The 72,089-nt window shown below is 42.5% G+C and overlaps 1 protein-coding gene across 2 annotated transcripts; it reads right to left on the bottom strand.

The window, feature by feature from the left end:
- Positions 1-20,331: 20,331 nt before the first annotated feature.
- VLDLR (very low density lipoprotein receptor) lies at positions 20,332-51,960 on the bottom strand. 2 transcript variants are annotated; one of them, XM_065907799.1, is made up of 19 exons: positions 51,595-51,960; positions 51,275-51,423; positions 38,706-38,825; positions 34,729-34,851; positions 33,194-33,316; positions 31,178-31,549; positions 30,953-31,075; positions 30,740-30,862; positions 30,178-30,297; positions 29,948-30,073; positions 29,285-29,456; positions 28,225-28,443; positions 26,520-26,638; positions 25,812-25,951; positions 25,337-25,478; positions 24,349-24,495; positions 22,916-22,996; positions 21,902-22,071; positions 20,332-20,997 (listed from the first exon to the last, which is right to left on the bottom strand). In XM_065907799.1, the coding sequence occupies exons 2-19, from the start codon at positions 51,354-51,356 to the stop codon at positions 20,962-20,964; spliced, it is 2,538 nt and encodes an 845-aa protein (XP_065763871.1). In that variant the 5' UTR covers positions 51,357-51,423; positions 51,595-51,960; the 3' UTR covers positions 20,332-20,961. The 2 variants fall into 2 exon arrangements, with proteins under 2 accessions (XP_065763871.1, XP_065763872.1); XM_065907800.1 differs by lacking the exon at positions 51,595-51,960 and having other exon boundaries at positions 51,275-51,495.
- Positions 51,961-72,089: the final 20,129 nt, after the last annotated feature.

Genomic DNA, 72,089 nt, shown 5'->3' on the forward strand with positions numbered 1-72,089 from the left:
TAGTAATGATGGTTGTACAACGTTGTGAATGTACTTATTGCCACTTAATTGTGCACATATGGATAGTGAAAATGGCAGATTTTATATTAGTATGTTTTCACAATTAAAAAATAAACTGACAGTTTTAAAAAATTATTTGTTTATTGAAGTATACTTGATTTTTATTTTCTTTTCCATTTACTTTTACTAGTTGGAGGCTAATTACTTTACAATATTGTAGTGTTTTTTGCCACACATTGACATGAATCAGCTATGGATTTACATGTATTCCCCATCCCGATCCCCCCTCCCACCTCCCTCTCTTGATTTTTAGTATTATACTACTTTATTTTTTGTTTTTAATTTTTATTTTATATTGAAGTATAGTTTATGAACAATGTTGTGTTAGTTTCAGGCATACAGCAAAGTGATTCAGTTATACATGTATCTATTTCAAATTCTTTTCCCATTTAGTAGTATTGAGCCAAATTGCTATACAGTAAGTCCTTGTTCGTTACCTATTTTAAATACAGGTGTATGTATATGTCAGTTCCAAACTCCTAATCTATCCCTCCCCCACTGGTAACCATAAACTTACTCTGTAAGTATGTGAATCTGAAATACCTAACAGTGTGATATACACCAGAAGCAAAGGAAACTCCACCTTTTTTTCTCTGACTCTTCCTCTGATGTGGTACAGAGGACTTTAGCATCAGACAGAATTAGCTCAAATTCAAGCCCCACCATTCACTAATGGTGTGACTTTGGTCAAATCAGATAACCTCTCAGATTTCGGGCTTTCTTATTGGTAAAGCAGAGACAACAGAAATACTGCATTATGATGATGTGAGAATAAATGTAATCATGTATATAAAATGTTTTGTGAATGTTTAGTCACTCAGTCATATCTGACTCTTTTGCGACCTCATGGACTGTAGCCCACCAGGGTTCTTTCCTGCTAAGATTGTGGCATCTGGTTCTGTCACTTCATGGCATATAGGTGGGGAAACAGTGACAGATTGTTTTCTTGGGCTCCAAAATCACTGCAGTTGGTGACTGCAGCCATGAAATTAAAAGACCCTTGCTCCTTGGAAGAAAAGCTATGACAAACCTAGACAGCTTATTGAAAAGCAGAGATATTACTTTGCTGACAAAGGTCCATCAAAGTTCTGATTTTTCCAGTAGTTACGTATGGATGTGATAATTGGACCACAAAGAAGGCTGCATGCTGAAGAATTGATGCTTTTGAACTGTGGTGTTGGAGAAGACTCATGAGAGTCCCTTGGACCAGAAGGAGTTCAAACCAGTCAATCCTAAAGGAAATCAATCCTGAATATTCATTGGAAAGAGTGATGCTGAAGCTGAAGCTCTAGTACTTTGGCCGTCTGATGCAAAGAGCTGACTCACGGAAAAGACTCTGATTCTGGGCAAGATAGAAGGCAGGAGGAGAAGGGGAAAACAGAGGATGAGATGGTTGGATGGCATCATGGACTCAATGGACATGAGTTTGAGCAAGCTCCTGGAAATGGTGAAGGACAGGGAAGCCTGGCATGCTGCAGTCACAAAGAGTCAGACATGGCTGAGCAACTGAGCGACAACCAGGAAAGCTATAGCGCAGGCAATAAATGGTCAGTTCATATCTCTCTCACTTTCTCTCCACCTTTGTATGCTCACTAACCTTCCCAGCATCCTCTTTTATGGCTTCCATTTTGCAAAATGTGGTTCTGTGATCCAGGGTCTAGATCTCTAACAGACGGGGTTCTCCCTGCCTGCGTTCAAGGAAGAGTTCCCATAGAGAAAGCAGTTCCTGATCCTGGTGTGTGTATTGAAAACTTTGTGTGTAGCTATTTCAACTTGAGCTCCTGTTCTTTCGTCGTGTCTCTGGCATCGCTGACTCAACCTGTACATCATTCCTCATTGCATCAGGGAATTCAGAGTCCAACCTGTTTCTTGGAACATCATCTTATCTTCCTTATACCAAAGCATAAAGGAACTTCCTCAATCCTGTGGGTTGATGCCATTGGAGCCCTTGCTTCATTCTCTCTTTTATAGTGATTTTTATTTAAAAATTCTGTAGGTATAGTTTTATCTACAGAATTTTTAAATACAAATTCTGCAGGTATAGTTTTAAAAGTCAAAAAGTTCTGTAATGATTATGATGAAAAATAGTAGTCTCCTTCACCCCTGAGCCCAGCCACTCAGAAGCAGGTGTTGTTACTGCTGTTATTGTTAATCTTTCACTCTGCTTTCTAAATGATAAGACTTTATTGCTATACCCTTTTTTTCCCCCTTGAGTTATATGTTATCAATTGACTTAGAATAAACCATGAAGATTTTACTCACTTTCCCAATTTTCTACCTCCACATTCTCTCTCCTTACATCTTTCCATTATACAACCTTGCCTTGTATTAACAATTAAAGTTTAGACTTTTAGAATGTAAATCTTATTCTCAGCAGTAGTATTTTTATTACTTTTCTTGTACAACTTACAGTATTTTTATTATTCTTATAAAACTGCTTTTTATTTCCTTGGAAATAATAATCACTTAACCTTTTATTTATTTGATAAATCTTTCTAAGACCTTGCATGTCTGAAAATGTGTTAACTTCACACCCACATTTGACTCGTAGCTTGTGTATAAAGTTCTAGATTGACCTTTCTTCAGCATATTAAAGCCTTTACTACATTTTCTTTTAGTGTTAGCATTGTTGTTGAGAGGTTCAATGATATTGTGATGTCTGATCTTTTATTTGTGACTTATTTTATTTTTCTGGAAATATTTATAAACTTCACTTCATCCTCGGTTTTCTGAAGTGTTGTGGTGCTATGTCATGGTATGTGTGTGTGTGTGTGCAATGGATTGGACCTTTAAGTGGGCCCTTTCAACCTGACAACTCATATCTTTTTCTTAGTACTCATGTATTATTTCTTTGGTGATATTCTTTAGTTCATTTTTTCCAAACCTTCTATCTGAAACTCTCTCTCTGGGTGTTGGATCTCCTAAACTCATCCTCTAGTTCTCATATATTTTGTCTCCTATTTTTTCCTTTGTCTTTTGTTCCACTTTTTGAATTTTTTTCCGACTTTGAGTCCTCTTTGAGCCGTTTAATTTTGGTTACAGTGTTTAACTTCCAAGAGCTTTTTCTTATTCTCTGAAAGTTCTTTTTTTATATAGCATCCTGCCTTTGGTTTATGCCTGCAATATCTTTTGTCTTAACGCTGTGAATTATAGAAATATTTTTGGACAGTTTCATCTGTTTTCTCCATGGAAACTCTTTCTCCTGAAGTTCCTTTTTTTGCCTCTTTACTTAATTTAATGAGTTTTTTTTTATTGTGGGAGGTTTTTCTAAAATTTTTGTGACCCTTGGCTATTTATTTAAATGTAAGAGTATGGGGATAAAATGCTGATTAAAATACTGATTAAAGCACTAGGTGAGCTGGCTGGCTGGTGGTTTTCCCCATCCATCATCCATGTCTCAGTCCAGGACCTGGCCATTTTTAGAGGAAATTCCAACCATTAGCAACTAAAGATCTTTTTCTTGGTCAAATTAAAACCACCACATTTCTGTGATGCCCGTGTGTGTGCACGCCCATGTGTGTGCATGGATACAGGTGTATAAATATGGCTGAATCATTTTGGGAACAAACACAAATAGTACTCTTAAAAAGGACAATGTTGACTCTCAACCCGATTATCCTGTTTTCAGCCAAAGTCTTTCTGGTTTATTCATTCCAGAGTGTAAACTTGTAGATTTCTATGAGGATTAGTCATCTGGGCTATGAGAAAAATCTAAGGGCTTTCTTGTTTATTATATGGGTGGGAAGAAATGGAAATACTCTTCAAAATGACAAATTTAGAAAAATTTGATGCAAAATGCTCATCAACAGGGACAGAGTTAAGTAAATTGTGGCACAGTCATATAACCTACAAAATTACGTTTTAGGCAAAACAGATGACACAGGAAAGTTGTCATTATTTATGGTTAACTGAAAAAAATGCAGATTGTAAGAGATGTGTAATGTGATTCAGTTCAGTTCAGTTCAGTCGCTCAGTCGTGTCTGACTCTTTGCAACCCCATGAATCGCAGCACGCCAGGCTTCCCTGTCCATCACCAACTCCCGGAGTCTACCCAAACCCATGTCCATTGAGTCGGTGATGCCATCCAGCCATCTCATCCTCTGTTGTCCGCTTCTCCCCCTGCCCCCAATTCTTCCCAGCATCAGGGTCTTTTCCAGTGAGTCAACTCTTTGCAAGAGGTGGCCAAATTATTGGCGTTTCAGCTTCAGCATCAGTCCTTCCAATGAACACCCAGGATTGATCTCCTTTAGGATGGACTGGTTGGATCTTCTTGCAGTCCAAGGGACTCTCAAGAGTCTTCTCCAACACCACAGTTCAAAAGCATCAATTCTTCAGTACTCAGCTTTCTTTATAGTCCAACTCTCACATCCATACATGGAAAAATCATACCTTGACTAGATGGACCTTTGTTGACAAAGTAATGTCTCTGCTTTTTAATATGCTATCTAGGTTGGTCATAACTTTCCTTTCAAGTAGTAAGAGTCTTTTAATTTCATGGCTGCAATCACCATCTGCCATGATTTTGGAGCCCCCCAAAATAAAGTAATGTGATTATGTTTTTATTAAAACAAAACTAAAAATTTTCTTACTGTATGCTTTCTATCTCTCTAAATATTTCAGTAGTAAGACAAGGAATGTGTTCATAAAATAATCCAGAGGATAGAGCCCTTTCAAAATAAGACCAGAAAGTTGCTTTTCCAAAAAAATGTTTGTCCCATCTGATAAATACTGTCAGGAGATAGTTTTTCTATTTTTCTGGCTATTTGTTTTCTACTTCTAATCTTTTCATCTCTGTGGCTCCCAGATGCTTCTGCATGACTATCTGGCCAAATTAGGAAGAGGGCTGCAAACTCTCTGACATAAGTTACTGAGGCACTCATCTCTGGCATGAACTTAGGAAACTAAAAACAAACAAACAAACAAACAAAAAACACCCTGAGGTCAGGAGACCTACAAAATGAGGAGAGTAAGTTGCAAACATCTTTGGGAACAGCGTTTAGGGGAAATACATTGTTTTATTAAGATGTTAGCTGCTGCAAGCATTTTGGCAATGCTCTTTGTGAGGTTGAGGAGGTTTTACTCCAAGTTTGCTTAGAGTTTTTTTTAAATCAGGAGTTAATGTTATATTTTGTCAAATTGTATTTCTGCATCTGTTGAGACAACTATATTTTAGAAAAAATCTATGAATATTATAAAGTACATTGATTTATTTTCAAATTATAAAGCAGCTTTGCATCCTTAGAATAAATCCCATTTGGTTATACTGTATTAACCTTTTCATTTTATTGTTGGTGTGATTTGCTAATATTTTGCCAAGAATTTTTACATCAGTGTGAAATCATGCAACTCAGATGGGACTCAAACCCACGAGCTAGACTTGAACCCAACCTAAACCCAGACTGGGACTTGAACCCACGTCTTTAAATGTCTTTATTCTGGGCTCACACACCTGGTCTCAGGACTTAATGAAGCTCAGGTTCGTGATGTCTTGTGGCAAAAAGAATTTAGCAAGAGACTAAGTGATAGGTGAGAAGTGAATTTATTTAGAGATACACATTCCATAGACAGAATGCAGCTGGTCTCAAAAGACAAGAATGGCCTCAGGAGAACCGTACTCCACAGACAGTGTGTGGGCCATCTCAGAAGGCAAGAGGCCTTGAAACATGATGTGGTTAGATTTTATGGGCTGGGCAATTTCATAGGTTAATAAGTGGGAGGATTATTCTAACTATTTTGGAGAAGGAGTGGGGATTTCCAGGAATTGGGCCATCACCCAAATTGGGCCACTACCCAAATGGATTTCCAGGAATTGGGCCATCACCTCACTGGTAGGTGTGTCATTTAGAATACTAAAGCATTACAATGAGCATATAATGAGGCTCAAGGTCTATTGGAAGTTGAATCTTCCCCCATTGGGACCTAGTTAGTTCTAACCAGTTACTGTCACGTCCTATGACTATGTCATTCTTTTAAAGATTCTGCCCTGCCCCCTTCCTTTCTGTTTAGAATGTTCATGAGGGTTATTGGTGTTTTCTCATAGTATTTGCCTGGTTTTGGTATTGGAATATTTTGAAATGGCTTGGGAAATACACCTTCCTCTTTAATTTTCTGAAAGAGATTGGGCAAAAATGGTACTATTTCTTTCTTGAACATTTGGTTGAATTTAGTAGAAAAGCCATTTAGAGAACCTTGAATACTAGGCTCAAGGGCTTGGCCTTCACTCTGAAACCTTCAGTGGTTCCCATGGTAAAAGGGATGATGTCTGAAAAGTGTGTTTTGGGAAGATGAATCTAGCAGCTGTGGGCAGGAGATATGTTGGCAGTGAAAGCCTAGAGAAAAGCAGCAGGAAAAACATTTTAATTTCCAAAATGCCTGCAGATAAAGCTTTGCTCAGTTTTTCACAGGCTTGAGGGAATTCCTCACATAAAAATGAAAGTGACTCCATTTGATGAAAGCTGCACATAGGCAGGTGCCTTTCCTAACAGAGAGGCTCTGTGCACAGATGCTCAGTTGAATCCATGGACTGTAGCCTGTCAGGCTCCTCTGTCTATGGGATTTCCCAGGCAAGAATACTGGAGTGGGTTGCCATTTCCTGCTCCAGGGGATCTTCTCGACCCAGGGATCAAGCCCACATCTCCTGCATTGCAGGTACATTCTTTACCACTGAGCCGCTTGGAAAGCCTGGAGATGCTTTGAGGGGGGTGCAAATACTATCCCTGAAAAATTACTCTTGGTGTCCAAGGTTTCTCATTCAACTAAACAAGTCTGGTCTGGCTTTACAAAATCCCCAAACCAGAGTTATATTGCAATATTTTAAAAATGGCTGGAGTTTTGTTTTTTTTTTTAAGTGATTATTTCAGATTTTATTTATGGTTTAAGGACTCAGAAATACACATCTTAAGGACTTGTTCATAGCACAACTCTATAAATTTGCTGTAAATTTGTTGTCATTTTGAACAAGCACAATCTTCTGGGCATGATATTCTACGTATTTCCTTCTACACTGTTAACTAATTTTTTTTAAGAACAGTATTGCAACTTGAGCATCTGATTGCAGCAGCCACTCTCAATGAGTTTCACTTTATTGCATCAGCTCTTGGGATAGGCCAGTGCCAACCAAGGAGCTTAGTAACTCAAACTGCAAAAATAACAAGAGGAATTTGTCTTAAGATTGAAACCATCATTTTATAAGCCATTTTCAACTCATGAGTGAAAAATACTTCCTCAAATATAAGTTTATGAGAAAATCATTCAGCATTTTCTTCTACATTGCAACTCAAACAATGCCTATGTATTAGTAAAACAGGTACACCTTTCTAATGTAATGCAATGCTTTTGGGAGGGAGACACAACTGACATCAATGCAAGATTCAACGAATTAGGGAATGCCTTTCATTTGTCTTCAGTGTGAATGACTTGGCATTGTCAATATGGGTGGTGTTATTTTAAACACCGAACATCATGTATAGTGATTTTCATTGTAAACTAAAAGTCTGTGATGTCAAGCTTCAGTGAAATTTCCTTCTGGCAAGTGAGCCTATGAAATGTACATAAGGCTTTTTTTTTTTTTCCCCCAAACAGCCCTGAAAAAAAAAACACCCTTATATTGAGATAGTACCCATTTGTTATCTCTTCTGGTCCTTAAAAGAGTTATGTGAAGTGACTTAGTCAAATTTTATCATTGACTCATTTTACAGGTAAAAAAACAAAATTGGAGGCTTGGAGATGAAAGTGAATTTACTAGAATTACAAAGCAAGTGAGTGGCAAAACTAAAATCAGAACTGAAATCTCTTAACTCTGGCACCCCACTTTTACTATTAATGACACACTTCTTCTCTTGAGTGAAACACAGATATGGTGACAAAATGATTCCTCATTTGCAGAACTCAAAATACACACACTTGATATGTAACACAGGGCAAGCTAACATTAAATTCCTGGTGATGAGTATTTTGTAAATCAACTCCCTAACATTATAGCTCTGCAGATAGAAAAATCTGTTAGGTTTTGTTATTAAATAAGGTGTTAATTACTTCTATCCATTAATACACTATTTTTAAAAATCTATTTTTAATTGAAGGATAATTGCTTTACAATATTGTGTTGGTTTCTGCCATACATTCACATGAATCAGCCATAGGTATGCATATGTCCCCTCTCTTTTGAACCTCCCTCCCACCTCCCACCCCATCCCACCCCCAGAAGAGCTAATAGACATTTCACCAAAGAAGACATGCAGATGGTTAATAAACACATGAAAAGATGCTCAACATCGCTCATTATTAGATAAATGCAAAGCAAAACTACAAGGAGATATCACCTCACACTTCTGGGCATATACCTTGAGAAAGTCATAAGCGATGATATCTCAGAGTACATATGTGTAGAAAAGGGAAAAGGAGACAGTCGTGGAAAATGTGCATTTATTTAAATATATAAACCAGAGACTCGTGCCCTGGAGTATGGACATTTTTAGAATCCATAGATAGGCACAAAGAGATACAAGGATCCCTGAAATGAAATGTAGTTTTGCTTCTTTTTTTTTCGGGGCAGATCCTTTGGTTTTATCAGACTTAACAAGGGGTGTGATTCTTAAAAAAATTGTACCCTAATGCAGTGGTCTCATACCATTTTGGCACCAGGGACCAGTTTTGTGGGAGACAATGTTTTCAAGGACGGGGGATGGGGGGGTTCATGATGATTCAAGCATATTACATTTATTAAGCACTTTATTTCTAAACTAATGTCGCCACTGATCTGACAGGAGGTACTGGTCCGTGTTCTATTGATTGGAGAGGTTGGCCCTGCTCTAATGGACACAAAAACAATTCCTTCTTTTTCACACCAGGGCAGCCCCCCACAATTTCTCCGTCTCCTAGCAATCAGAGAGCTTATTGTCTGTTTGCCACATTTATTTAGTACCCGTTGAGCACAGTTTTGCTTTGTTACTTAGCTATAAATAAGAGAGGCTTCATTTCAATCATCTGTGTTTCAGAGCACCCAGAATCCTCTCTGTGTGTAGTAGCGCTTAGTAAGTCCCGGGCTTTGTGAGTGTTGATTTTCAACTCTCTGATAACTAAGTTGGATTTTACCATTGACTCATTTTACAGATGAAGAAATGGAGTCTTGGAGCTAGAAGAGGAGTTACCAGGATTGCAAAGCAAGTAAGTGACAAAACTAAGATTGGAACTCCAATTTCATAACACTTTCCCAAGAACACACGAAGGCTTGCAGAACTGAGCTTTTTTGTAGCCATGCTATTTAAGTTGTGTGTTGGCAAACTAATTCTAAATGCTAAAATGAAGTAACAGTTGTGATTGTCAAGTTACAGAATAACTTTTTAAATAGTCTCAGCAGTATATAGTAACCTAGATGTAATTCCGTGGGCTGGTTATGTGTTTATTTCAAAGATGGTGCTGTTGGCTTGAAGTATGTTCTGTATGAGTTCCTCCTTAGGATGGCCAGGGAGGGTCTCAAAATGTTTTTAACCAACATGACAAATTACTACGGTCCCTAGCAGAACACTCAATGATTTTGTTTATTTACTTGGCTGCACCGGGTCTTAGTTGTGGCACACGGGACATTCAACCTTTGTTGTGGCATAAAGAATCTAAAGTTGTAGCATGTGAATTCTTAGTCGTAGCATATGGGATCTGATTCCCTGACCAGGGATCAAACCCAGGCCCCCTGCATTGAGAGTGAGGAGTCCTAGCCACTGGACCTGCAGGAAAGTTCCCACTCAATGATTTTTGCTGTTTCAAAATATTCAGTCTGCCCTCAAAGATGTAAGATTTATTATGTGAGCAAAGCATGTGACTAAAAACAGCCTTTTGCTCCCTGACCTTAAGTTCATGAAAGGACCTCCAATTTGCGCGTGGTGTAGGATATGTTGGCAAAGGTAAATGACCTCTAACGAATATTTCTTTGAGATTATACCCACCTGAAGGCTGGTATGCTGTTTTACAAAATCTTGCCTGCATTTGTGGGATTAAGTTTAATGAATGGCATTCATGTTAAAAAGTGCCCCACTTCATGCTATACACCCTGGTGGGGATGAGGGGAGGGGGACAAAGATTACCAAGACTATTGCATTAGAGAAGCTTTTATTTCATTCAGTCAGGAAGTTATACACATAAAAGTAGATAATCTCTACATAAGAATTGTACATGCTCTTGTGGAATTATATGTGGGTCGATAAGAGACACATGAGCCAAACTGGGGCAGCAGGGAAGGCTTCTTGGAGAAGGTGATGTATGAACTAAGTCTTAGAAGAAGTGTAAGAACCAAGGGAGGAGAGATGAGAAGAGCTCAAGCAGTGGGAAGAGCTTGAGCGGAGACTCAGCTTTGCATGGGAGGCAGCAATTTGCGGAGCAGGGCCGGGGTCACAAACAGTTCAGTGTTACTGGAGCATGAAGTTGAGCCTGGGGAATCACAGGATGGAGAACTGAGGAGCAGAGGTCAGGTCATGGTGGTCTCGAGCCTGAGCCGAAGGACTCCAGCTTGCATTCTGTCGACAGCAAGTAGTCATCTAAGATGGGGAGGGCCACAGTCATACTGGCAGTTTGCAAAAGTGACTCCATGATTTGAAACACTCCAAGCCCCTTACAGGTTGTTGCTATGATAAGTTCTGTACACTGACTAGCAAATGCTGAGCTCACATCATCTAAAAGCCACCACACCCCACCTATAACACGGTATCATCTGTAGCATTGCTTGGAGTGCTAAGCTCCAGATAATATGGGCTTGGACTTCCATCCCACATTGTGTAGAAAGCCCATGGTTCCCACTAAAGAGTTCTAAGGGTCTCAGGGGGGCTTCTGCTCTCTAAATTCTGGCAGCTATTGAGTTCAGTTCGGTTACTGGATTGTCCTGTAGGTCCCTGTTCTGCTGTCAAGTCAACCTGCATCTGAGACTGACTTTCCAAGACTTTCATCAAAAGCCATGCACACGAGGTGTGAAGCATGTGCCACGCACTTTCCTGAAGGGCTGGAGAGGTTGAAGGGTTCACAGGACAGAGACTGTCAGCTGTCTCCAATCGCCCGTTAGGCGTTCCTGGGGTCCCGGAAGTCCGCGCACGCACCACGTAGCTCCGCCTTCTTCCCCGCCTTCCTGATTCCCAGCTCTTCCCCACCCGCTCCTGAAGCCTCTAGTTCTAGAAGGCAGAGCAATTCATCAGTCGCGCCCCAAACCCAGCCCAGGACCTCCTTCAGCCTCTCCGAAGATTTCCCTTCTCTCGCAGCTGTATAAAAATACCATTTCCCGAGACATTTCCAGCCCTCCTGCCGGGGCAAAGGAAACAACAGTTACTTCGGGTTTTAACGTGTCTTCTTTTTCGCACCTTCATGACTGACTTCTGAGAGAACCAGAGAGCCCTATGCCGCTGGTGCGCCGCTTTCGGCGAGTCGGCGCGGTTCATTAGGCCCGTGGAAATCTTATCTGCCTCCTAATGGAGACAGTGCGCCGACGGCGACGGCCGGGAACGCAGTGCCCGCCGCAGGGGAGGGAGAAGCCGGGAGAGCCGCACGTAGCCCAGCCCCGTCCTACCTGAGGTGACTGGATCCTCAGATAGGAAAGGTCGGTTCTCTTTTCTGGATGAAAACAGGTACTGGTGCTGACGTCTGCCAAGAGGTTGTTTTCTGCTTCTAAGCTGTTTGTTAATGTTTGGCTTCTATTCTGTGGCATGCGTGGGTGCCTTCAGAGACTCACCTTACTTAAAAAAAAAAATCTTTTCCTCTGAAAGAGGAACGATCTTACACTATTAAAAAAAATATAAAAATATATGTATATATACACACTTTTTCTCAGATTTGGAGTTTTAGGGGGCTCCTGTCTTCCAAAACATGATGTCCTTCTTCCTCTTTTTTTTTTTTTTTAATATTAAGACTCAAACTCTTGTTGAATTTCTAGGCTTATTAGGTGTGTAACTGTGCCTCTGTGGGTGAGTTACGTAGGACATTGTCTGAAGAATGGGTTCTGCTTGCTGGGTAAATATAGCCAGACATTTGAAACATGGGTTCAGTCCCTGGGTGGGGAAGATTCCCTCGAGGAGGAAATGGCAACCCACTCCATTATTTTTGCCCAGAGAATCCCAGTCAGAAAGGAGCCTGGAGGGCTGCGGTCTGTGGGGTCACAGAGTCCGATGTGACTGACACACACATAGACTTTTCCCCTGTGGGGACTTGTTACCAATTGTATCAGGCAAGTGTCCAAGTCAGTGACACTGGGATCCCTCTCAACTGACAAATACCAGGATCCTGACATTTCTTGGGGGAAGTAGTTTTGATAATCCAATGCCTTTAGAGACCAGATGGGTAACAGGGAACATACAAGGTGATTGGTTAGATGGAAAATGCTGGATCCTGTCTAGACCCATTACATTGAAAAATTGTGTGACTATAGAAAACATATCTGTACAGTAAGTTACTCAAGAGCCAGCATAGACCTCTGTACAGAAAAGGACCCTAGCATAGGAGGATTCCCTTTGAATGGGTGAATCACATGTATTTGTGCAGACTGGAATTTATGCTCCAGGCTCTTTTGTTCTTCTCACTTGTCAGGGAGGAGAAGCATGCCATTTCCCTTAGCTTCCATGCATCCTCGTTGAGTGTTTCCACTGATGCTGTGGTCATGCCTGTCATCCTGCCCAGTCAGGGTGCAGCCAGGCTGATACCCAGCAGGCAAGAGTGTATGGTTGAGATAGCAACCAGTGAGCTTTTCCTGAATGCAGGGACCAAGTATTATAACACATTCTCCCCTCCAGGGAGGCGGCTTGTGCACATACCCTGCGCCCCCACCCTGCCTTCACCGGCTGCATGTGGACTAGAGCTTTCTTCCATCCCCACCAGACTTGCCCAAGCCATGGCCTGCTGCCTACTGGCCTGTCTACTGCCATAGTCTCCCAACTTATCTCCCTGCTTCCACCCCTGCCTCCCTGCAGCCTATTCTTAACAAAGCAGCCAGCATGATCCTTTTAAAATGGGATGTACCTCCACTGCCTCCAAACCATCTCAAGCTGGCCCATCACTTGAAATCGCAAATCTCCTCCACAGCCTTTGAAGTCTATATCACTTGGTTTTTGCTGCTCCCTTCTCCCCTCTCTTTCTCTCTTGGTCACCTCTACCTACATGGCCATCTTGCTTTTTCATAGATGAAACAAGAAGGCTTCTGCTTCAGGACTTCTGCAGTGTCTTCAATGGACTGCTCCCTCGCTTCCACCAGGTTCTCTGCCCAAGTCACCTCCTTGAAAGGCTTCCTTGACTGCTGTCTCTAAAATAGCTCATTGTTTCATTCTCTAATCCCCTGCTCTGTTTTGTTTTTCTCTGGAGTTCTTATCACTACCTGACTTATTAACGTCTGTCCTATTCCTGGCTTCCAGTTAGAAAGCACCATGAACAACGGGGCTTTTGCTTATCTTGTTCTCCACTGGTTCCCCAGAATCCACAACAAAGCTTGGCACACAGGTATCATTGAAAAAATAAATGAAATAAGGACAAATGAAGTGTGTGTGTGTGTGGGTGTGTGTGTAGAGGTATCTTTTGAAAAATTTGGTTCACATACATCCTTCCTCATTTTCATTAAAAGTTCAAGAACTTGTATTTCCCCCAAACTCATCAATTGGTTGTTGTTCAGCCACTCAGTCATGTCCAACTCTTTGCAACCCTTCATCATGCCAGGCTTCCCTGTCCTTCACTATCTCTTGGAGTTTGCTCAAATTCATGTCCAATGAGTCGGTGATGGTATCTAACCATCTCATCCTCTGATGCCCCCTTCTCCTTTTGCCTTCAGTCTTTTGAGCATTAGGATATTTTCCAGTGAGTTGGATGTTCACATTAGATGCCAAAGTATGGAAGCTTCAGCATCAGTCCTTCTAATGAACATTCAGGGTTGATTTCCTTTAAGAATGACTGGTTTGATCTTGGTGTCCAAGGAACTCTCAAGAGTCTTCTCTAGCACCACAGTTTGAAAATATCAGTTCTTTGGTGCTCAGCCTTCTCTCTGGTCCAGCTCTCACATCCGTACTTGACTACTGGAAAAAACAGCTTTGACTAAACAGACCTTTGTTGGCCAAGTGATGGCTCTCCTTTTAAATACACTCTCTAGGTTTGTCATAGCTTTTTCCCCAAGAATCAAGTGTGTTTTAATTTTGTGGCTGCAATCTCTGATGATCAATTTAGAATATGCCAATTATAAAGTTCTAGAACCTTTCAGAAACTGTCACTGTAGGTCCCCTGAAGCCAGTGAAGGAATGTCTGTTCTTATCTAATTATCTAAAATTATCCTCCAGCATTTATCATCCCTTTTTGGGAAATCACAGGACTCATTGTTTGGGGTCAGGTAAAAAGGCAAATTTGCTTTTAGTTTTAAAGAATTATTCTCAGTCTAACTTTCACTTGTAAATGGGTGAATTTAAGAAAACATAAATGACAATGGGTTTAAACCATACTCTGCCCTCAATCAACCAGTAGGCAAGAAATACCTCTAAATAAGAGCCTAGAGCATTAATTAAATATTCAAACCTGCAATTTAGTGTTCTTTCACATTTTTCAGATTTCCGGCCCATCACATTAGCTTAGCATGATAAATACAAAGATCAAGCTAAAAAAAAAAAAAAAAAGATCAAGCTAATTTCACCTTCTGGAGTGGTACAAAGTTTAATATCTTCTTCCCCCACTGGTTAAACAGACTTCTCTGTATAACCAGTGAACCTGAATTAGCCATTTTGGCTCTTTAATCAGCAGAAGGTCACACATATGAGGGTTTCTGCAGAGCTCATAGGTACAGCACCATTAATCTTGATTTCTTGGAGTGAAAAAGATCTCCAAAGGCTAGAATTTCAAGGGGAGACCTCAGAGGGAACACTTGCATATGGGGTTAGTATGAGTGCAGACCAAAATCAGATCTCCAAACAGACACAAGTGAAGAATTTTAACTTTACTTTGAAAAAAATGAATTATGATTTTTGGGGGGGAAATAAATTACAATTTTTTTTTGGCATTGGAAGGGAAATAAGCAGCTGTTATTTGAGTACAGCATTTTATAAACGTTGCCTCTCTGCCTTAGGAAGAGTCCGCAAGTAGGGGTTAGGATTTTAAGAGAAGGACACAAGTTTGGGTCGTAAGCAACTTACCCATGACCGCAGTTAGTCTAGTGGAGTAGAAAACAACCAAATTTACATTTCTCTCACTGCAAAGCTGGTATTCATTCAACACTTCATTCATTAAGTGAAACTTAAGTTCATTAAGGACTCTCTGTTGAGTTTTTAAAGATTTTTTTTTTTTTTGGCTGTACTGCACAGCATGTGGAGCTTCCCTGGTGGCTCAGATGGTAAAGCATCTGCCTGCGGTGCAGGAGACCTGGGTTCAGTCCATGGGTCGGGAAGATACCCTGGAGAAGGAAATGGCAACCCACTCCAGTACTCTTCCCTGGAAAATTCCATGGATGGAGGAAGCCTGGTAGTCTACAGTCCATGGGGTCACAAAGAGTCAGACATGACTGCACAACTTCACTTCACTTACAGCATATGGGATCGTAGTTCCCTAACCAGAGATCACCCCCCTGCATTGGAAGTACAGAGTTTTAACCACTGAACCACCAGGGAAGTCCCTCAGAGACTTTTTTTTTTTAATTACAGTTTCTCTTTCCCTCAATTTCCTTATTTTCTTCTTACTACTGCCTGTGCCAGTTTCAAGGTTTAGCACCCAATATCAGTCAAACATTTAGGAGCCATTGCTTGGAAAGTTTCAGATGGATTATCTATCTCTAAGGCTCACAAAAAATTTAGCCTTATCATAAATGAGTTTCAACATAGACCGCTTAAGAGTTGATGAGCAGAAAGTATCAAAATGATTTTTCTTGCTTGTCAAGGCCTGTCTTGTCCAGTCACCCTGGGGCTTCCTCCCTTCAGGGCCTGTTCTCTGTCATCCAGAGAGATGAAGCTCTGATCCAACATTCCATGGTAATAGTGGCTTTGATTTTCATTTCTCTCATGAGAGGTGGAGAGGTGGGGTTTGAGAGGGTGAAATATTGGCTGCCTGTGGTGAGACACTAAATTGACTTCTAAGTATGGCAGAAATGGGGCGTCTCTTATTCTTTCAACTTGATGTATCCAGATCTGGTTCCCAGAAAGGGGAGACTGAGCCATCTTCAGTTGAGGAAAGGAGAAAGATTTGGGTAAAAACTTTTGGAAAAGTTCTTTAGAAAAAGGAAAGGCTCATAACAATTTGGGCTTCCCTGATGTCTCAGTGGGAAAGAGTCCACCTACCAATGCAGGAGATGTTGGCTCCATCCCTGATCCAGGAAGATCCCTTGGAGAATGAAATAGCAACCCACTCTAGTATTCTTTCTTGCCTGGGAAATCTCATAGACAGAGGAGCCTGGTGGGCTACAGTCCAGGGGTTCACAAAGACTTGGATATGACTTAGTGACTAAAAAACAATGACACAACAATTCTCTCAAAAATAAACTTTATTTAAGTTACATGTAGTTTATTAATAAAAGAAATATTTATCTACAGGTCAGCAGGATGGGATGTGTTCCAACATGTGCCTCTAGAATTCTGAAGATCCTGAGCATGATAACTGGTTGTATGCTCTGCACTCCTGAGGCCTTACATACTCTTAAGTCATATTTTGGTATCAAGTGACATTTTTAAAAAACAAGAGAGTTTTGTCAAAGCCAGTCATTTCATTTGAAGAATTCTTTCCCCTCTGTGCATGTGTGAAATATGAGCAATGCCCAGGTCTCATGGGTAGATTCCAGAATACCTAAGACCCAGGGTTAGTATTGCATCATTAATCCATGGACTCAAGTCAGAGTTCTTTCTGTCTTCTTGGGCAGGTATTCCCTTATGAGAACCTCAATATTTAAGATATATTGTGTTACAGTTTGTTTTCCCCAATGTCTTCATACACAGAAATGATGTAGCATGTTTATGAATTCCTTTGGGGACTCTTCATCTTTCACCTTGTAATCCAGTGATCTACTCTACTTCCCATGGCCAAGGAAACTAATTCTGGAACTTGCAGCATCTTGTCGGCCTGGCACTGAACAAACATTTATTCTGTGCTGACCTGACATGGAGGTGCTAGCGTCATACCCTCCTCGTGCTGCCATATTGGAAGCCAGTCACTGTGGGTGTCTGAGAAACCGCGGAAGCATCCAAGGTCATTAGTAAAGGAAACTCAGCAAACACACGATGTGACATTCAATTTAACCTTCACATAGCACTGCCTCTTTGTCTGAGAGGAGTGCCAGTAAGCACACAGGGTTTGGAGTCACCCATTATTTGCCGCCTCAGTTTTCATATCTACAAAATGGAGATAATACTTATCTATTCAGGTTGTCGTGAAGATCAACTTTTATGTTTTCCTGAACTTCCACAATTTAGGTCCATTTAAACTGAGGGCCCCAAATGAGTGATAAAGACTAACGGGTTGTATTCCTCATTCTTGGATATAAATTGTTATAGCAAAAGTGCAGATGTGTTTTAAGAGCTTCCCCACCATTAAAAGCAAGAATTCCAACTTCTATTGGGTTCAAAATAATAAACTGCTTTCCAAGGTAAGAATTCTAGGAAATTATTCCAGTTAGACTGCATGACACAGGCTCATACCCCCCCCTCAGAATCTTCTGCTTGGGCATGAGGATAGCTAAAAGGTAGTCTTCAATTTAGGTCTTCTGTTTTCTAAGTGCTAACTGAAGAGTCAGTTCTTCCAATGCCCTATATCTTTGCTATTTAAAGCCTGTATTCTCATTTTTTTTAAGAAGGGTTATCAGATTTCCAAGGATAAAAGGAACAGAAGCAAGTGTCAAAGTTGAAGTCTCCAGTTTTTTGCCTTGTGTTCATCAAGAACAGAACACCAGAGGCTTGAAAATGATACCAAGGCTTTAAAATAGCTATAAGAATGTTTTAAGAGCTGATTGAACAACTAGGGATATTTCTTACCAAAGATAGCTTGCAAAGGCCATTTAAAAATTTTGACTCAAAACCTTGACTGAATTTCTTTACCAGAGGCCACAGGTCTGTTTATCATCAGTCTTCGTAGCAGTTGGTAAAGTCTCTAGAGGGCTTCCTTTCTGTGACTTGCATGACAGGCTCATTTAACTTCAAACATCCTTCTTTAGTGTCTGCTAAGCTTCATACTTTACCTCTTAATTAATTCTCATTTCCCACATTAAACTCTAGAGACATAGCAAATTTATGCCAATAGGTTTTACATTGGAGTCTTAAAAGTTCTTGTGTGGCTCCTGACGCACAAGACTCTAGTCTCCCATGAACTATTACTTCATGCTGAATTGATTAGCCATGTAACTGTTCTTATTTCCATAGAAATATCTAGTTACCACATTTCTTCAAGTGAGTTTGTACCTCTTAAGGTAGAGTTTCTGTCCTTGGCTACTTCTGTAGAGGACAAGCTGAAAGAATGAAATGCTGTAGACTCTTTGAAGGTTGGAAATTGGGATCTAAAACCTGGAAGTCCTACCAGGGACTGGAATCCAGGAGATGATAGAGGACCTGCTTGGGTTTATTCTTAAAATCTATGACTTTGGGCTTTATAGTGGACTAATTCTGTATACTGAGAGGGATTGGGGGCAGGAGGAGAAGGGGACGACAGGGTGAGATGGCTGGATGGCATCACTGACTCAATGGACATGAGTTTGGGTAGGCTCCAAGAGTGGTGATGGACAGGGAGGCCTGGAGTGCTGTGCTTGATGGGGTCACAAAGAGTCAGACACAACTGAGTGACTGAACTGAACTGAACTGAATACTGTATAATCCTTGTAATGGGGGGAAACACTGCTGTCTTTAAGCTTCCAAGGAAGGAATTCTGTTTTGCTCTAAATGAATAAACCTATCAATGGGTTTTATACAAGAACAAGGTTAAAGTCCCAGTCAACCAAATGGCCTTTAGAGTTTACATAGGACGAATGCTCACCTACTTATAGAACAGACGCTTCAGACACCTCACAGGAGCAGGCCGCATCCTGTTTAGTGTAATGACTACTTGCAGATGAAGCAACAGGTGGCAGGCAGAGACTCCTACCTTTACAACGTCATCCTTCTCCTCTGTATGCTTGACCTCCACACCCCACAAAAAAAGGTCCACACCAGAATTCACTCTCATCCATTTGCCTGGCATCACAAGAGGGTATCTATTAAACAAGATGACAGAAGCACCTTCTTCATCTAAGAGTATTGGTCTCTTTACCTAAGCCACAAGCCAAATGACAACTGTCTTATTTACATTCCATATGCAAGTGGACTCTGACTCATCCACTGATCCATTTAGCTATTCAAAAATATCTTATCTTCATCCTTTGGCTACTGCACTGATCAATCTGCAAAGACTGTTGCTCCTTCTGCAGTGGACCGTCACCTTGCTTTGGACTTGGAGCATCTTCCCAGGGTTAAAGCTTTATTTCTTCCCTTGCTTGTTGGCTTCCTGAAGTTTAAGAGAAAGAAATGGCCCATCTGATGGAAATCTCAACACCAGTTGTCTGCTACTTTTTCTTCTACCCAATGTCCTTTTCTACTCTTCGTATTCAACGTTTTGAAAATTGCCCATAGGATGAATTCATTCTATGCCAGCAAGTCTGACAGATTAGATCACCTTATAGATTCTCCATGAAGTCACTTTAAAATAGTGGTTTTCAAATATTAGTTTACATCAGAATCACCTGAAGGATTTCTGAAAACATATATTCATGGACCTTTCTCTCAACGTTTTTGATTGAGCAGGTCCAGAGTAGGGCCTAAGAATGTGCGTGTTTCACAAGTTCCTAGATGATGTAGATGCAAACCTTAACCCCACTGAGAACCACTGCTTTAGACTGTTCAAGAAAATGGCACTGCCTGTTACCTCCCTAGCTGTCTTCAGGGTCGATGTTCTAGATGTGTAAAAGAAGAAAGTCCTTACCCATGCATTGGAAGGCACTTTTCCTTGAATGATACATAATTTTAGGACATGGAAATCTGAGACAAGTACAGAAAGGAGAATTAATAGAAATCTTTAGCATATGTTACTGGATCAGGAAACTAATTGGAGTAGGAAATTTCCTCAAAGGGTTGTAGGTACTGGCTAAACTAGCTTCTTTTACCAAATAAGAAATATTTGGGGAGGCAAATATTAAGTACTTAGTTGTAAGAGAAACAAGCCATATTATAGGCTTCATCATACAATATCAAGATCTAGAGCTCACATATTTAGTTAGAACACCTGATACTACTCAGGCTGTTTACAGAAGTTCATCCTAGAGGAACAGGCACAAACCATGGTTAAGCTGCTTGGTTTAATTTTTTTTTTAGCACTTGAAAAAAAAAATGTACAGTAGTTTGAACACTTAGTCTTTGCAAACCTCCACTGAGGTCAAAGATTTCATTCATACGTACAAAATTAGTTTACAAATTTTTTTTTTTGGCAATTTCACCTTAGTAACCCGTTTTATCCTATTGCCATTGTCCCAACCATTGAAAAAGTTTACAATAATTTACATAGAAATATTTTCAAAGTGCTTAAGAATAGTGATTGTTCTCTGGGATATTTACAGATGGCCTATACAATGTATGTACAGGTGGTATACACTATAGCACAAGTTTCGTTGCTGGAATATGGCTTTCGAGGGAAAGTGCATATTTGGCCAGAGGTGGCAATACTGTCTAGAAATTCAAGGGTTACAGATACTTTTGGTAACCACATCCAAAACTGAAGGAGAATGTGGATGGGAATATTTACAAAAGTAATATAAAAATGATTAAGTATACAAGCTTGATCCACGCAAAGATATCTTGATGTTCTTCCAGATGGGAGGAAGAAAGAGGCTTCAGCTGCTGGCTTGGTTACCATTCCGAAGTGAGGGGTTTCACTGGTTCAAACCTCAAAGGTTGTGACTTGTCTCAGAAGTCAGGCTAGATCATCGTCTGTACTTACAACTGATATCTGTGGAACAGAAAAAGCATGGAGTGAGTTTGGTGATTCCTTTGTTGGTAGCAAGTTCATTTTCTAAAGCAAACCTTGTTTTTGAGTTGTTCATTCAGAGACCAAAGGTGCCCAGAAGGGAAGCCAGACCCCAAACTGTACTGAGTTGCATCATAAATGCATTTTAACTTGAATTCAACTATATTTATTGGGTAGAGAGAGAAAATAGCGTGACTGATTCTGCCTATTCTCCCGAATGACCTTAGATTGTGGATAAAAATGTGAAAAGACACACATGTGGCATGAACTGACCACCACTCTTGCTTCACCAGAGCTCTGCACTTGTTTTGTTCAGACTGTTCCAAAAGTGAAGGCTAAACACTCCATGTTGGTTTCAACTGAAGATCAAGTGACTGACTCCAGTGTTGAAAGGAAAGATAGCTCTATGAAGTAGGATAGGTGATTTTCAAGCATTGGGTCATTTTGGCTAAATGAACCTTGCTCAATACACTGACTTTAAGTCAACCACCCTATAGGCGCCTGCTTTAAGTTCAAAAAGGAGATCTTTGGTTCATGCTAATATTTACATGTAGCTTCCATAACCCAAAATATCTTAAATTGTACAATGATGTCCTTAAGTTGACTTGTCATTCTGTTCAGGGCAGACAATTGTCAACTGACTTAAATTCTAACAGGCTAGACTGTCTAATCTTCAGGGAGTAGATGAAGTACCGGGTTGACCAAAAAGTTTGTTTCGGTTTTTTGATGATAGCTTATGAAAAACCCAAACAAACATTTTGACCAACCCAATATTTGGTGACTCCATGGTTCTAATGGCTCTTTCCAACCCATAGCTTGTGTTGTGGTCTCCTTTCTAAAACGTCTGACTGCACGTCATGTACATAAAGACACAGAGCTGACTTACTGCTGGGTATGTGTGTCCAACAGAAGCACTGTGTCTACCAATGTCTATTGATAGGTCCTCTTCAGTGGTCTTCAAGTACACAGGATTGTCAAAGTTCATGCTTTTCATGTTCTTATGTTGCCAATTCCGCCACATCAAGTAGCCACCTACTGCTGCCATTGCTAAGAGCACTGAAAAAAAGTTAGAAGGTGACTAAGCAAGGTCTAGTCTCAAAACATACAAAAAAGGAGGATGCTAAAGAATCCATGATTGTTAACATTAATAAAATCGTCATGCTTTAGGAAGCTGGGATGACTAGAAATTAGAATATAAATGGTGTGGGAGCTTAAAACAAGTTCGGACCAGAGGTTGTGTTGTTCTATAGACTCTGATGCATAGCTCCTAGGCAGTTGGGGAGTCCTTGGCTCCTCCCCAGGTTGATCGAGTTCAAATTTCAGAAGCTTCTGGAGAGTTCTTCAGATGGTCCTCCTGGTGAGTTAGCTAAGCTTGGAATCCCATAATTTAGGATAAAGAGACCACTGTAGCATAGTACCTTACACTTCACATGCCCTAGATGGTGTTAGAAGTTCTTCTCCCTGGGCTTGAAAAGGCTTAACTGTCTTTAATGTACCTTCTATAATTCCTCAAGAAATCATTTTAAGAACTCATGTATCTCCTCTGTTTGAAGCATTATACATATTTCGAAGGGGAACAGAAAAGTGCTCTTCACTGGAAGGGACTTATGAAAGGGAATAAAGCCAGACAAACAACTCTGAAGTAGAAAGCAGTGAGCCCCTTGTACATAACAACTGCACATTCATGCCTGCCAGCTGCAGTGCTAAGGACACCACTGCAGAGAAGGTGATGGACTCTTAAATGAGCATGCAGCTTGGGGAAGGGGCAAGGGTGATTCAGTATCCGGAGTGCTGTGACAGTACAAGGAGCTACGGGAAGGGGCATCTCTAGATGAACTAGAAACAGCCATCCAGTATCTATGAAGTTCCTTGGATCCAGATGTGTGGGGAATGTACTTACAGAGAGGAAGGATGGCCCAGGCAGCAGAAGTCCCTTTAGGGGGAACACTGACCTCCGATACTGCTGTGGTCACATTGATCCCTAGAGGGGAATAAAGGGAATCAGTTTAGAAGGATCTGAATTCAGACTTAGAAATTCACCCACCTGGTAGAGAGCCTCATGCCCTCTTGCATCCACCACTGCTGCTCTGTATCTACTCCAACTGTATTCCAAGAACAACTGGTCTAGAAGTATTTGTGAGTCTCACGTTATAATAGCCATTTCACAAACAGCTCTCTCACAGGTGTCTTACTAAGTCAGGTCAGGCTAAGAGCTGCAGGTTCTAAGTCTTTGGAATTTAAATACAGGTTACCAATTAGGGGCAGAACGAGGAGTTAAACGCTGCATTAATGATGTAAGGGACAGGTACAAAGAGTGTGGCTGTTAGTTGAGATTAACTGTTTGCAGTACTGAACCCAATACCTCCAGGAACTAGTCCACTAGTTGGAGAAATTTCTGCTGTGTTGGTATCTTTTGTCTCATTGTAATTCACAGTAGTTGCAGTACCTGAATTATAAAACCAAGAACCTGGTTAATGCCAAGGTTCCAGAGTGGCTAGCTCTTTAGTCCAGACAAGCCATGCAGCGGGTTATTTTAACACTGGGAAATTGACAAACCACTGCTGAACCGAGTTGCATGGTGGATGTGTCAAAACTAAGGGAAACCTCAGCAAAACCACAGATACACAAGTCTTTGGGCAGAACTGTAAGCACTGGGAATTTGACAATTCAAAAAGATATACAGCCACACTTAATGACCTCTCTAAGCAAAGTCCCAGGCTCCTGGAAGTTGCAAGAAATGCTCTGAAAACCGTATTACCAGGCATACTAGTCTCACTGTCAAATTGTTTTGTAATTGCTTTCTCAGTAAACTGAGCTTGTCCCTGCAGGGACTCAGTATCATGCTAATAAAAACCTCACATTATGAGATCCTAATTCACAACATGTAAGGTTTAATTTGCCACTTAGTCGAAAGCTAAGAACAGGAGACCAAGATGCAAGTTTCATTTAAGTATGAGTTTAAGATAATGTCACCCACTGTGGCCAGAAATTTTCCTGGAACCCTGGCATTCTTTAAGCCTCGTTTCAGACCTTTCTCTGGAGGACAATGTTAAGACTTTAAGACTCTGCAAGTTGACTGGGTCAGTGCTGTTATGGGACTAATTGGTACAAATCGGTATAGTCACCTATAAACTCATCTTATGTGAGTTGGAAGTCTGTCCTCAAGGAATAACATGAACTCTTAGTGTGCAATGGTAGCAGATATGTTCTCTAATTTATTCCAAGAGTGAGTTAAAACAGAATTCTTAAAATCCAGGCTAGTTTTTATAGCTAGTGTTTTATCCTATTGCCTGTTGTATGTCCTGCTTATGGTTGAAAAGGAAAAAGCCTTACTTTGGCACTCTCGGCCATTGTCCTCTAGATTGTATCCATTGGGACAGGAACAGGTGTATTTTGGAGAGTGGTCATTAATCTGTGGGGCTGGCAGGCAGAGGTATTCACATCCCCCATTCTCCACATCTTCTTCACACCAGTTTTTACCTATTCAGAAAGAAAAGTCTTTTCAAAATGGGTCTTCCAGTGCCTGCTATACATAAAGCTTGGTTCTAGATGCTGAAGATAGGTCTTCAAGTCCTTGTCTCTAAGGATTGCTCTGTCAACCCCTAAAGTTAAGCCAATATTTTTGAAGGATAAATAGTAGGAGTACAGGCAGCATGCTCTAAGGACACACAGAGCCAGAGAAACTTCTTGGAAGTAGGAAAAGAGTTACGCTGTACACAGATGTATAGAGGGAGGAGGTGGGGAAAGGAGGTGAGTGAGCAGACCTGGCTTCACTATCGGTCCAAAGCTTACAGCAAAGGCTCAAAGGAGGGGAAGCATGTTCTTCTGGCTTTGTCTCACTCCCATAGAATGGGAGGAACCCAGCCACGGGGAAGCCTAAAGGTCTCATTTAGATAGAACCAGTCATGTATTCTGAGCAGGAGACCACATGACCAGATATGTTTCAGCATCTATACAATTCCATACAAGAGGTGTCATGGTGGAGAGAGAGGGAAAGGTGATGGCATAAAAGCTACTTTGGAGGTTTAGTTCAATAGTTGTAGCAAGAAGGAATGAATGCCAAGGGAGATGGAAGGGATTGATATAAAAGTCAGGAGGTTGACAGTTGGGAGGGAAGCTAAAAGCTGAAGTTCTGAAGCTCTTTGACCTGTAAGTCAGACTATACTGAGCACCAGGTCTGAAGGGTTGGAGGGAGGGTCCAGTGGGGGGAAATTTCCATTGTGGAGCAAGTTGAGTTGCTAGGGAGCTGCTGACACCCAGAGGGCACTGTGCCAGGCTCTGCCCTGAAAGTAGCCAGAGGGGCTCTGCTTCCCCACGATACCTGATGGTTGTACAAGTTCGTGATAGACAATGATGTCCTGGGCATCATTAAGGTTGTTAACTAGAGTGGCCAGCTCCGAGCCAGTGAATTTATTGGCACCATAGACTGCTTCATTTTCCCCATCTATCCAGTAGACACGATCCTAAAACAGAACCCCCAAATTAGTATGTACATGTAGGATCAACATGAGTCACTCTCTAAAGTCATTATTATTTACTGCCAATTTAATGGATCAAATTTACTTAAGACTGGGTTGGGACGTCAGATGTAAAACTCTAAGAGAAGCAAGCTCAGGTTCTTAAAATGCTCTGAGGAATCAGTATGTCGATTGCCCAGGTTTTAGGTGATGGCCCAGGTTTAGGTTTAGGTTTCTCAAGTCATGCCCCTCCATCCTTCCCTCCTTCCCCTATTCTTTCTCTCCAAGCTGTTACAGTAACTCAGAGGTATATGCTTAAATGTGAGACACACATCTTACCTCAAATATTGTGAGTGCCAGGGGATGAGCTAGGAATTCCAGAGACTTCAGGACTATCCTGCGATCTTGGCCGTTCAAGTCCACACTGGATAACATGTGCAATTTGGAATCCAGCCAATAGAGGCGGCCCTTTATAAGGTCTGGTAGGGAAAGAATGGTCAGAAGTCAGAACTGGTCTGCTTCCATTTAAAATATCTAAGGAATCCAGTACACCGCTTTCACTGTTCCTCCTCTAGCAGGGGTTCTTAACAGGGTCCCCCAAATCTTGTGAAGCAGCATGCAGAATCTGCGCCCACATACATCTGGGGGGACTCAAGGGGTACCTGAGATTGTCAAAGTAACTGACTCAAGTGTTAGTGACATTATAGAAGTATTAAGAGAGACCAGCATTTTGTTCTTCTCCCCTTAGGAGCCAGAAGTAGCCAGAAATTCAGGAAATGTAAGGCACCTAGATCAGGAGTGTTTATGATAAGAGTTCACCTAACTCATGTCACAGATTAGCCCCAGATGGATAGAAAAGCTAGTAATTGTGAAGCAAGTGATTTGTTAAGGCCACCATTCCACTTACACTGTTTGGTTCTTCTCATCACAAATCCCTGCTTAAGAAGGAACCTTAGAGTTGTCTGCTATAGTCTAGCATTCACTATAGAGATTAGTAAAACTGTGCAGACAGTTGAATTGTGGTTGAGGAGGGAAGAACACACATACCAAGTGTAATTCCATTAGGCCACTGGATGTCCGCTGTCACCAGCGCCCGTCTGTCAAACCCATTCATTCCTGCTTTTTCAATTTTAGCTGGTTCACCCCAGTCTGACCAGTAAACAAAGCTGGGAAGAATTAAATTAGAAATCAGCTTCAGTGGTTTAGAAGGAGTAAAGCTGTAGCTTGAGACATACATGTTCAAAGAGTAAATGGGAAACTCTAGAGTATAAATTGTACCACTTAAGGGTCAAAGTTATGCTCTGGGTAAACAAAAGTTAACACTCTGGATTGACAAGCTCATTATTAACTATATTAAAGTATGTAAGTCTGACATTAAACTTCAGCCCAAAGTCACAGGTTATATATTTCCTTTATGAAAGGCCAATGCTTTCAAGAGAGTAAAAGACAAGTATCTGGTAAGTTTTATAGACACCCAGGGCTGGGCTGTGTTCTAGTGAGGTTTCATGGGAGTCAATTGTGATTACTACAGCCTTGGTCAAACTGCTAACAGCTGCTTTCCTATATTATTTAGGGGCAATTTGCAGGAAGTCCTCAGTGAAATGTTTCTAGAGAGGTTTATTTATTTTCATTGGACTTTCATACAACTTGCACACTTAGATGAAAGCCTAGAGATAACGTGGTTACCAAAATCCTCACAACTCATGTGACTACTTAGGTTGGATCATTCAGAACTAATCTGATAAAAGTGTTCAGACAAAAATTAAATCACTTGCATTTAGAAATAAGCCTATCTATGTAGCAGAAACAGACTCACAGACATAGAGACAGACTTATGGTTGCCAAGAGGTACGTGGGGGAGAGGGGAGGGATGGATTGGGAGTTTGGGATTAGCAGATACAAACTATTATATATAGAATGGATAAACAACAAGGTCCCACTATAGCACAGGGAACTATATTTAATATCTTGTGATAAACCATAAGGGAAAATAATATGAAAAAGAATGTGTGTGTATATGTGTGTGTGTGTGTGTATATATATTTATATATCTCCATATATATATATATTTCCAGGCAAGAATACTGGAGTGGGTTGCCATTACTTTCCTTAGGAGATCTTCTCAACCCAGGGATTGAACCCAGGTCTCCTGCATTGCAGGCAGATTCTTTACCGTCTGAGCCACAAGGGAAGACACACACACACACACACACACACACACACACACACACACACACACAAGGGAAGACACACACACACACACACACACACACACACACACACACACACACACACACACACACACACACCCCGAATCACTTTGCTAAAAAGTAGAAATTAACCCATCATAAATCAACTATACACACACACACACACACACACACACCCCGAATCACTTTGCTAAAAAGTAGAAATTAACCCATCATAAATCAACTATACTTCAGTGTAAAAAATGCATAGAAGGTGGGTGGGTGTAAGGGTTTAGATACAGCTTTTGATGTATCTTAAATCAGAATTGTTGTTTCCTTCATATGAACTAGTAGTCATCTGCTCAGGGAGGGCCTGTCATATAGATGAGTTCATTCCCGGCTTGCTCAACTATGGCACCACTGACATCTTGTACTAGATAATTCTTTGTTGTAGGGAGCTGTTAAATCTTGGGATTTCAGTACTATTTTAGGCACAAGGAAAGCTCCTGACCTACACAGATAGCATCTGAAAGTCTATGTGATGAAAAACACAGAATACAAACCCAGACAACGGGTCCACAGCTATGGAGGCAGGCTCTCGCAAGTCAGAGTTAAACAGGAACTTCCTCTTGGTTCCGTCTAGGGTAGCTACTGAAATAGTCTTAGAAGCCGCGTCAGTCCAGTAGATGGTCTTGTACACCCAATCAACAGCAATGGCTGCAGGATTATAGACATTGTCGATCATTTTAACATGTCTACCAACTTTGTCATCAATTGAGGCACTGAAACAGAATAGGTCACAAGAAATTTAAGAGTTTGACACCATCGGAGCCTGGAGAATGGACTTTCTGCTCACAAAATGGTCAACTACTTTGTTCAGAATGAACTCTAGTAACCCCATAGTTCAACACTCAAATTATGTAACCATGCTGCTTACCGATTCCAAATTACTAACACTGTAGGTGATCTTGTTGTTGGTCTGCATTCTACTTGCAAGAACACCATACTCTTAAGTGAAGCTACTTGCTTCTGTAACTATCATCTGAGTTTCTACAGTTCCCAATAAGAAAAAGCTACCACTACCATTCTAATTGTAGCAACTATGAACTAACTCAACTAACTGGAAAAAAAAAAGGAGAACATCAGAGAAATTAAGATGCTACCTGTTATAATCTTATAACTGTAGCCATCTTTTATTTTACAGGTGATTGTTAGTTTCAAATGAGGAACTGATAGTAATTTAATAATTAAAGAATCAGTGTTTAGATGTAATGTGTATGTGTGCTAAGTTGCTCCAGTTGTGTCTGACTCTTTGTGACCCTATGGACTGTAGCCTGCCAGGTTCCTCTGTCCATGGGATTCTCCAGGCAAGAATACTGGAGTGGGTTGCCATGCCCTCCTCCGGGGGATCTTCCCAACTTAGGAACTGAAACCGCATTACAAGTCTCCTGCATCGGCAGGTGGGTTGTTTACCGCTAGTACCACCTGGGAAGCCCCTTAGATTTAACATTCCTGACATTCAATGCTAGACTGAAACTAGAGATGAGGGAAATTCCTCCAAACCTTCAAAAGGCCAGTGACAATGACTTAGACCAAGACACCAAGAATGGAACTGTAAGTTACCTGAAGATGGCCTTTTGGCTTAGATCAGCCCAGAATAGTTTCTGAGCGGCAATGTCAGCATCGAGAGCCACAGTGTTTCTCAGCTGTTCAACTAGTTGGATATATTCTTTCCTCTCCAAGCCAATCTTCCTGATGTCTCGTCTATTGGTGAAGATCAGACTTGGCTCTTTGCCTGAAAGACAGGAGTCAGGTTAATTTAGTTTTGCTGAAAGAAGACAAGGTCCTTCCAAGTTACTTCCTCCCAATAGAGGAGCACTTAAAAAGTGAGGGCACTGCTGAACACTTCAGGAGTGCTCTTGCCAAAGTCCATGCCCCTGGGCCTGCAAGTGCTTCCTACTGTTTAAGAAGGCAATCCTCGGGTCACAGCATTCAACAAAACAGGGCAGCTGATGAGTAAGTTACTTATTTGAATTGCACTCAAGTTTTGGAAGCAGAGAATAAGCAGGTATTCATGATACACATGTAAAAGGAATTGACCGAGACAGGCATCTGGGGCAATGATTTGCTATCTAACATATGCAACTGCACTGTGAATTTACTAGCATTGCTCTCAAGTACTATTTTATTTTCATATTTCATTAGGCTGTTGTAGTCACTGGCTGTACCTTTCATGAGCACTTGCTCATAAAAGTACTAGAGCAACACCAGTCCAAGTCCATTTACCTACTGCCTTGCACACGCCCGTGGCAAGATCCATTTGATAGCCACGACTACATTCACACTTGTAACCGCCTTTTAAGTTGATACAAATTTGACTGCAGATTCCCGGATTTTGGCATTCGTCAATATCTAGGAGGGAAATTAGAATTAGTCTTGCTATTCCTAGGTGACCTACAGAACTCTTCTAATCTTTCCCATCACCCCCCGGGCTCAGGCTCTGTTCTTCAACTCACCTCCGCAGGTTTTCCTATCTATGAGTTCAAACCCAGCTGCACAGTCACATTCATAGCCTATAACTAGGTCTTTGCAGATATGGGAGCATCCGCCATTATTAACCAAGCATTCATTTACATCTGTAAATAAAAAGGTAGTAGAGTTACTCAATATTCTAATTAATATTTGATTTATTAACATTTAAAATCCAGGCTATTTGTGGTAACTTGTCTAGATAGTCTAGTCAAACCCATGATTTTTCAAGATCTAATAATGTGCCTTGCAGATATACATCTCAGCCTGTATTGGGGGAATAGTAAACCCAATCTCTTGGCAAGTTAACAGCTGGTTAAGCAGTATTTAATCAAGGTTCTCTATTGCTGGTTGGTTATCGTTAAGGGGGTGAAACTATGAACTACTTTGTCAGCACTTTTAAGTCAAACATTTCACTTTTAAGCCCAGCAACTGAACCTAGTTCATTAAAGTAGTTTACCCAGGCATTAGGCAGGCTCCAAACCGCATTAGCTCTGCTGGGTCTACCTAACCCGCCCAGCTCTGCACTCACGCAACCCCTTTACTTACGGCATTCTTTCAGGGGCTCGTCACTCCAGTCCCTGCAGTCTTGCTTCTGGTTGCACACTTTACTGATATCAATGCATTCCCCACTTCTGCACTTGAACTTCCCGGGACCCAAGCACTGGTTGACTACAAACCGGGACACAGAAGAGAGATGCCATCAGTGGGTCTGATCAGAGCAATCATTGGACTGACAACCCATAGCCAGGGGACACCCACCGTTTTTGCAGTTGACTTCATCAGAACCGTCCACGCAGTCTCGGATACCGTTACATTGCCTGCTGCCATGGATGCAGCTGCCGTCCTCACACTCAAACTGGTCAGGTCGGCAGGTTCGGGAAGCTACAGGGGGAGAGAATGGCATGGGGTGAAGTCAGCCGAAGTGTCCCTGGTGGATACCTGGGTGAGAGCTGAGCATGCCACACTGACAGGAAAGTGACTTACGACAGTTGACCTCATCACTGCCGTCCTTGCAGTCGGGATCCCCGTCACATCGCCACTTCTTGTGGATGCACTCGCCAGAGCCACATTGGATCTCGCTGGCCGGGCACCTGGTGTGGATCACTGGCTGGCGGCCGCACTGCTCCAGGGACTCATCCGACTGGTCCGAGCAGTCTGCGTCATCGTCGCACACCCAGCTGATGGGGATGCAGGAGGAGGTGCTGCACTGGAACTCGTGGGGCCCGCAGGTTGGTGGGGCACAGTCCAGCTCGTCGCTGCCATCACTGCAGTCATCCTGGCCATTGCACATGAAATTCCTGGAGATGCAACGGCCACTGGAGCAGGTGAACTCATCAGAGCTACACGTTATGTTGCCTGTTGAGAGAGAAGATGTCCCATTGAAAACTCATCAGGACTTGTCCTTTCAAGCCTCTTGTCCCCAAATCTAACATGCAGGTCATGGATCATGAACCCCAGCTTTTTCACCTAACTTAAAAGCGAAAGTTGGATTATATCAATATTTCCCACAACACCGGGAAACAGCCTTAACATGTAAAACAGGCAAGGACATTTGAAGAGGAACAGAAATGGAGGAATGAGAAAATAGATGAAGACTAGAAATTCATTTGGGATGAGAAGCATCTTAAAGGGACAGCAATTAATAACTTAAACTGTCACAAGATACCTCATTGGGAAAGGTGGACATGAGTTCTCTTTAAATGGTTACACTGCTCATCAGGCCAGGCCACATCCTGAGCTGAGATGATCAGGCATCAGGTACATGAGCAAACATTCACTCCTAATAAGCACTGTGACACCATCACCAAAAAGAAACCTCCGTGTATTATACCACCATACACGGTTCCTTCTCTTTTGGTCCTTCCAATCAGGATCAGGAGTAACAGGTCTTAAATATTTTCAAGTTTTAGAAAGTCACTTCTGGGGCTAGAACTGCAATCTAGCAGCCAGGTGTGCTAGTCAGTTCATACTTTGACTCAAATTCCTGCCAAACTAATAAAGGTCAAAATTTGGTGGTAATTGGGGTGGAGACCACGACTCTCTTGGGAAGCAAAGTCTAGATTGAAGAGGGAAACACTTGGCAGCTCCATGGCTTACCAGTACATAAGCTCAGTTCTAGGATTCAATGCCAAAACTCATTGGACTAGGTGCAATGGTAATGACCTTGGGATGTGACTTCTACATGCAAGACTGGTGTTCCAACCACAAGTGCCCTCAACTCATTGTACACTTACTGCATCAGGAGGCCTATGCCTGTCAGGCTTGGCAGTTGTGGTTTTAAAGGCCCTATAAAAAGGTGGACGCTTGAAAGAACATTCAACACAATGTCTGTTCAACCTAAAGATTTTCCCAGGGCCTCACCTTTAACATGGAGCATTTTATTACATGTTTTCCAAGAGCAGAAACATGAAAGGCTAGGAAACAGAGTTAGTTTTTACAGGTAGGAACTATGATAGGAGACAAAAATACCACCGGTTGGCTAGAGTTTTCTTTGGGTATCGCTAGCAAGGCATTAATTTGTCCTTCTGTGCCAGTTTAGCTTTTGGAAAAGTTAAAAGAGAATCTAGTTTGGGGGCTGAGGAATGCTTGTGTGAGACTCAAGTAATTTATGCCACTAGGCAGATCCAGTTTCAACCTGGGGGTGTGTTTGCTGGCTTTAGTCTCCTCGTTTGATGGAGCCCAAGTGAGGAAGGCCCACAAGCTGCTGTCCTAACCGAGACAAGAGTGCACACAATTGCTGCTTCACTGAGCCATCCCTACATGGAAGTGCCTTGGAGGACTTACCTTCTTATTTCTATTTGCCTAGAAGAACCAGCCAAGCAAGCAATGGTCAGTTACCATGCACACACCTCTCTGAGTTTGAGGGCAGTTAGGAAAGACAAGGAGTCGAGCAGATAGTGAAGTCACTAGAAAGCAAGTCAAGTCAACTGCACCTTCACGCCCACCCTTCTTGGAGCAAGAGGGTCTTTGGGTTAAGCCACTCAACACTGATCTTCTTACCACAGTTTTCTTCATCTTCTCCACTGTCACAATCATTTTCACCATCACACCGCCAGGACACAGGGATACATTGAGTGGAGCGGGCGCCACAGCTGATTTCATTTGTGCGGCATGTTCTCATATCTGTTGATGACATACAGTCTCAAAAGAGCCTCCGAACTCATCAGCACCAAGCTGCTGCTCCTGTGCTGCCTGGAAGTGGTGACATCTGTGACTCAGTGGCCGGGCACACAGCTGAAATTCGACTGACTAGCTGGAGCTTGGGCAGATCTTCCGTCAGCTCCACGGCTGGGGAGCCAGGCCAGCCTAGATTACCTGGCAGTCCACCTGAGAGCCCGGACCGTGCTACTCCGTCAAGGTTCTGTGGCGTGTGCACTCCTGGCTTTTGTTTTGTTTGGCATGGTTGGGCTCCTTGGCTGGCCTGCTCCTTGACCATTATGTATTTGCTGGGTATCAAGTGACACACCCAGATATTGGCAACTAATGGCAACTAATGCCAACTTCATTAAAAGTCAGATGGTCTAATACCTATGAAGACTTCTTTTGCCTGAAGTCTTATTTCTTCACAGCCCTCCTTCAGATTGACATCTTGTGAAGTAGGGGCACCCTCTAATTCTTGACTTTAGGGTCATCCCCCACTAAAACTTGGAGCTGGATCTTTATGGAACCCGTCTTCACCTAAGCTAACTCACCTCCTTTGGTCAGTGCTCTTATTACTCACCTTACTTCTTGCCTGAAAAACTGCAATTAACACACATCTCTTCCTTTTTGCTTAATTTTCCCTTGTAATCTTATATTCCAGACCTAAACTTTGTTCATATTAGACTTCCACTTTTAGCACTTTAACAGGCCTCTACTACCTTAGAAGGAACATGAAAACTTTCTTCACCAGGACATGCAAATAATTCTAATTTATCTATCCCACATCATCTTCCTCTATGATCTCATAGACTTTCTCCTGAATGTGAAGCCTACGGACACATGTGTACTTGCATACCTATGAAGTTTCTCTTATATAAGAAGAAGCTGTAAACTCCCTACTTAAATAACTTTAGGTTACATGTTTCTTAAAATCACTCATATCATCTTGTTTCTAGTCACCTTACCCCTTCAGCAGTAGATTTTTTTCTCATAACATGAGAAAGTCTGCATCTAAAAGCTTATACTTGGCACACAGGGGACCCTCACGTCTTGACTTAGCTTCCAGGACCAGAGTACCATCTGCTCAGAGTCATTATCATTGAACATTTGAAATCTATGCACCTAGTCAAGGAGTTCTTAAATCTTCTGGCTTCAGTCTTAAATGTTCAATAGTGAAGCTACCCAAGAGAATGTCAGTCTTGTTAAGATTAGGGAGAACATTCTTTAATGTTATTCAAGATTGACTGATAGTGATCTAACTGACCTTGGAGTCAACTGGCCTAACTTTAAAGAAGGACAAGGAAAACTAAGCAAGTTTTAGAGTATACAATACTTAGAGCTATGAGACATGGAACAGCTTGGGAAAGTTCAAGTCCAAAATGAGTCACACTCACGGCACTGTTCTGGGCTTTCATCAGAACCATCTTCACAGTCGGGATCCCCGTCACACTGCCATCGATTAGGAACACACTGGCCATTGTTGCATACAAAGTCAGACTCGGCGCACGTCTTCTTCACTACAGAAGCGGATTTGCAGGGTTAAAGTTGAGATCACTCGCCCAAGAGCCCTACATTCCCACTAGGGGTAACAACTGCATTTGAGAGGCTTTACTCTAAAAATAAAGCTGAGTCAATTAGCAGTCAACTGATAATATCCAGTAGGACCTTAGAAAAATCTTTTTTTCCCTCCTTTACCCCTAGAGGAGGAAGGTGATCATTTGAGACACCTGAAAGACAGTGAGGTCAAGGGATCCCTTCCAATGAACTTCTTGCCCATTTTATAACGTTGAGGTTGAGTAATAAGTTCATTCTTTTCATGCATTTCTTCCAAGTTATTTAAGTGCTTCATAAGTTTAACAGTCAAACATTTCATCTTATGACTGGCTCATAGTATAACTGTTTTAGGCGCACCTTGTAACAACACATGGGTTTAGCATAGAGACAGAAGGCCAAGTTTCAGTACTGAACACTGTCACCCCTACAGGTCTACTGGGGCAGAGGAGCCCACTGGATAAGAAATAGAGGAAGCGCAAATCTGAGTGTAAGAGAAGTTGTACTTAGCAACCGAAGGGTGGGCTCACATCAACCAGGTAAAAGTCACTGAACTTACTATGGAAGCTGCCAGTCCTCATAATTGACTACTAAACAGCCTGAGACAAGGTATCAGTTCTGCCACTAATTCTTACTAGGGCAGACTTTTCTCCTTAACTAGAGTGACTATGTAATTTGTCCAAATTGACACAGTCTCAGTAGAAAGAGGGTATTCTTACTATAAGTGTCATTCCAGGACTGTGCTAAGCCAAGCAGGCAGCTTGGTCATCCTTCCCATGAGGAACTCCCTGCCCAGCGAGTAAGAAGAGTCTTGACAAGGAACCACATAGGACATTCCAAGAGCATCCTTCTTAGGTTATATTCTTCTTTGCCCCTGTGCCTATACTTTCTACTTGAATTTCCAGTTTAAGTCGTTCTTTAACAAATATTCTGAATGGAAAATCAGCTAAAAGTCAACAATTTATTGAAAATATGAAAGAGGCCACTTCAAGTCAGGGGTTTCAGCCAGGTACAACTCTCAATTCAGAGTGCCCTAAACCAGACGGCTGCTCTAGGTTAGCCTCAGATATTGTTAATGGGGTGACTTCCTAGGCAGTGCAGTGGTGAGGAATCCGCCTGCCAATGCAGGAGACACAGGAAATGCAGGTTAAATCCCTGGGTCAGAAAGATCCCCCAGAGAAGCCAATGGCAACCCACTTCAGTATTCTTGCCTGGAAAATCCCACAGACAGAGGAGAGTGGCAGGCTATAGTCCACAGGGTCACAAAGAGCTGGACACAATTGAGTAATGAGCATTGTTAATAGAGGGACAGGATTATAGTCAACTTCTAGAACTCAAGATGGGATGATCAATTATGATGATCTGAAAAGGATTATTTATATCCTAAAATTGTGTAGCCAAGGGAACAAGAAAGGCCATATTACTTTTCACACCTGCTTCTAAAATCAATGAAATGCTCAAACCCCAGTGTTCATGGTTTAGGTGATATCCAAGGCCCATCTTCTCCTGAGCCTGCAGAAAGATGCCAGAGGGTCTCGGTTACTGTAATTCACCCTGTGATACTCTTCAGAAGTTGCGAAAGAGAGAGTAGGGAATGGTTATAAAGAGACCTCATGAATTTACAAAGTATAAGATGTTATAGGGATAGGAAAGATTGGTTGTATTACGAAGTGAACAAGAGACACATAGGGTGAGTAGATTGCTAGGGTTTCTCTCTCTCCATTCTGAACACAGACTGGGGGAGTAAAGATGGGCTATTTGAACTGGGCCTTGAGAGATGGATAGAAATTTAGATGTGCCATGGGGAAAGAGAACTACTAGTTCCATACTGAGGGTATCCAAGTTACTGATTTATCAGCTCAGCCTAACACCTGTAGAAGAATGAGTTACTGGGACTCATAGAACATGGCTTGTAGAATCCAAGTTGAAGTTGACTAAATATGCTAGTTGACATGCTTGAAAGAAAAAGCCCTGCTGAAGTTGTAACCAAGTTCAACATCAAGAGGTTGGACAGGAACAATAGGAAGTGGCTTTAGAAGTGTTAAGTAATTGTGTAGCCTTTCACGGTGGAATATCTCCAAATAAGCATTCGCAGTTTCCCGAGCAAAGCTCCCACTTTCCTTCTCTACTCTCATACCTGGAAGGCAGAGACAAATTATGGCCAAGAATATGTTTCCTTTCTCCCAGTTTGTGTGATCTAGATTGTATGTACATCTACCTCCTTATCTCTTCCAAATCTTCCTGTGATGTAACTAGAACTGATTGACGTGGAGACTATTTTAGGAAAAGCCAGTGATGACCCCTGCAATGACTCAGGTTAGTTTCTACTGAGGTAGTCAGATGGTAAAGTAAGACTTCAAAACTTCCAAACATGGAGATAATAATTACTCTCTAAGAACATAAAAGGGTTTTGCCAGATACATAGTTTAGCATAGCAGAAGAACTGCTACTTACAGCAAAAGCACAGTTGACAAGAGTGAGGTCCTTTAGTGAGAAAACTAGTGAAAGAATTATATTATCCAGGTAACACAGAAACAGCATGGAGCTCACTATCTTGTAGAGTAGATTAAGATCTTAGTGTTGGAATGCAAAGATGTAAACAGATCACATAGAACTATTCTTGGTTCTGAGACTGGAGATAAGCTTCCTTCTTGAGATTGCAGAATGGACTTACTCTGCTTCCAAATGAGCTACTAATTTACATACTGGCATGCAGGCACCCATGATACTGCTCTTAGACCTCAAGCACAGGACAGCCTGCCAGGATGTTTATACTACAGAATTTTAGTCATGATGCATGAAGAAGTAGGCAAGGGCCTAACAAGATAGCAGTTGATGAAAACTACACTTAGCTTCTATTTTTCTTCTGTATTTTTAATTTGTATAGCAGATATCTTTGGGTAACGTCTTGTGAAAGGTAAAAGACAACGTTAACACCGACATTCATGAACAACCTTGTTTCAGCAATTTAATGACATGGAACAAAGGGATCATAAAGTAAACTTCAGCTTGTATTCAAGGTCCCTAAATGCCATCATGACATGTAGTTCACAGCTGTCCTGGCTTAATGAGAGGTGACACCAATTGCAAAAGCAGTCATTTCTCACAATAATCTTTTAATAGATGCTGATCGATTGGTATAATGGCATATGCCTGTTTTCTTGGGTAAGAGAATGTTTTCCATCCTGTCTAATGCTTTAAAATTAGCATCTCTGGAGAAAAGGAACTGTAAAAGAATCCTAATCTGATCTTTGATCTGGGCTGGCTTATTAGTTACTGGGACTCATAGAACATGGCTTGTAGAATCCAAATTGAAGTTTACTAAATAGGCTAGTTGATTATACTTAGCAACTAAATATGCTAGTTGAAGTTGACTAAATATGACAGGAATTAATCTCTGAAACTGCAAGGGATTTCTTACTGTGCATGGCTTGCTTTTTGCGGGGTCAAAACCATTTGAGAATTAAAAAAAAAGTCTTTTCTAAGCAATCTTCTGCCTCTACTCCTGGTCCTCCCCTCCCTTTCCCTAGCTTCCTATACCAAAAGTTTGCCTGATCTAAGATCAACCAGGTCCTTTCATTTGAAAGGAACTCCACTTTATCTTCACGATTCCATACTCAGGTCAATAACCTCACACACTCCGTTGTATTCCTCCTAGACCAGAAAGTATAGAATCTTTGGACTCAGGTTCAAAGCAATCCTTAGGAGTGGATTCAGAATCTTGACACATTTGTAGACGCAAAAATAACGTTGTCCTCTTTCAGTAAAATGCCCAAGTCCCAGCGAGGAGACAGGCGAGACTGTCCGGCTCTTTACTCACCGCAGTTCTTCTCATCACTGCCATCAGCGCAGTCTTCGTCCCCATCACACTTCCACAGCAGCGTGATACATCGGCCATTTGTGCACTGGAACTGCGAGGCTTCACATTTGGCTTTTCTTCCTAAAAGCAGGAGGGAACACTTGGCTAAGCTGGGACACCCGGATGGGAAGTTAGAGATGCTAGTTACCTGAAACCCATGGATAGGCGTCCTCTCAGAGGGACAGGTGCAGCCTCAGAGGCTGTAACGTTGTAGGGGCTGGAGCTGCATGGGCCTTGGGGCAGTGGCAGACAGTAATGAGTTCTTAGCTGAGCCCACACTGTCCACATAAAACTAGATCTCCCAGTCTCTCTTACAGGAGGCATAGCCATGGGATGTTCTGGCTGATGGATGTAAGCAGAAATGGTATATACAATTTCTGGGAAATATCCTCAAAGGGACAGGGGATCCAGTTTCCTCAATTTTGTTCCTTTCTGGTTCCTGAAAACTAGGCATGGAGGAATAGTGATCTTGGGTCAATGAAGCCAGACCAAGACATAAGGAATGCAGACTGCCTACAAACTGCAGGTGGTGGGGCAGGGATTCACCTGTGGACTCATTTCTCTCATTTGTTTAAGTCATTTTGTGTCACTATAATCATGCAGCCAAATCCTAATCCTTTAATGGCATTTCTTGCCCACATTCTATACCGTTACTCATCAATGATATTTCTATGATGAACAAAGTAAAGGAGATTTAGAAGAGGTGGCAAGGATAGAGGTGAGGTTAATACATGGCTCCTTGTCTTAGAATTTGAGTCTAATTGGAAAAAGATATGTTTACAAAATAACTTCAAGATAAGATAAAAAGCATGAAGGAAGATATAGTTAAGAGGTGAAGGGAGATCATTTTTTGAAATCTAATTTTTATATTAGAGTTGATTTACAATGTGTTAGTTTCAGATGTACAAAGTGACTCAGTTATACATATATCCATTCTTTTTCAGATTCTTTTCCCACATAGGTTATTACAGAATATTGAGTAGAGTTCCCTATGCTATACATTAGGTCCATGTTGATTATCTACTTTGTATATAGTAATGTATACCTATTAATCCCATATTCCTAATTTATCCCTCTCCCATTTCCCCTATGGTAACCATAAGCTTGTTTTTAAAGTCTATGAGTCAATTCTGTAAGCAAATTCATTTGTATCAGCTTTTTAGATTCCACATATAAGTGATATCATATGATATTTGTTTTATCTGACTTACTTCACTTAGTATGATAATCTTAAATTCTATCCATGTTGCTGCAAATGGCATTATTTCATTTCTTTTTAATAGGTGAGTAATAGTCCATTATATTGGGTTGGCCAAAAAGTTCATCTGGGTTTTTCAAATGAACTTTTTGGCCAACCCAATATACACATATCACATCTCCTTTATCCATTCCCCGTCCATGGACATTTAGACTGCTTCCATGTCTTGGCTATTGTAAACAGCACTGCGATGAACACAGGGGAGCATGTAGCTTTTTGAATTATGACTTTCTCCATATATATGCCCAGGACTGGGACTGCAGGATCATATGGTAGTTCTATTTTTAGTTTTAAGGTACTTCCACACTGTTTTCCATAGCGGCTGTACCAACTTACATTCCCACCAACAGTGTAGGAGGGGTCCCTTTTCTGCACACCTAAATAAAGGGAAATCATTTTTAACTTAGTGATGTGAGAACAGCAAAACATGGTGAAGCCACACATCTGGATTCTATTTCTCTGAGCCTCAGTTTTCCTGTGCTCAATGGATGAATATAATTCACATAGTGGCAAGAAAGAACATCTGGAAGTAGGGCACTTAGTTTTTTGCCGGGCATGGGGCAGCTAACATTCAGGCATTTCCTATCATTAGCAGGTTTGTCCTCCTGGAGGATGTAATTGCTTTGAGATAAAAGGCAAAGATCTGGCTGCTAAATGCTGATGTGCTGCAACTATTCGGGAAAACCAGCCAGTGGAGGCATACAGTTCATGTAGAATCCTTAGGGAGGCCTTCCAAGCAGAAAGCCTTGAGCCTTCCTGCACCTTTCAGCATCTGCAGCTGTGGCATGCAGGAATGAGAACAGATGCTATAGTGACAAGCACAGACTGGGACTCTTGTATTATGTACACAATGCTCTTGTTGGCCTTCCTACTATCAGCTACTCCCTACTGTCTGGGAGCATTCTAGGCTTTGTGGCTAGTTCCCAGGAAGATTAAAAGTTGGTCCTAGTTTACCATATGGGTGTGTGATTACTTAGGTACTAAATGTGCTCATTTCAAAACTGTATGTATCATTCTGCCCTCAAGAGCCTAGTTAAACTAGGACCCAGATTCAGAGGGGTGTGACTCAATGGCACTTCCTACCTATATTTCATTTTTCACTTTTTAAAACATTTTAATTTTTTGGCCCCACCACATGGCTTGCAGTATTTTAATTTCCTGACCCAGGGCTAAATCCAGACCCCAACAGTAAAAGCACTAAGTCCTAACCATTGCACCACCAGGGAAGTCTGCCCAGCCCCAGTTTTTTTTGGGTTTTTTAAAATTTACAATCTTAACCATTTTTTATTATTTATTTATTTGGATGTTCCCTGACCAGGGACTGAAGCCAAATGCTGGGGGCATCTGAACCAGGGCCCACTGGTTATAGTGCTTTATCTGTACTACCTCTGAAGGTTGTGGGAGTGGTAAGAATCTACTTTGAGTACTTTATTTGAAAAGGTAAAAAAAAAAAAAAAAAAAAAGAACACTTTAAAGTTAGAGAACAGAAATATACATATATGACAGAAAAGTCAGGTTGCACTTAGAATACCTTTTCAAAAGGTTATCGTTAGCAAAAGCTGTTTGGTCATAATGCGAGGCAAACAACATGGAAAAGATAACCATATAATATGACTTGGACAGGCCTTTAAAATAGGCATTAGATGATGGTTTTCCACTTAGGGGTTAGGTAACTGGCAGATCTCTTTAAAAATGAGTCTTGAAGCTACAGATTTTATAGACACTCAAGCTGCTCTGAGATTAAAGATGGCACACAATAGTCTAAGGCTGGTGTTTAGTCCACTGTCACCTTAAGGAGGCTCTCTGAAAGTAACTGTAACATACCAGTAATCAACAGTAACAGATACTGGGCTAAAACCCAGCAATGCTGCCTCAGTGTTGCGTGGACTCAGGACAGACACAGACATTTTCTTAGTGTTTATTCCAATATCTTTAGACAAAAAAGGAGTTTAATTTCTACCTTTTCTTATCTCAGATGTTTCCACTTCACCCAAGCTTCTGCCCAATGGTCGTAAAGCTATGCTTTACCATAGCAAACACAGCTCTCCATCAAGAATGGTAAATAATGGGGTTAGAGTGGAGTATGCTACTAATCAGCCATCCCTGCTTGTTTAAAACAGGAGCAGGGTTGGGGTGGGGCTGGGTAAAGCTCTCGGACTTTATAAAGGGTCCCTTCTTTAAAGACAGGAGAAGAAAGATGCTAAGCACCATGGCCATGCCTCAGTTTCTTGTTTCCTAAGCACTTTGTTTTGGGAGATTGCTCCTGGGCAGACAGGGTTCCCTGTGTTAGTCGATCAGTGTCCACCGCTTCGTGACCCCATGGACTGTAGCCCGCCAGGCTCCTCTGTCCATGGGATTTTCCAGGCAAGAATCCTGGAGTGGGTTGCCATTTCCTTCTCCAGGAGATCTTCCCGATCCAGAGATCGAGCCCAGGTATCCTGCATTGCAGGCAGATTCTTTACTGTTTGAGCCACAGGGCTCCCTAGTTCTGATTAATTCCCTGCGTTGTGCAGGGTGGAGGTAGTGTGGGGGGACAGCTCAGCCACCTGGTTGCAGCACAGTGGGTTTTCTGTCCAGGTTTCCAGAAGATTCTCCCTTTACACCTGTGGTGCCGACCAGGGAAAGCTGCCGTGCAGAGCTCCAGGAGAACTGGAAGCACCAAATGAGTTAAGAAGCTTTTGGTTTGCAAAGCTTTGGGGGATTACAGGATTGTGGCCTTGTAGTCTATTTCCAGCCATGACAGTTAAGTCTCCAGTTCAGTATTATACTTTCATAAAGGGAGCAGGGTGAGCTCAAAATCGTTGACACCCAAGGTCCTTTTAATGCTTAGGCTAAGCTAAAGCCAATGATGCCTCAAAAAAATAAGTTATAAGTAGAAGCGCTAGGCATTCCCTATTTCAGGGTCTATTTGCTCAGAAAGGTGAAAAGTCAGAGTTAATGGGATTTTTAGTGGGCTCGTCAAAGTCACGGGGTTCACAAGAATGCTTTTGCAGCATTGAGGTGGTTGAAGTCAGGGGAAAGGCTATGACAGCAGGGGACCTGGGTGTTCTGTCTCTGTTTCAACCAGTATTTCTTTTCAACATCAAAATTTTGTGTAAGAATTTGGAAAGGGTCCTAGAGCTTTAAGAAATCAAACAGTCAGACTAGATCTGGGGCTCCTCTCAGCTCTAATACTTAGCATGAATACCTCTGCCTCTTTGGGCCAAGGGGTTGGAAGTCACTTGGACCTAGTCATCCACATGGCTGTTTACATTTGTAATGACTGAATGCCCAGAAACGCTGAAGATTTCCTTGCTTATTGTCACACGGTTGATACCAGACTCGACAAAGGGGAGCCTTGCTTATTACCTAAATAGGTACCCAGATATGCTGGCATTTCACTGGCTCCAAGAACCTCAGGGGATTTCATGCATTTAACAGGCAGCCTGCTGTTGTTGTCTAATTGTCCCTGCAAGGGTTAATATGGAAGAACACTATGTAAGCTTTTGGAAAAAAACTCTATAGATCTTATGCCAAGCTTTCCAAATGGGCCAGAGTTCTCTGTAGGGCTCCAGGTGGCACCTTTGCAGGAGCGGTCCAAAAGAAACACCCATAACAAAGAGATGTTTCTGTGTCAGGCTCAGACACGAACTTCACTTTGTACAGAGGGGCTGCGGCTGCCGCGCTGCTGGAACTAGCAAGGCCACATGTTCCCATCTCTCATGTGGCTGAGCACATGGGTGTTATCACCTCCTGGGATTTCTTCAGTCCATTTGTTTTGGCACTTCTGGGGCCGCCAAGGGCATTTATTTTTAGTTGAGCTCACTTCTACCGTTTGCCACTTGAATGCCAATCTTTCTATTCTTAGGCTAAAACTCGTTTTAGGACAAGTAGCTTTCCAAGTCAGCAAAGAAGTTTTCCTCCAAGGGAAGAGGGTTAGTAAGAGGAACTGAGAAAGAGGGTCTGAGCTGTGTTCTGGCCTTTAAGTCAGTCTCTGAGAATCAGGAGGGATCGACTAAACACTGTGAAGTAATTAGTTTAATCCTGATTCACTCAGTCCTACGGTTCAATTGTCAGTTTCCCTATTTACAGTGGATTGAGATGATCTTGAGAATCATGGATAAATAACTATATTTTTTTTTGTTTTTTTTGTTTTTACTGTTAGCCAAACACCACTCTAAGACCTAATACTATACTGTCAAAACTACCATTCCCCTTTTACACATCAGGGAAGCTCTTTGGAAAAGGGAAGGACATTACTTGCCAAGATCACCTTGGGCAGAACTAGAATTTGAACCTGGGTAGTCTGGCTCTGGACACCATGTGACTGAGCATGCATACCAACGAGCGCACCTGACCGGGACCACTTCCTTCCAGAATATTCCGCTGACTTGTGATCTGGGTAGTAGCGTCAGTTTAAATTAATCCAGAATGAGGTAGTATCACTTGTCAGGCTGACCCTATCCTAACACAGCCTTAGAGACAGAGCCCTCGCTCCCTATTTTGATTTCTAAAAAAATGCTGCCTCAGTATCTCCTACAGGTCTTTTCCTTGAGAACCACAGTGCTTGGATTTCTGGTCTAGAATGAGCAAAGGCCCACCTGATACATTTGGGAAGTTATTCATTTTGTGGGTGGGAAAAGTCAGTGTTTCTCAAGGTCAAGTTGGTATCAGAAGCCTGCCAAGGACTTGTTAAAACACCATGTGCCCCCACACCAGAGATTCTGGTTTGGGAGGTCTAGTGTGGGGCCTGAGTTTGCATTTCTGTTGGGTTCCCAGAGGATGTTGACGCTGCTGGTTCCTGACCACACTTTGAAGCCACTGCGGGAAGGTCAGGAGGCTAAGATTCTACCCACGAGCCAGAGACGACTTTGACCACTTCATTCTCAGGGCTGCACTCTACAGTACCCACCCAGAAGCCCTTAGGCACATCTCTAGGTGGACATAGGTAACAACAGTCAATCTAACAACAGACATTATGATGACATCCCCGATGTACGCCTTGATGCTATTAGGTAAAATCTACCTAGATACCATGAAGGCATGTGCAGTGAAGAGGTTCTTCTAAAAATCCATCTTCCCCTCCCCCTGTGCCCCATCTTTGATTGATCCACTGCTTACTCTAAATCAGTAGTTCAATAACAAGCCCAGATTTTCTTCTCCCCTGGAGTTTTGCCATCAAGCCCTGGGTGTGTCCAAGCTCTCACCTAATCTAAACTGGTCTCCTGTTCCTCTGCCTCCAGGCTGCCACGTTTTCTCTTCACATCAAAATGGTGCACCAGGCAGCCGAGGAAGGCCCAGAATGCCAGGGATGGGATCCCTGGCAGGCTTCTCACTGGCTCTAGGATTGAGTCTGGTTCCCTACCCATGTTCCCCAGCTTTCCCGTCTTGCTTACCACCCCACTCAAATGTCATCCTTGAACGATATCTTCAAGTCCTTTCTTGACCAACTTGGGGGTGATTTGGCTGCTTTCTCATCATCTCTTGTGCCTGTCACATAGCTCTCACATACTGGGATGTCCTCACCTACCTGTTTCCATTTCTACAGATGGAGATCCCTCCAGGCAGGGCCTGCAAGGTGTCTTTGTATCTTGGGACCTGGTGCCTGACATCGAAAGATTCTTTAGGCACTAGTGGGTATTTCCTGACGCATCTGCTGATTTATTAGTTCACTAATGAAACTGGTCTGAACAACAGACTTCCCCACCCCTCACAGCATTCTTTCCAGGTTTTCTGAGTTTGAAACCAAGTGTGAGCAGTTGTTTTACTAGCTAGAATACTCTGAAAGACTCTTAGGTTTCAAAGGCCATAGTTCCCTATGCCTACAAGAATACTTTCACCTCATCTTCATGATACTTTATCATGCAGCGTCAGCAGAATGAATATGTCAGTGTAGGTACACCAGCCTTATTTCCACATGAGCAGAGAGGTTCCAACACAGCATGCAGGGAAAGTTAGCAGTAGCACACTGTTAGAAATTTCAGGGATTTTTATCTCTGACTGATTTTAGCATTCTTTGGTAATGCTGGCAGGCATACATTGTCGTTGGAGTCCTATTAGCTTTGTAGGATCATCTGCAGAGATGGAATGAAAGAGTCTAAGTTTTTGTTAGTTTCTGAGAAACTTCATAAGCTGTGACCCACGTGATGTGTGGGACCTCCAGCAATTCTCAGCTGTTACCTGCCTCTCTTATGATTAAGTCTTAACCACTGGGTCTGCTTGCTCCCATCTAGAGCTGCTATCCAGGCTGTCTTTGGATCACAGACTTCCTGGTTTGACTTCCCCACTAGACTAATGAAAGAGGAGCCCGACGCCCTGGTCATTGTGTCCCCTATATCTGGTGCTCTATGGCATATGGTGGGCACTCAGTAAATGGAGGCCATGTGGTTTTGAGCAGGTGGACAAAGAAGGCTGGCATCAATCTACACCCTACTTAGTGAATCTACAGATTAGTTAATAACTTAGACCTTGGGAAGGTATATTAAGAAAACTAAAGATGAGAGGTGGTTTATAAAACAGAAACCTTATTTACTCATGGTATCTGGGGGAAGAATTATAACATGAAGTATTTAATTTCCAAACATCTATCACCAAGGTTTTTATAATCTCCCTTGCTTGTCAAATTGCAGGACCCACTGGATACCCCACCCCACTCCCTACCACAGTCACCTCATCGAAATATATAAAGGCAACCAGGAAGTAACGCCAACTCAGATGACCCAAGCGAGTGGCAAGGTCAACCACTCTAACCAGTGGTCCTGTCCTGCAGTTCTGCCCCCAAAGTTATCTCTTTAAATACAGGGCCATGAATACCCTTTCCCAGCTCCACCCACCCATGTAGCATTTTTAAAGTACAAAGTGGGCAAAGGCTGTCTAAGCAAAGAGTAAGCCATTTCTAGCCACAACTCTGTATTTGCTCTCTCAGCATCCAGCAGGCATTCTCTTATTAATTTAGAGTCCACAAATAGCCAACAGGCCCAAACTTTTTCAGGAAACTTCACATGAAGAGGAAAGTGTGCTAACTTTATGGGATCACCTGCCATCTCATTTATTCCCTGCAGTTCATCTAGTCTATCTAAGCATCATAAGGTATCGAATGGTATCTAATACCATCATTGCAAGTGAAAGTGAAAAAGCTGCTTAGTCGTGTCTGACTCTTTGCGACCCCATGTCCATGGGATTCTCCAGGCAAGAATACTGGAGTGGGTTGCCATTTCCTTCTCCAGAGGATCTTCCCGACACAGGGATCGAATCCAGGTCTCCTGCACTGTAGGCAGACTCTTCACTGTCTGAGCCACCATGGGCTCAATACCATCATCAAGTGGTATTAATGATGTTTAGAATTTCTCCTGCAAACCAACAGAAGAGCTTAGCAAAGAGACACCAATTTAGACTGAAATAATGCAGAGTGAACCTGAGATAATTTTCAGTTACAAAGCCAGATCATCCCAGAACTAAGTCATTCTCTGCTCTTTCCTGTTTGCTTAGTGACTAAGTCATGTCTGACTCTTTGCAACCCCATGCACTGTAGCCTGCCAGGCTCTTCTGTCCATGGGATTTCCCAGACAAGAATACTGGAGTGGGTTGCTGTTTCCTTCTCCAGGGGTTCTCTGCCTTTAAGTCCTATGAAAAGCTATCAATTTCCAGATTTCTGAGCCAGACAACCCTTTAGATGGGCCACACAACTGCCCTGGACCACTTCCTTCTGCTCATCAGGTACATCCCATCCATCACTTCTGCCCAACATCTTCTGGAACTCTTTGTCATGAAAGCAGTCTCTGTGCTGTGACCTAAGCACAGACAGGAATACACTCAGCAGTTCAGAGTCTAACCACCTGCACAGCAGCTGTATTAGCCCATGCTGAGAAATGCTTCTAAGGCAGGAAGCTTGATCATAAGCTTATGGTCCTTATCATAGTCCTTTAAGGGATTTAATTTTGCACAGACTAGTATGTGAAGGTGGTTTTCCAAAGAAAGATCAGTATCCAAATTAAATTTAATTATGACTTGAAATTGTACAGGTGACTGCCTAAATTTGAATATTATTCCCTCTACTGAGAGGGACAACTTTATTCACATTCTGTAAGCACTAGAAAATGGTCTAAATAGTTAATCTCCATTATTTCTAGGCTGTGCTCCACGTCTTCTGGTGTCTAGATCAAAACCTGAAGCCATACAGCTGGAGGGCTATGTGTTCCCTTAATCTTCTGGCCGTGTTCTGCTCTAAGAGTTCTTGCTCTTGATCAGTTTGACACTCCTCCTGGAACAGAAGGGGCTTGTGACTATTTTTCACCTCTTCTAGAATTGCAACAAAATTACTCAAGTGAAATGGAGTTTATGGTTATCCGATTTTTAAAAAGGCAGAAGCACTTCCTTTGAGCATGTAGGTGGTTATAATTAAAATATGCAGTATGGTTATACTGGTGTCCTGATATCTGGCAGCTCTATTGAACTTGGCCTTTTATATAAATGCTTTAGGAACCTAGGGACTCAAACAGTTTGAGTAAAGAATCAAAATGACTCAGGGCAGGTAGGCAGGTACATAGCTAAATGTCACGTGAAGTGGGCAGTAAGGCGACCCGAGGAACAGTGCCGCTCCAGACCACTGGTGGCTGTCACTGCCAAGGAAAGCTTGACTGGTGACACTCCTTGAAAGAGTCCCTGCTCACATGCTTACTCTGATCTAGATGAGGACTGTGGTCATTGTCACGTCTTCTCTTGGTGCTATCTGGGTAAGTCAGATTTATTTTTCCCCAGTCCTCTGCTCTCCTATCCCTTCAGGTACTACCAATTTCACCAACCCATTCCCCACAACAGAAGTTCTGTCTACTCTTTTGTTGGTAGCTAGCCTTATCTGAATAGCTCTCACAAAACCTTGGTTCTTCTAGGCTCTGGCTTTAATGAATATATGGTACTCCAGACCTAATCTTGATTATCTAAGATGGAGGAAAATGTCCTACAGCTCCCAGGGTTGGTTGGTTGGTTGGTTTTTTCCCCATATCAGGTATACTCTATTATTTAGCCTATCTTAAGTTTTTTGCCAAAGTCTTTGAGCACTCCTGCCCTGTCCTAGAGTATTTGAGACCAGCATCATGAGTATGTTTGGGGCAGATTGTAGAAGACCAGGGTCAAAAAGTCAGGCCACATGCCTTGGGGCTTTGAACTTCAGACAGGAGCCAGTCTGGGTTAGTTCATGTCAATATCTACCTCAGCCAACCCCAAATTTCCTCCAGTTCAGAAAAGATGTGTCTCCTTTCCTTTGGAGAATTTAAGTTTTGCATGGGCTTCTATTCTCCACTGTTCATGGCTTGTCACATTATTTCACATGTGACTTAGGGGAGCAAAAGGGATGCTCACCTACCTGATACAAGGTGGCTATAAGGCTTCAACTAACTAACTTTGACAGTTTAGGTGAATTCCTAGCATTCTTTAGGATAAAGTTAAACTCCAATGAAAAGTTATTATATATTAAAAGTATATGAACAGAACACACAGCAAAAATGAATCATCTCTCCCACCTCCCTGGAGCACCATCAGTAGATTCTGGTGTATCTTAATCTTTGAAATGATATGAAAGGTGTAATGCAAGTCATGGCACTACTCTGAGAAATCGTTTAGTAAGTTAGTATTGCTCATCCATTAATGATTAATGTTAGAGTCTGAAAACTTTCAAAAGCAGGGCTTTTCCAGGCTCTGTCTGGTTACACATCAGAGGCCATCTTCACTACACACATGCCTTTTTAAAGGAGTCCAGGCAAGGGAAAGAGTTTGACAGGGCAGTCCATTGCAGCCTGTCCATTTTTCAGGTTCCCTTAAAGATAACATTTCTCAAGCTGCTAAATTACCAGTCCGTGGAGTCACGTGACCAACCCAGCCGTGATCAGGCTGCCAGCCAATCGCAGAGTGCAGAAAAGCCCGTCCCAGCTTCTCACGCTCGGGACAGTCAGAACCTAAGGGCAGGCGGGCCTTTGGAGACTCAACCTCCCCCCGCCCCAAGTACTGCTTGAGGGGCTGCTTGACCACACACTTTAAAGTTAGCTCTCACTTTAGGAGACTGGTGACTGCAGGCTGGCAGGCCTCCCAAGCCACCGGGCGACAGGAGCTAGGGACTCTGGAGTGGGTACCTCGGGCGCGGGCTGTTTTCCGTCCCAACTCCCCAAAGCTGGCGAGCCAGCCCCTTGGTAACAGGTCGGGATCGCTTCGGGGACCCGCCAGGATTTTCACCGAATCCTCTAAGAAGGGCTTCCTGTCGCCTGCCTGGGAAAGTTGAGCGTGGTTGAGGACAGGGCTCCAGGCCCAGTGCGGTAGACCCTGGTGACCCGACAGCAGTACCCCAGCCCCTGCAGACCTCAGTAGTACACCAGTTCTCCCAGATCCCGCGCTACTCCCTCCGATCTATTGTTTAGAATGAGGACTAATTACAGTCGCCAGATTAGGACTCGATTCCTCTCGAGGAAATCTCACCGGGAACGAGGCTCAGCAAACTAACCTGATTAAGTCTCCCTTCCACTCCCCTCCCCCGTTCAGCTCCCCTGGAGACCCTAGAGGTTTATGATCGCGGCCCAAAGAGTGGAAAGGGGAAGAAGGGAGAAACATCTAGAGGGGAGTCCTATTTCAAGCCTCACTCGTCCTCTAACCCTCACTCCAGAGGCGGCCCGGAGCCCGGGGAGTCGCAGTCCGGGTGCGCAAGCTGTGCACTTCTCGCCGCTCGCCGGAGACACTCGGCCGCAGCCCACCGAACGTACGCCCCCTCACCGCCGCTGGGGACTCCAGCGCGGGTCGGCACCCTGCGCCCTGCGTCCCCAGAGGTGCCCTCCCTCATCTGCCGCCCACTCCCAACCCCCCTGGAAGTCGGAGGAGCGTGCCCGGGGCTGCAGCGCCCGTCTCGGCCCACTCGGCCCTCTGCCTCCTTCCTAACACTCCGCCTGGCAGAGGAGATACAACCATTGTTCAATGGCTTAGAAGCCCACATCACCCATCCCCGGCCCAGCGGAGTGGAAAACGAGACGGCAGAGGCCTGAGCAGAAGGAGCGGAAGGGAATGAAGACTAGTTCGGGAGAGGCGTTAGGACACCCCAAAACCCACTGTCCGCCCCCCCCTCCCCCCAAAGAGCCGCGGTGCTGACAGCTCAGAGGCGCCACCAGGGTGGGGAGGGAGAGCAGGCGGCGAGAGCGGAGAGGCGCCTCCTAGGAGCGGGGTGGGGGGAGGTGGGCAAAAGGAGACCCGCGCCTTGGGGCCCCCTGGCGCCCCTGCTGGGTCCCGGCAGCCCGCGGAGGGGCGCGTCCTCACTCACCGGCTCCGGTGGCGCCGCTCTCCCGGGGCGCCCAGCACAGCGCGAGCAGCAGCCAGAGCGCCCAGCGCGCGGACGTGCCCATGGTGCCCGCCTGGATGGTGCCGCCGCCGCCGCCGCCGCCGCTCGCTCCGCACAACAAGTTACCAGCCCTTCGGAAAGGAGGAAGGAGGTGGGGGCGGGGAGGGAGGAGGGGAAGGGGGAGGAGGGGAAGGAGTTCGAAAGGGGGGGAAAGGGGGCAGGGAAGAAGAGGGCACCCCCTCCCCTACAACTTGCACGATCTCCGCCCCCCCCTTCACCAGCCAACCCACCCGCCTACCCACCTCCCCGGGCTGCAGCAGCAGTCGAGCCGAGCCCGCGGGCAGAAAATAATGCAGGCGCTGCAGAGGAGCGGAGGGAAGAGGAGGGGAGAAAGGGAGAGGGGGTGGGGAGCCGAGAGCGGAGAAGACCGAGGGGAGCGGAGCCGGCCGCGGAGAACCCACACTGGCGGCGGCTGGAGCGCGGGGTGAGGAGCGAGGAGGGGGCAGGAGGGGGAGTGGTCAGCGGGGCGGGCGCGGCGGCTTCAGCCCTCCTCCCGTTCCATTCGCTCCTCTTATAAGCTCCCGGCCGGCAGGTGCCTGCGCCGGGGGTGTGTGTGAGTTTGCGTGCGGGTGTGAGCGTAAGTGGCAGTGGCCGTGGCCGCCGCCGCTGCCACCCGGACTGCTCCCGGAGCCGGCTGCTCCGCGCGTCCGCCGGGAGCTCACGGGGGCCCGGGGCGGCCTCTGGTTGGCTCGCGCGCCGCCCTCGCCTCCAATCCCCGGTGCCTGCCCTAATTTCCTGATCCAGGGAACCTGCCGCCGCAGCAGCGCTGCGCTCCCTACAGTCGTTACTGTACCTTCCCGGCAGCCGCCAACAGTAAAGGCGGCAGCAGCAGTTAGCACTGATGCAACTACTGAGGCTGTTGCCACCGCCTTCCCACTAACGGGGCTTACAGCCCGGGGAGGGGGACTTGCAGCTTCCAGGGGCAACAAGCATCTCTCTGTACCACCCTCTCCTGCGCCCCAAAGAGAGGCTGGTACTAGGAGGCTGGTAGGTAGCTTCTTCCGTGGGTCTCCTCTCCACTTCAAAGTGATGAAGAGGAGTGGATCTAAATGTTTGGGGTACTCTGATTTGGGGTTGGGGCTGCCTGTCTCAGTTGAACGCTGAGATGCCATTTTTGCTTGAAAAAAAAAATTCAATGTGTCTTTAAGTAGGAGCGTGTGTGTAAGGAGAGTGCTCGTGGTTGTGGTTTGTCCTCTGTAATAGAGTGGGACTAAAATAACCCAGCCTGGGATGAGGAGGAGAGCTGAACGCTAGTGCCGCTCTCCATTCTCTCATCAACGATTATAGTTAATTGCTAATTGCACAAATGATAGTTGGAGGGCCTGTAATTAAAAGCTTAACCTTTTCTTGTTTGGGGGAGGGGAAACCCGTAGGTTTATTCCTCTTGATACAGTTTGCAACATTCAATTACAAGGCTTACGGAAAGAAAAAAGGAAGCAAAGGCAAGACTTCTGTAAAGGATTGAATCCTGTTTTGTGTCTGGCAATACTGGCTTTTTGTGTGTACTTTGGTTTTCTTGCTCAATTTCCCCTGCTTGTCCCTATCTAACCAGACTGGGAGGACACACGGAGCTATTTCACCTTCTTAAATGAAGGGTATTTATGTATGTATGTGTGTGTGTGTGTGTGTGTATACATATATACATATATATATTAAAATTTATTTTTTGGCTGTGCTGGGTCTTCGTTGCTGCACAATGGTTTTTTCTCTAGTTGTGGTCGTGGGCTTCTCATCGCGGTACCTTCTGTTGTGGAGCATGGGCTCTAGGGCACGCAGGCATCAGTAGTTGTGGCATACCAGTTTAGTTGTCTCCCCCATCCGTGTGGAATCTTCCCAGACCAGGGATTCAACTGGTGTCTTCTGCATTGGTAGGCAGATTCTTTACCTTTGGACCACCAGGGAAGCCCTGAGTTTGTATATATTTTTAAAAGTTTTGATCTTCAGTGTCTCAAACTCTGCCCATTTCGATAGGACCAGCTCTGACTATTCTGTTGATGATATGAGAAGTAGAGGGGTCCTGCCTAGCTGCATTCCTCTTGTCTTAGTGCTCCAGGGCATTTGTCAAGGCTAACCGTTAAATGGGATGTTTATGAGAAACTTACTCTATCCAGGGGATGGAGAGGAAAATTCCAGGTCAGAGTATACACTTTGCTGGGACCAGAGGATACCCAGATTGTGACTGGTCAACATGAAGGGGCTTAACTCTCTGTATTGGAATAGACTTACACTACAGTTCATTTTGAGCTCTATTTTGCTCATCCTTGGTTATACATTTGAAACCCACTGCAGCAGCCACACTTGTGTTGCCTGTGAAATTGAGCTGAACTCTGCTTTATGCCATTAGTAGTAAAGATGCATGCAAGTCATTAAGGGATGATGGTAAAAGAGGTGTGTGGCCATTTCAATAATCTCAGGGTTCTGAAAGACCATGTGATAGTGAGCTATGTCACTGACAGGAGAGGAAAGGTGATAGAGGGGATGCGTGGGAGAAATATGAAAAGGTACAACATTAATATAGTTATGCGACTTTTAGTATTTTATTAATATTCAGAGCTAAATATATATACTATAAGATGAATACTGATATAGTATAATAAGATTTACCTTTGACAAACACATTATACTTTCTATATCTCCAAAGGATATAAACAAACTGTTGGTGAACTTAGCTGCGGCTCTGTGTGCAATCCTGCAGCTCTCTTGTTGAACCCAAAGGAAGCATAACTTTCACTGGCTGTGTCACTTGGGCAAATCTCAGTACCTCACTGTGCCTGCCTTCTGACCTGCAAACAGAACACAAAACCAGCTCACATAAAGTCAGAGTGCCCTGTGGCCTCAAGGGCCAGCTCTCTGCAAAGTGCTGATTATTGGAAGGATAGGTTGTAAGGAAGAGTGAATCTGACAAACATAGAAAGTAACCGAATAACCAGAGATGAATTTATCATGAGTGGAGACAGGTGTAGTTTAGCTAGATAGGCTCAGGGAGGTTGATGCTGCTGGATTCAGGGCCTTCAGGTAAATGCACAGGCAACCCCATTCCCACAATCCACCACATTCATTCATTTGTTGAAGCACCAAATGTTGAAGCAACACACACTGAGCATCCCTGGGTAGCAGGTACTGTGCTAGGCAGTGGGTATGCAGAGATGCTCCTTGGGTGAAGCTCAGGATCCGGTGGGGAGGCAAAGAAACTGCCATGATTTTAATACCCTATGCATAGCACATGCTTAGGCTTCAAGGTGTTGTAAGGTTAAAAGGAAAGAGTAGCTAATATGACTGGTGTAGAAGGGAATCAGAAAAGGCTTTCCAGAGCACTTGTCTCTGAGCTGAAACCATATTCTTACCAACAATTCCAGTTCTCTTTACTGCTGGTCACATGATAGGATTGCACTTTCTGGCTTCCATAGAGTTAGGTGGGGCTGAAAGACCAATTTTGGCCAGTTATTTGTGAGCAGAAGTTCTAAGGTGCCACTTCTGGCCTGGAGCATTTAGTGGGACTTGCATGAAACCTTCTCTTTTAATCTGCATGCTGACCAGAAGTGCTCAAGAAGTGGCTGCTCCATGAGCCTGGCCTCTGAATGACTAGATTGAGCAGTTCTCTGCTGTCTGCATGTTGCTGGCCATGGTCATATAGAGTAGAAGTCAGCAAATGGCCAGTGACCTGTTTTTGGATGACTTTTGAATGAGAATGGTTTTTGCATTTTAAAAAAGAGTTATACAAAAAAAATGTAGAAGAAGAAAATGCAACAGAGACTGTAAGTTGCTCGCAAAGTGTTAAATGTTTACCATCTGAGTCTTTTGAGAAAAAACAGGCTACCTCTTGACGTTGGGTGAGAAGTAAACCTTTGTTGTCTTTATTTAGTGAGCTTGTCTTACCTTAGCATGATCTCTTGTTGGCTTGACTGATACTCTGGGTGAAGGAAGACCTTTGTGCATGGAGGGAACACGGCAAAGGGCATCAAGTGCTGAAGGAAATTCAGGGGCTTCTGAATAGTTGCACGTTGGGGTTCCAGTCGGCTAACAGCGGGAAGGCTAAAGAAGAAAGGTAGGGACTGGATTTTGAAAATGTGTATGTAATGCCAACACTTTTTTTTTTGCATTAAAAATATCTTTTTATTTTTAAAACTGTATTTGTTTGGGCTGTACCAAGTCTTAGTTGTGGTGTGTGGAATCTTTAGTATGTGGCATGTAGGATCTAGTTCCCTGACCAGGGATTGAACCCTGATCCCTGCGTTGGGAGCACAGAGTCTTAAGCACTGCACCACCAGGGTAGTTCCCCCCAAATCTTTTTTTTTTTTTTTTTTCAACTAAAGTGTAGTTGATTTTGGAGAAGGAAATGGTAGCCCACTCCAGTATTCTTGCCTAGGAAATCCCATGGAGTGTGGTGGGCTACAGTCCATGGGGTCGCAAAGAGCTGGACACGACTTGGTGACCGAGCACACACACATGGTTGATTTACAATGCTGTTTTAGTTTTAGGTGTATAGCAAAGTGACTTAGTTATACATATATATGAGAATACATGTATATTCTTTTCCGGATTCTCTTCCATTTTAAGTTGTTATAAGATATTCATTAAATATAGTTCTCTGTGCTGTATTGTAGGTCCTCGCGCATCTCTTTTTTTATTTAGCAGTGCATATCTATTCATTCCACACTCCTGATTTATTTATGCCTTGCCCAACCCCTTTCATGCCAACATTTTTGACTGGACCCTGTAGGCCATGGTGAGGACTTGCGAGGGATTTTCTTTTTTCCCCCATTAAAAAAAAAAAATTCTTTAAGTTATACAATTTAATGTGGAGCAGTTCTAAAATACAGAGAAAAACTACTTTTAAAATATACTTTCAGTACCCAGAGATGCTGTTAACATGTCTATTTCTTTCCTTTTAAAAACATTTTTAGTTATATCCTCAGGTCATAGGATTGTATTGACATTATTATAATTGGTTCAGTTATGCCTGTTTTTACTTGTTGACTTACTTTTGCAAAACCAAAGCCCAGTATTTGTGAGCCCAGTACTGCCTCCAAGAAATAGAATATTGACAGTAACAGACATCTATCCAGGCATGTCCCCACCTCATAAGCCTTCTCCCTGGAGGGAAACCACTATTGTGATAGATTGTGATGAGATTCTAGACATTCAGTGTGTTTTAGAAAGTTCACTCTGGTGTGAAGTGGTCTGTTGCAGGGTACAATAGACTAGAGGAAGAACAGTTAGAGGCCCTGGTAGTAAGGGAAGACACCGAGAAAAGACAAGAAGCTGTTACTTGCAGTCAGAAATACTTGCATAATTCTTTCATGCGATTTTTCTCCCCAGTTCTCTGGATGTAGCTTTTAGAACAGTATTTTCCAGCCACGGTCAATCCATAAGAATGCCTGGCAATGTGTATTAAATGTGTAGATTCTCAGGCCCCTCTCTCGGAGACCCTGACTCCATAGATCCAGTGTGGAGCCCAAGAAGCTGTATGTGTAATCTTGCTCCAGGCAACTCTTAGGATCAGCAATGATTAAGAAAACCTTCCCAGAGAGTGTCTTCTTCAATGCAAGTCTTAATTGCCAAGTAGTTTTACCTCTCTCACACCTGTGTGTATAGATTTGTCCAATTTTCCCATGGAGAGTGGGTTAAGGCCCACAGGCAATGGGAGGTTAGTATTGGGTTTTTCTTTTACTTCAAATCCTGGAAACTAACAAATACAGGAGTCATCTTCAAGCCCTCTTGCTAGACTGAAGCTCTGATTACTGTGTTTTCTACCCCAGAGCCTCACCATAGGAAGTAAGAAGTGAAATGAACTGTCCCTTCTGGAGCATTCTCCATCTAAAGTATCTTGATGGTAACTTTGCAGACCTCCACCTCACCCTTTTCTAATTGTGTCGAGGCCAGTGAATTAAATGGGACTCATCCCTCTCTAGGCTTCCAGGTAGGATCTGCTGGTTTTAAACCAGTGGCTTATAAATTTTAGCTTTTATGAGAGTCACCTGGAGGACTGGTTAAAACACAAATTGCTAGGCTCCATCCCAGAACTTGTGATTCAGCCTGTCTGGGGTGGAACCAGAGCATTAGCCTTTCTAATAAGTTCCCCAGTAATATGTCACTGGTCAGAACCATCACTCTAAATCCATCAGCATAACTGCCTTCTTCAGCTACTGTTATCAATTCAAGGCCCTGAAGGAGTCAGCCTCTAGCCTTCTGGCCTCTGATTGGATGCTTCAGCCCTAAGCACATTACTCCAGGCAATCCAGTTATAATGAAGCTCAGGATTTTTGCTTGATTAGAGAGGCACTCTTTTTTTTGTTTTTTTCTTTTTACCAACTTATTTTCTTAAACTTTTCCACAGTATTGTTATTTCTGTTATTTTTAACTTTTATTTTAATTGCAACATAGTTGATTAACAACCTTGTGTTAGATTCAGGTATATAGCAAAGTGATTCAGTTTTTCATGTACATATATCTATTCTTTTTCAAATTCTTTTACCATTTAGGTTATTACAGAATATTAAGCAGAGTTCCCTGTGCTGTACAGTAGGTTTTTGTTGGTTATGTATTCTAAATATAGCAATGTGTACATGTCAATTCCAAACTCCCAATCTATCCAGCCCCCTCACCCTTCCCTCTAGTAACCACAAGTTCATTCTCTAAGTCTGTGAGTCTGTTTCTGTCTTGTAAATAAGTTAATTTGTATCATCTTTTAAAGATTCTTTGTGTAAGTGATATCATCTGATATTTGTCTTTTTCTATCTACTTACTTCACTTAGTATGATGATTTCTAGGTCTGTTCCTGTTGCTGCAAATGGAATTATTCTTTTTAATGGCTGGGTAATATTCCATTGGATATACATGTACCATATTTTCTTCATCCATTTATTTGTTGAGGCACATTTAAGTTGCTTCCATGTCTCAGCTATTGTAAATAGTGCTGTAATGAACACTAGGGTGCATGTAATATTTTTCAAACATATGCCCAGGAAGTAGAATTGCTGGGTCATATGGTAGCACTGCTGCTGGTGCTGTTAAGTCGCTTCAGTCGTGTCCGACTCTGTGCGACCCCATAGATGGCAGCCCACCAGGCTCCTCTGTCCCTGGGATTCTCCAGGCAAGAACACTGGAGTGGGTTGCCATTTCCTTCTCATGGTAGCTCTATTGTTAGTTTTTTAAGGATCCTCTATACTGTTCCATATTGGGTGTACCAATTTACATTCCCACCAACAGTATAGGAGGGTTCCCTTTTCTCCACACTCTCTCCAGCACTCATTGTTTGTAGAGTTTTTGATGATGGTTATTCTGACTGGTGTGCAGAGATATTTCATTGTAGTTTTGATTTGCACTCTTAATTAGCGATATTGAGAATCTTTTCATGTGCCTCTTGGCTACCTATATGTATTCTTTGGAGAAATGTGTTTGTAGGCCTTCTGCCCATTTTTTGATTGGGTTATTTGTTGTTTTTTTTTTTTTTGACACAGCCACATGAAATGTTTGTAAATTTAAGGTACTAATCCCTTGTTCATTGCATCTTTGCAAATATTTTCTCCCATTCTGTGGGTTGTCTTTTCATTTTGTTTATGGTTTCCTTTGCTGTACAAAAGCTTTTGTGTGTAATTAAGTCCCATTTGTTTATTTTTGTTTCTATTTCCATTACTCTAGAGATGGCTCCAAAAAAAATATTGCTATTATTTATGTCAGCATGTCCTGCTGTGTTTTCCTCTAAGAGTTTTATAATATTTGACCTAACATTAATGTCTTTAACCCATTTTGAGTTTATTTTTATGTATGGTGTTAAAGAATTTTTAATCTCATTTTTTACATGTAGCTCTCTACTTTTTCCAGCACCATGTATTGAAGAGACTGTCTTTTCTCCATTGTATAGTTTTGCCTCATTGTTGTAGATAAATTGACCATAAGTGTGTGAGTTTATTTCTGGAGTTTCTATCCTATTCCATTGATCTATATTTCTGTTTTTGTGTCAGTACCTTACTGTTTTGATAACTGTAACTTTATAGCATAGTCTGAAGTCAGCGAACCTGATTCCTCCACCTCCATTTTTCTTTCTTAAGACTGCTTTGGATATTTGGGCTCTTTTGTGTTTTTCATACAAATTTTAAGACTTTTTTGGTTCTAGATCTGCAAAAATGCCATTGGTAATTTGATAGGGGTTGCATTTAATCTGCAGATTGCCTTGGGTAGTATAGTCATTTTGACAGTATTGATTCTTTCAGTCAAGGACATGGTATATCTTTCCATCTGTTTGTGTCATCTTTGATTTCTTTCATAACCATCTTATTGTTTTCAGAGTACTGATCTTTTGCTTCCTTAGGTAGGTTTATTCATAGATATTCTATTCTTTTTGATGCAATGGTAAATGGGTTTTTCCTTAATTTCTCTTTGTGATACCTAATTTTTAGTGTATAGAAATGTGACAGATTTCTGTGTATTAATTTTGTATTCTGCAACTTCACCAAATTCATTGATGAGCTTCAGTAAGCTCATCTAGAAGCATCTTTAAGTTTTGATGTGAGAGTTGGACCATAAAGAAGGCTGAATGCCAAAGAATTGATGCTTTAAAATTGTGGTGCTGAAGAAGACATTTGAGAGTCCCTTGGAGAGCAAGGAGATCAAACCAGTCAATCCTAAAGGAAATCAACCCTAAGTACTCTTTGGAAGGATTGATGCTAAAGCTGAAGCTCCAATACTTTGGCCATCTGATGTAAACAGCTGACTCATTGGAAGAGACCTTGATACTGGGAAAGACTGAAGGCAAAAGGAGAAGGGGGCAGTAGAGGATGAGATAGTTAAATGGCATCACTGACTCAGTAGACATGAATTTGAGCTACTCTGGGGATAGTGAAGGCCAGGGAAGCCTGGCATGTTCAGTCCATGGCATTGCCAAAAGTTGGTCATGACTTAGCAACTAAACAACAACAACAGCAGCAATATATAGTATCATGTCATCTGCAAACAGTGATAGTTTTCTTCTTCTTTTCCAATTTGGGTACCTTTTATTTCTTTTTCTTATCTGATTGCTGAGGCTAGGACTTCCAAAACTATGTTGAATAAAAGTGGCAAGAGTGCACATCCTTGTCTTGTTCCTGATCTTAGAGGAAATGCTTTCAACTTTTCACCGTTGACTATGATGTTAGCTGTAGGTTTGTCATGTATTGTCTTTGTTAAGGTATGGTAAGGTGTATGTTTCCTCCATAGAAAGGCACTCTTTTATAAGCAATGGACATTAAACCAGAACTTCTGTAGCCATTGTGCCACTGTGAAGAAGCCAGTTTGAAGAACAACTGGCTCATGGAGAAGAGGAAGCTGAGAGCATCAGGGGAAGAGCACCCGAACTGGAGCTGGAGCCCAGGTGTGATTCTCTTGAAAGCTTTCATTCTGTAGGACTTTCCCTTACCTTAATCCATAAATTCCCTTTGTTGCCTAAGCCGATTTGGATTGAGTTTTCTATTGTTAACAAGTAACTAGCTGATGCAGGTGCCCTCTTGAGGGAAGGAGTGTGCATATGGTGTATATACTGGGCAAAACTCCACCCGTGGACATATTTCCAGTGGAAATAACATGTTCATCTCTCTTGATGGGGTTTTGGGAGAGGAATGCAGGTAGCAGTAAGGACTAACCTTAAACAACTGCTCTCTCGGACATCCTGACCAAGTCACCTCCCACCCCACCTCAGCCCCGATGTCAGCTAATTACAAATGAATCTTTATTGAGGGTTACAATCTCATAAGAATGATTTCTTTTTATTTTACATCCCAAAGTCAAAGACTTTTGCAGATAGTTTTTGAAGAATTTTGGAAAGTAAAAATGTGGCCAGATGTGGTAAAAACAGTTATGGTTTGAGAGAAATTCCAAAATGGGTTGAGTATGATGATAGACCAGTGGTTCTCACTTGGGTTCACCAGTGAACATTTTTAAGTTGTTCTACCTCAAGGAGAGGTACTACTGTAGTGGTTTATGGGGCTGAGCCCAGGGCTGCTGCTGCTCACCATACAGTGCGCAGGTTAGCCCCACAATGAAGAATTATCTGGTCCAAAATCTCAGTGGTGCCACAGTTGAGACAGCCTGGGCTAGACTTAGGTACAGTCAGATGATTCTGAAATGTATGAGATTTTCTTTTTTGCCTCAAGCAGGGTAGGGGAACATTATTTGAAACTTGGACAACCTATAATAAAGATGTTCTCTCTTTGAACAACAAAAACAAAACTGGGTTTTGTCCAGTCGATAACAACAGTGAATGCAGTATCAGAGGGCACTGTGGAGATTTACAGACCTAGGAAAAAACAAACAACAGTAGATTGCATTCAAATTGAAATAGATCAATTCAGGCCATCCACGTTCTGGCTGCATTGTGAACTCATAGGTGCCCTTTACTTTGCAAAGTTTTTATTTTGCTTGTTTTTTCATTTCAAGAATGATATGCTTGACCATTTCTTCTGTGACAATTAATTCCTGTGATCTTGGTCGCAGATTTGATTGTTTTCATTTGTCATCCGTGCAATTTACAAGAGGTTTTAGAATGTATGGTTGTAGTTTAACATTCTTAGAGTTGGAGTGTTTTGGAAAACAGGGGCTATGTGGTCCCTACTGTGCTAGTTAAGTAGAGATGCTTATTAGAACATAAGAATTTTAACCTGCAAGTTATAACTAATCAGTCAGTGAGTTGTAAAGTATGTACTGTTTCACCATGATTAATTCCATTTTCAAACTTTTAGGGGTTTTGTGGAAGTGGATAGTTGATATATCTAATGTTTTTTACTTGGCTGTGTGTAGTTTAAATTTGTATTATATTGCTGCTTGCATTTCTTAAGGACTGAGTTTCTAAATGCGTATGCAACCTGGCTCTTTGAGAAGGTTTTGTCCTAGTGTCTCTAAATCATTTTAGAAAGAAGTTTGTGAGGCGTTTGAATGCTGATGACTGTATCTGGAGTATGGAGGGAATCCTTGGTTTTCGAGTCACTTTTAGGGTTCTATCGTGGTTTGGAGGAGGTACAAGTAATTCTGAACTCTTGAAAGATGGGGTAGCTTAAGGTGGGAGTAGATACCAGAGGGGTAGCCAAGTACAATTGAGGAAGGTATTTGTGTATCATTTGAATTTGTATCCCATAAGCAGTTAGTAAACCATTCAGGGCTTTGGATTAAGAAATGATAGGATCAGATATTTGTCTTTAGAAATATGATTATTTGAGAAGGTGACCATGTCTGTATAGTGTCTAGAGATCACCCCATGTGGTCCCTGTAAGACTTTGTGCATTGAATGGATGCAGGGAGGCAGTGTAGGGTAACAGTCATGAGAGAAGATGCTGGAGCCAATCTTCCTGGGTTCAAATCCTGGCTCAGGCACTTACTAGCTGTGAAATTTGGGGTAAGTCATTTAACCTCTCTCTATGCCCCAGTTTTTATCACCTGAAAAATGGGGATAACAAGTACACTCCTTATAAGAATTCAGTGCACTCATACAAGTAAGACAGTTAGAAATGTGCCTGGCGTATAATAAATGCTCAGAAATTATTAGCCACCATTGTTAATAGTAATAACATTTATTGCTGTTGTTGTTATCAGTAGCTCCTGTGTAAAAGAGAGGCAAAGAGATTACAGGTGCAGGCCCAGGATTGGGACAGTAGAAGGCAGTAGTTCTGGACCCTGTCTGCACACTCAAAATCCCCTGGAGAACTTTTGAGAATATCAACCCTGGAGTCCTACTCAAGATCAATTCAATAACAGTGTCTGGAAACAGGGCCTGGGTGTGAGCATTTTTAAAGCTTCCCAAGTGATTTGCATTCTAATTATAACTCACTCGGTGTCCTGCCCCTGAGACAGAGGGAAAGCTGGGTGGGGAAATTTGAATGGAAAGCACCCCGAGGGAGACAGGGATGTCCTGGTGGCTGCTGCAGAGGAAACACAAGCAAATCCCTTGCCAGCATTCCAGAACAGCCTCCCTGTCCTCCCTCTGGGTGTCCTGCCCCTGGCCTGGCCTCCCAACGTTCAGCTAGATTTGTCAGCTGTAAGAGAGCCAAGGACCATGGGAGGTCAGAAGCACTGCACAGCCAGTCTGCTAGGACCCCAGCTGGCACCTACCTATCAGGGTTGGATTGTGGACTGTCTCCAGCCTCATGCCTTTACGCATCAGCCTCCCAACAAGGACTTGCCGAGCACCTTCTGGAGCCCAGTTGCGTGCCAGGTGACTGGAGGGCAGCAACCAGATAGTGATGTGGCTGCCATTGGGGAGTGAGTTGCTATTGTGTTGTTTGCCTTTTCTACAGGAGCCAAAATTCAGGCTTGTTAAGTGGTAATTGACAGTCCTTTCTTCCAAGGAAGTTTCTCTTGGGTTTGCTGCCAATAGGAAGTGTATTATTCCTCTGAGCACTACAGCATTCATTTATCGAGTGCCCACTCAATTATGAGGCACGACAGAGTTTGCCATCTAAGAGAGGAAAGACCACTTAATGATTCCTAGAGTCAGAAGTCTGGAATAAATGAATAGACAGATCAAAGAGTTAAAGGGAATCCATTGTAATTGGACAGGCACTTTAAGCAAGAGCTGGGTCTTCCACTGAAATCTTTAAGGAACCTTTGAATAAGTTGTGTGGCAGAGAAAGTATCTTTTTGAAATAATTAAGCTACAGTGATTTCAACTGACCTTTTCATAGGATAAAATATGAGGGTTGTGGTTGTTTTGCTAAACCATGGTGGGAACACACACAAGCTCTGGTAGAAACTGGAATTTCATTTTGAGATCTTAAGCATTATTTCCCCCACCCCAAGAGAAATGGAATTCTCTCAGAGAGTATGTTTACCACAATCATTTTCTGAGGGCTGATTGTTTTACTGGATGGACAGTTCTTACTTGTGAGAGAAAGAGAAAAGCTTTACCCTATGGGAGAGGTTTCCTTCTAGAGTTGAAGAAAGGTTCTTGCTTATTGATCCAAACTGAAGGACGAGTGATGGTTAATGACCCAAATCAGACCTTGTTCCTGGGATTTGTTTTGGGAAGAAGAAAATGGAAGGCCACTTGGAAGCACAGATCAGCGGTCTGATGGAGATGAAGTTGGGGAGGATATCAGGACTGGATGAGGGAGCTTGGGAAATGAGACCTGGCTGAGAACTCTGTTGAATCCAGCACTTCCCTTTCACCTCCCCCCCCCCCCCACACACACACACACACTTTTTGGCTACACAGGTGACATGTGGGATCTTAGTTCCCTGACCAGGGGTCAAACCCATGCCCCCTGCAGGAGAAGCACTGAGTCTTAACTGCTGGACCTCCAGGGAAGTCCCTGCCTTTCACCTTCTTACCCATAACACCCCAATGTCACCCATATCCTTGTTTGTAATCAAAACTTACTCCTTCCCTGATATAAATAGTAAACAAAAACTACGGTTTAAACAGTTGCCATGTTTGTGAAATGAAATTGAAATATAGGAACGGGTGTTTTAATCGGGTTCTTTCGGTGAAGTCCAGAAAGGTATCTCTTCTGTGAATAAGTGACTGAAAGGTAGATGAGTCATTGTTGAAGTTTCTCTCTTGACTTTCCTTCACTCCCCTCTTCTGTTTGTCAGAGATTCCCAGAAAGAACAAAGAGATGAGGGGAGAAAGGGCAGGCTGACTGGGCATGAAGACTATGCAAAACACTCCATAGAAAATTTCAAAAGGTCCTGGGAGACCTTCTCTTCCTACTATAATGATCCCATAGCACTTGCCTGGCTAGTGGGACAGTTTCCTGAACAGGAGACAATAACAAAAAATGATGGTTATGTTTTACGTAGGGTGAGAAGAATGTCTTGATATTGTGCACTGCCTTTCTCCTGAGAAGGTTCAAAGTACTCGACAAATACAACATCATTACTCCATGGGAGGAGACTGGATAGACTTTCAGGAGAATAATCTCTCTTCATCAGTTTGGGAGGAGCTCAAGCAGAGATCAGTGTCCTGACTCAGCTTAAGCAAGTGTCCCAGACTGGTTGAGTTCTAAATCTCACACAGAGAAAGATTGGCATTAATACTGAATACAGCCAGCTGAAGTCTACCTTGTTGTCCCTTGGTAAGCTCTGTGTCTCATGCTTTAAGAAGCCATACTGCAAGTCTTTCTCTTTCTTATTCTTTTTTTGCAAGTCAGTCAGTACAGTTGCTCAGTCATATCTGACTCTTTGTGACTCCCTGGACTGCAGCATGCCAGGCCTCCCTATCCATCACCAACTCCCGGAGTTCACTCAAACTCATGTCTATTGAGTCAGTGATGCCGTCCAACCATCTCATCCTCTGTCGTCACCTTCAATCTTTCCCAGCATCAGGGTCTTTTCCAATGAGTTAGTTCTTCCCATAAGGTGGCCAAAGTATTGGAGTTTCAGCTTCAGCATCAGTCCTTCCAATGAATATTCAGGACTGATTTCTTTTAGGACGGACTGGTTGGAACTCCTTCTTGTCCAAGGGACTCTCAAGAGTCTTCTCCAACACCACAGTTTAAAAGCATCAATTCTTTGGTGCTCAGCTTTCTTTATAGTCCAACTCTCACATCCATACATGACGACTGGAAAAACCATAGCCTTGACTAGACGAACCTTCACTGGCAAAGTAATGTCTCTGCTTTTTAATATGCTGTCTAGGTTGGGCTTCCCTCATAGCTCAGTTGGTAAAGAATCTGTCTGCAATGTAGGAGACCTGGGTTCAATCCCTGGTTTGGGAAGATCCCCTGAAGAAGGGAATGGCTATCCACTCCAGTATTCTGGCCTGGAGAACCCCATGGACTGTATAGTTCCTGGGGTCACAGAGAGTCGGACACGACTGAGTGACTTTCACAGGTTGGTCGTAACTTTCCTTCCAAGGAGTAAGCATCTTTTAATTTCATGGCTGCAGTCACCATCTGCAGTGATTTTGGAGTCCCCCAAAATAAAGTCTGTCACTGTTTCCATTGTTTCCCCATCTATCTGCCATGAAGTGATGGGACCGGATGCCATGATCTTAGTTTTATGAATGCTGAATTTTAAGCCAACTTTTTCACTCTCCTCTTTCACTTTCATCAAGAGGCCCTTTAGTTTTTCTTCACTTTCTGCCATAAGTGTTGTGTCATCTGCATATTTGAGGTTATTGATATTTCTCCTGACAATCTTGATTCCAGCTTGTGCTTCATCCAGCCCAGAGTTTCTCATGATGTACTCTGCATATAAGTTAAATAAAAAGGGTGACAATATACAGCCTTGATGTACTCCTTTTCCTATTTGGAACCAGTCTTTTGTTCCATGTCCAGTTCTAACTGTTGCTTCCTGACCTGCATACAGATTTCTCAAGTGGTCTGGTAGTCCCATCTCTTTCAGAATATTCCACAGTTTACTGTGATCCACACAGTCAAAGGCTTTGGCATAGTCAATAAAGCAGAAATAGATGTTTTTCTGGAACTCTCTTGCTTTTTATGATCCAGCAGATGTTGGCAATTTGATCGCTGCTTCCTTTGCCTTTTCTAAATCCAGCTTGAACATCTGGAAGTTCACGGTTCATGTACCGTTGAAGCCTGGCTTGGAGAATTTTGAGCATTACTTTACTAGCGTGTGAGATGAGTGCAATTGTGCGGTAGTTTGAGCATTCTTTGGCATAGCCTTTCTTTGGGATTGGAATGAAAACTGACCTTTTCCAGTTCTGTGGCCACTGCTGAGTTTTCCAAATTTGCTGGCATATTAAGTGCAGCACTTTCACAGCATCATCTTAGGATTTGAAATAGCTCAATTGGAATTCTATCACCTCCACTAGCTTTGTTCATAGTGATGCTTCCTAAAGCCTACTTGACTTCGCATTCCAGGATGTCTGGCTCTAGGTGAGTGATCACACCGTTGTGATTATCTGAGTTGTGAAGATCTTTTTTGTATAGTTCTTGTGTGTATTCTTGCCATCTCTTTTTAATATCTTCTGTTTCTGTAAAGTTCACACCATTTCTGTCCTTTATTGAGCCCTTCTTTGCATGAACTGTTCCCTTGGTATCTCTAATTTTTTTGAAGAGATCTCTAGTCTTTCCCGTTCTATTGTTTTCCTCTATTTCTTTGCACTGATCAATGAGAAAGGCTTTCTTATCTCTCCTTGCTATTCTTTGGAACTCTGCATTCAAATGGGTATATCTTTCCTTTTCTCCTTTGCCTTTAACTTCTCTTCTTTTCACAGCTATTTGTAAGTCTTCCTTGGACAACCATTTTGCCTTTTTGCATTTCTTTTTCTTGGGGATGGTCTTGATCTCTGCCTCCCGTACAATGTTATGAACCTCCATCCATTGTTCTTCTGTCACTCTGTCTATGAGATCTAGTCCCTTGAATCTATTTGTCACTTCACTGTATAATTTTAAGGGATTTGATTTAGGTCACACCTGAATGATTTAGTGGTTTTCCCTACTTTCTTCAATTTAAATCTGAATTTGGCAATAAGGAGTTCATGATCTGAGCCACAGTCGGTTCCTAGTCTTGTTTTTGCTGACTGTATAGAGCTTCTCCATCTTTGGCTGCAAAGAATATAATCAATCTGATTTCGGGCATTACCATCTGGTGTTGTCCACATGTAAAGTCTTCTCTTGTGTTGCTGGAAGAGGGTGTTTGCTATGACCAGTGTGTTCTCTCGGCAAAACTCTATTAGTCTTTGCCCTACTTCATTCTGTACTCCAAGGCCAAATTTGCCTGTTACTCCAGGTGTTTCTTGACTTCCTACTTTTATATTCCAGTCCCCTATAATGAAAAGGACATCTTTTTTAGCTGTCACTTCTAGAAGATCTTGTAGGTTTTCTTAGAATCATTCAACTTCAGCTTCTTCAGCATTACTGGTCAGGGCATAGACTTGGATTACTGTGATATTGAATGGTTTGCCTTGGAAATGAACAGAGATCATTGTCGTTTTTGAGATTGCATCCAAGTACTGCATTTCGGACTCTTTTGTTGACTATGATGGCTACTCCATTTCTTCTAAGGGATTCTTGCCCATTGTAAAAGATATAATGGTCATCTGAGTTAAATTCACCCGTTCCAGCCCATTTTAGTTCACTGATTCCTAAAATGTCAATGTTCACTCTTGCCATCTCCTGTTTGACCACTTCCAATTTTCCTTGATTCATGGACCTAACATTCCAGATTCCTATGCAATATTGCTCTTTAAAGCATCAGACTTTACTTTCATCACCAGTCATATCCACAACTGGGTGGTGTTTTTGCTTTGGCTCTGTCTCTTCATTCTTTCTGGTATTATTTTTCCATTGATCTCCAGTAGCATATTGGGCATCTACTGACCTGGGGAGTTTATCTTTCAGTGTCCTATCTTTTTGCCTTTTCATACTGTTCATGGGGTTCTCAAGGCAAGAATACTGAAGTGGGTTTGCCATTCCCTTCTTCAGTGGACCACGTTTTGTGAGAACTCTCCACCATGACCAGTCTGTCTTGGGTGGCCCTACACAACATGGCTCATAGTTTCATTGAGTTAGACAAGGCTGTGGTCCCTGTGATCAGATAGGTTAGTTTTCTGTAATTGTGGTTTTTAGTCTGTCTGCCCTCTGATGGAGAAGGATAAGAGGCTTATGGAAGCTTCCTGATGGGAGAGACTGACTGAGGGGAAACTGGGTCTTGTACTGATGGGTGGAGCCATACTCAGTAAATCTTTAGTCCAATTTTCTGTTGATGGGTGGAGCTGTGTTCCCTCCCTGTTATTTACCTGGGGCCAAACTGTGGTGGAGGTAATGAAGATAATGGCGACCTCCTTCAAAAGGTTCCATGCATGCACTGCCTCACTCAGTGCCCCCGACCCTGCAGCAGGCCACCGCCGACCCACGCCTCTGCCAGAGACTCCGGGGCACTCAGGGGCAAGTCTGGGTCAGTCTCTTGTGGGGTCACTGCTCCTCTCTCCTGGGTCCTGGCGCTCACAAGGTTCAGTTTGTGCCCTCCAAAGTCTGTTTCCCCAGTCCTACGTGAGTCCTGGCAGCTCTGTGATGGGTTAATGATGACCTCCTCCGCGAGGGCTTGTGCCTCACCCAGGTCTGCTGCGCCCAGAGCCTCGGCCCCCACGGCAGCCCACTGCTGACCCGCACCTCCTCAGGAGACAGCCAAGCACAGTTCTGTCTCAGTCTCTGGGGGGTCTCTGGGCCCTGGTGCGCTCAAGGTTTGTCTCAGCCCTCTGAGCATCTCTGGCAGGTATGGGGCTTGATTCTAAATGCACTTTCACCCCTCCTATCATCTTGCTGGGGCTTCTCTGCCCTTGGATGTGGGGTCTCTCCTCACAGCTGCTCCAGCACCATGCAGCTGCTGCTCCAGCGCCTCCCATCTTGCTGGGGTTTTTTCCAAGTGGCCATGCTTAACTCTGGCTTCCATCCATGTTGGGGGAGCAAGGCAAAAGTAAACTGATAGAACAAAGCAAGAGACACCAAGAAGAATTTGTATTATCATGGCAATACCAAATTGTCTCACCCCAGCAAAACCTGGAGTCTTAGAGATTCCTTGAAGAGAGAAATGGAAACATCCCTCCCTCTGTTCTTCTAATTAGGATCCATGACAAAGGGTGGTCATTAGAAATTCCATTAACTTGAAGGAAAAAAACAAACACAGTTGTTATTATTTTTCTTTCTGTCTTTACAAGGGAAGTTAAATCACATCCAAATAAATTTACTTATTTTTGTTTTCTCCATTCCACTTCTCAATCCCTGCCCTGCCTTCTGCCTGACTCTCTTAAGAAACTTGGGAGGTCCTGCCTATGGCAGAAAATTCACAGGATATGAAGAGGAATGGAAAGTTGCCTTGTAAATCTAATATCATTTCCTCAAATCAAGGTCCACTTCAGGGGAAGATTCACTGGAGGAATTACTAGAAATATTGCAGCAAGGATTATTTAGAAACTGAAGGTGAAAACAGGAACTGTTTATCAGTAGGTCAAATTCTCTTCCCATTTCCTTTGACTCTGATATGAATTGGCTTCAGTTTGTCTTTTTCCACTGACAGGTGTGATACCCTGTCAGATAAAGTAGCTAATACATTAGAATCTTTATTTTCTTAATCACTGAAATATCTCTGGAAGGAAAAGGTGCTGGCCATTTAAATCATTCTATAAATACTTGTCCTGTATCTAGACCTGGCAGTGTGCTTAGGTTTACAATCACAGCAGCAAACTCTGTGCCTTTTTATGTGGTTACCAAGATTTTTGGTGGACTGTGTTTCTCTTTCCAAATACCTCCTTGTTAATTAAAAAAAGAAAAGAAAACAACTTCCTGGGGTTATACTGCAGGTGTTTGATTGATTGAATTGGACTAAATAACAGACTGTGAAGGTTTGTGGCGTTTATTTATATAGTTGACCCTTGAACAACTCAGGGGTTCAGGGTGCCAATGTTCCAACCCTGTGCAGTCAAAAATCTGCATACAACTTTTGATTCCATGAAAACTTGGCTACTCAAAGCCTGCTGTTGGCCAGAAGACTTACTGATAACTTAAATAGTCAAGTAACGCATATTTTGCATGTTAAATGTATATGTACTGTATTCACAAAGTAAAGTAAATCAGGAAAAAGAAAACGTTATTAAGAAAACTGTAAGGAAGAGAAATTACATTTACAGTACTGTACTGTTTTTATCCATACTGTCTATTTACATTGTCTATTTATAAGATGAATGGTCTGTTAATAACCTATGTCAATACTGTCTTATATGATAGAAAACACTGTAGATGTTATACGTATTATTAACACTATTGTGACCCCATGGGCTGTAGAGTCCATGGAATTCTCCAGGCCAGAATACTGAAATGGGTAACCTTTCAGTATTATAAATTATAAATTTATAATTATAATTCAGTATTATAAATTATAAATTCAGTATTTCAGAAGATCTCCACAGGATCTTCTCAACCCAGGGACTGAACCCAGGTCTCCTGCATCACAGGCAGATTCTTTACCAGTTGAGCCACAAGGGAAGCCCAAGAATACTGAAGTGGGTAGCCTATCCCTTCTTCAGTGGATCTTCCTGACCCAGGAATCGAACTGGGGTCTCCTGTATTGCAGGTGGATTCTTTACCAACTGAGCTATCAGGGAAACCCCTTTCATATGATAGAAAACATTGTAGATGTTATATATATTACTAACACTAGCATCACAAGTAAGAAGATAATGTACAAAGGAATATATATGTATTTATAAGGGTAACAATTCATGCATTGATAATGAAGAAACAGCAATATGATTGCTCTGTGGTAGCCTAGTGTAATCAATGCAATTGCTTCACAGTAGCCCAATGTATACACTAGTGAATGAATCGTTACAAAAATTTTATGGCATACAGTATTAGCCATATGCATATTGGATATTGTATTGTATTGGAAACATTGTTACATTTAAAAACAGCAGTTACCTGTGATGACAGGCTGATATGCAGTTTCTCCAGTTACTAGAGAGAGGGGCATACTGTATGGTAATGTAATTCTTTGAAAGCAAAGTTATAAAACAGTAAGGAAACTAATACATGATTAATTTTATATTTTAAATATCACTCACTTTTATGCCACTATAAGGATAGACTAGTATCTACATATGTTTCATGCATTCACAACGTAACATTTTTCTTAATTTTTTGTATATCTAGGCTTTGCAGTTTGCTTGCATGTTTTTCAAATTGTCACAAGTGTCCAAAAAATTTTCCAATATATTTATTGAAAAAACCTGTATGTGAGTAGATTTGTGCATTTCATACCAATATGTTCAAGGATCATGTGTAGCTGGACTGCCGAATTCACCTTCTCAGCT

The sequence above is a fragment of the Muntiacus reevesi genome, chromosome 17 (assembly GCF_963930625.1).
Source record: "Muntiacus reevesi chromosome 17, mMunRee1.1, whole genome shotgun sequence".
In the NCBI taxonomy this organism is placed as follows: domain Eukaryota; kingdom Metazoa; phylum Chordata; class Mammalia; order Artiodactyla; family Cervidae; genus Muntiacus; species Muntiacus reevesi.

What these genes read in the sequence shown, in the direction of transcription:
- VLDLR (XM_065907799.1), bottom strand. Translation starts at nt 51,356, where the DNA reads ATGGGCACGTCCGCGCGCTGGGCGCTCTGGCTGCTGCTCGCGCTGTGC. An exon ending in TGAAAGCCCAGAACAGTGCC is followed by an intron (nt 33,317 to 34,728) that starts GTGAGTGTGACT and finishes TGTCATCAACAG; the next exon opens with ATATGAGAACATGCCGCACA. An exon ending in AGATAGGAAAACCTGCGGAG is followed by an intron (nt 30,074 to 30,177) that starts GTGAGTTGAAGA and finishes TTTCCCTCCTAG; the next exon opens with ATATTGACGAATGCCAAAAT.